Genomic DNA, 65,762 nt, shown 5'->3' on the forward strand with positions numbered 1-65,762 from the left:
AAATTCAGATCGCACAAATTAAAACTGAGTTATTTCTCTTTCATGATTCAACACTGAAACAATGTGGACTGAATGTAAAGTCCCCAAACTACTAATTTACATTCATCGATCACATTTGAACATAAAGATGTCTTCCAAAAAAGGTTAAAAATAATAATGTTGAAACTGGCATATCAGTTACATCCTCTGGGACCATTAGTTGCTTGCTTTCTGCCAGTTGTTTCCCCACATCTGATTGCTTCTCCTATATTCTCTGCTCACACATACTGTATCATAATGTGACTGAAATCACTGCTGTCACTAGCATACATTCAGAGACGCCGCAAGGAATTAGTTGATGTCTAAAACTTGACTGGCCCTGGCTGGTTAGCGGCCAGTTGGAAACTCAAAACTTCGTCATGTTTGGGCATTTTACTTTTAATTACTATTATTTTTCTACGTTTTTTTTCTTTGCCACAATTAATATGCCTATTTCCCCCTATATGCTTTGTGCCGTTTGTTCTTTCCCCTCTGTCTGTTTATAATTACCCAATCTGGTGCCTTAAACCACCTGTGACACAACAGACCTTAAAGTCAACTGTGTGACAGGTTTAATGTCCCATTTTCGTCCTTTTGTAGAGCAAATGTGCCTCTGACACTACAAGGCAACCAGACCCACCATGCTGTTTGCCAAAGCTGCTGATTTTTACAGTTAGCAATGCTAACTGTGATTTTTACTAACATGAGATGCAAAACAGTTTAAACTATTCACCAAATCATTTTTTTTTTTTTTTTAGCAGAAACCTGTTTTACAGCCGCTGCCATCTCACCTAAGTTACCTCTGCTCAGAATGTACTTAATGACCACTCCCAATAAGAAAATATCTTAAACGCAGTTTTTATAGTCACTAAAGAGAAATCAGTATCTGTTAAACTCATCAAACTTTATAAAACTCAGCTACAAATCTGTTATTTGTGCATTTCTATTTGTATTTTCAGTTTTTGTTGTTAGAAAGCAAAAGGAGTCTGAAAGTCTGATAAAAAGCAACCTACTAAGAAACAGTCTTGCTGCATGGTGCACTCAGCAGACGCCTATTATGGTGCCCAAAATGGTCAAAGTTGGTGATAAAGTAAAAAACAACAACATTGTTTGACATTACCACCATTACCCACGTACAGATAATCTAAAAGCATGTATGAAGAATAAAGTAAGACCTCTCAATTAGAGGTGTCACACTAGAAATTACCAAATTCCCAGACTTGTTTCTTCCAGTTGCTTTAAACGCATTATTTCTTCGTTTATGTGAATTAGCTTTGGCAAGTAATCATTTTCCTATGGTAATTTCCTTCCTTTTTAGGAGCATTGACACACATCAGCCTTACTTGCTTGTCTTTCCCATTTTTAAGAGTGGCTAAGAGAAATTGGCATCTGTGTCAGAACGTTGTGGATTAATTATTAAATATTTATAGAAACTCTGATCAACTTAAAAAAGTAAAGTATAGTTAAAAAACACATTTACCTCATAGGAATTGCTTGGAGAGTCAGTAAGTGTTGTGTAAGTACTGCAAGTGTGTCCAGAAATTTTTGTTGTTTCTAATTGTGAGGTTTTGCCCACTGAATTAATGTACACAAATAAAAGTTGGATTCGTCTAAAGTTTTCAGTGTGAGATTATGCTATTGCAACAAAAGATGGATTTACTGTAAGGCTTTTTACACATCTTTACCAGAGTGGCATTGAACGTAAAGAGCACTTTTGAAATTAGCCACTAGAAGATTATTGTTGAACTAGATGATTATATGTTGCTCTTTTTCTTCAAGTAATGCATAAAAAGAGTGATGCATTTGTTGCTTCTGGCTGGGTAGTTTGCCATTAACAGGGATGGTTCTGCAACTAATGGCTTACTTAAAGCCTCCAGTTAATGTAAAATGCTGCCAGTAATTAGCATGAGAGGTGAGATTTCTCCATCATTTAAAATGTTTCTCCTCACATGCTAGGTTTAAAATGACCAAGCTCCATCTTTTCTTTAGAGCACCTAACTCTGGGGTCTTCATCTGTTAGGCTCTTCTCCTGTGAAATAAATTCCCAGGTTTACTTTCAGAACAGTCCTTTTTTAAAGTTCGGAGTGAAATGTTCCTGTTCTGTAACATATACAGTCACTGCTGGTTAATTTGATGGTGAATATTGTTACTTTATGTTCAAGTCTCCCATAAATGAGTTGGCACTTTACGGACCATTTTTAATTTATTTATTAAAAGGCACATTATGGTACTTGTTTACATTATGACCTACAGTTGTTGCTAAAATTAATACAGACAAGCCCTTAACAGTGTTTATTGTTTTTCTTTGCTCGCTTTCCTTTTTTTTTGTCGGAACAACACTGATGACTGTCCTCCCATGATGTAGTTGTGCTAAGGTGTTTTCAGTCCATTCATCCTCAATTTTCTTTGTGTAACATGCCTGAAAATCAATCAATGAATCAAACTTTATTTATAAAGCGATTTACATACCAAAGTGACCAAAGTGCAGTACAGGTCCACGAAACAAAGAAATAAAAACATTAAATAAGCAAACAGGATTGACATTATCAATTCATTGTGAAGTGATAATATAAAAAAATAAGAACAATTTGGATTAAAATTAAATATTAGCCACTAAGTTCCATCTCTTTCTAATAGGTAAATTGTAGGGATATACACTCAAGGCTAATGTTTTTCTTTTCATTATCCTTTTTTTAAAGAAAAATATTCCAGTTTCAAAGCTTTGGTATGCTGAAATCTCGTACATAAAAACGTAATTTGTAAGCTTCTACAGGCCCGCCAAGAAAACCTGCCTGACCAGTGTTTGTAAACAGGGTTTTATTTTTAGTAAGTTACAATAATATATTCTTACAAATAGCATTTCTATATGAACATGACCACAGTTTCCTTTTTACTGACAAGAACTGCATTCCTCCATGTCAATTCAAAATATCCTTGACAGACCTATTAGATTTATCATAAAAACCCTCCATGCTGACGGAGACCCAGGATCTTCAAAACATGATTTTTTATTACCTCAAAGTTTCTTAAAAACATAAAGTCTGCGAATCTGTCCTTTTAGTCAGCAGAATGATTACAGGTCCTTCTCAAAATATTAGCATATTGTGATAAAGTTCATTACTGAAATATTTCAGGTCTTTTATTGTCTTAATACGGATGATTTTGGCATACAGCTCATGAAAACCCAAAATTCCTATCTCACAAAATTAGCATATTTCATCCGACCAATAAAAGAAAAATTTTTTTAATACAAAAAATGTCAACCTTCAAATAATCATGTACAGTTATGCACTCAATACTTGGTCGGGAATCCTTTTGCAGAAATGACTGCTTCAATGCCACGTGGCATGGAGGCAATCAGCCTGTGGCACTGCTGAGGTCTTATGGAGGCCCAGGATGCTTCGATAGCGGCCTTTAGCTCATCCAGAGTGTTGGGTCTTGAGTCTCTCAACGTTCTCTTCACAATATCCCACAGATTCTCTATGGGGTTCAGGTCAGGAGAGTTGGCAGGCCAATTGAGCACAGTGATACCATGGTCAGTAAACCATTTACCAGTGGTTTTGGCACTGTGAGCAGGTGCCAGGTCGTGCTGAAAAATGAAATCTTCATCTCCATAAAGCTTTCAGCAGATGGAAGCATGAAGTGCTCCAAAATCTCCTGATAGCTAACTGCATTGACCCTGCCCTTGATAAAACACAGTGGACCAACACCAGCAGCTGACACGGCACCCCAGACCATCACTGACTGTGGGTACTTGACACTGGACTTCTGGCATTTTGGCATTTCCTTCTCCCCAGTCCTCCTCTAGACTCTGGCACCTTGATTTCCAAATGACATGCAGAATTTGCTTTCATCTGAAAAAAGTACTTTGGACCACTGAGCAACAGTCCAGTGCTGCTTCTCTGTAGCCCAGGTCAGGCGCTTCTGCCGCTGTTTCTGGTTCAAAAGTGGCTTGACCTGGGGAATGCGGCACCTGTAGTCCATTTCCTGCACACGCCTGTGCACGGTGGCTCTGGATGTTTCTACTCTGAATCTGTTTGGGGTGTGAATAATTGCTGTAACTGTACATAGACAATAATATTTTAATGTAGCTAATCATTACCTCATACTTTTGGCATTAGGTGTTTACTGCTTACTGTCATTAATATTCAGCTGTTGTCCCTTTTGCTAACAAAATGACTAAGCAACAGGTGTTTTTCTTTTTGTCTAATTTTGTTTTCTCTGATCTTTTTTCACCCTTTTCTTGATGAACAGTTTTATAGCTCACTGATCAATAATTAAAGTAATTTTTATTCTTAAAACAGTGTTTCTATTTGTATTATGCATCAATTTTAGTGTATTCACACAGGTTTTAGGATATTGCAGTTCTTTGAGACATTTCAGCGTGTTTTTGGGCTAGGTGTTGATCTTTACTTTGGAGAATGATGTCTTAACTATGTTAGCGACAGATGTCCAAATAGACAAGTTTGTAAATATTTTTGTATTACTAAGATCTTTGATCAGCTTCTTTGCTCAATATGCTCTCATTTTCATTCCTCCAAAAATGTTTTCCAATATTTATTCTTGAATGCTCAGAGTTAGGGATCCAAGTTAAAAAGATTCAACTCATTGTGTGCACACCCTGACTAAACCTTAGTTCTTTGGATCTTTTTTAGAAAAAAGACAAAGCCTAAAGCTGCAAAAGGCTCCAAAGGTATTTTGTAAGACTTTATTTGGCATTTCCACACAAGAGCAACAGCCTACCCAAATGAAATGACTGAAGTGACAAAGAACCAAAGTTTAACAGCAACTTCTCTGAGGAAATCTCTACAAATTGTTAAAATCTTTGGTAACGCTCCCACTAATAGGAAAATTAAAAATGTATGACTTAAAGGACACTCAAAATTAAAATACTGTTTTGGTTCAGTTGTTCAGTTGTTTTCTGGGTCTTACAGCCCAGAAGACATTGTGTACATCCTGCAAGGGTTATAAGTACAGAGAGACAAACAATCATGATCACATTATTCTGAATTTATGGTGAGACTGTTATGTACTGAACCATCTCACTGCCAACTAAGAGTTTAATGGGGTCAAACATGTATGAATACACTCAGCAGGTTGGACTGTGTGTGTGTGTGTGTGTCTTTTTACTTATTTATATGACTAAAGCTCTAGAAAGAAATTGCAACAGTGGGGAACATGCGCCCTCTTGTGGTATGAGGAGCAGTTAAACTTAGTGTAACCCAGCACCAGACTGCAGTCACCACTTGACCTTTTCAATCAAGATAGTGAATAATGTATTTTTGAAGCTTTATTTGCACATCTTCTTTACCCTTTCAAGAACAAACACTGACAGCAGCTATATATAACAGCACAATAAATTACAAAAACAAGAAAATAAGTATTTGTAAAAATGGCAAATACCCTCAACAACCACGGTTTCTCAGATTTTCGCACCAACACGGGAATAATAATCTCTTTTCTCACAGGTCTACTCATGCTCTGCCAAAGCGAGTCTGTCTATAAATCCATCAACAGATTTTCAGCTGGATTGAAGTTGAGGCCCTGCCTTCGCCACTATAGGCAATTGACCCTCCGATGTACAGAATCAGAATCATGCTAGAAGATGAACAACCTGCCCTGCTTTGATCATGTTTTACCAGCTCTCCCGTTCTCCTCTAATGGGTAAAACAACACCTTTATGCTTAAATCATGCAGGGAGAATTTGTTTTAGGAAGGTTTTGGGTCACTTGGAGAGTCACCAGTCTGAAACTCAAGCCATTTCTGCATACTTGGTCAGTCTTGGACTCTTCCAAGTCTGACCGATTAATCTTTCAGATATTAGCTAGATTTCCTATCTCTACATTGCTCTGAGCACTACTTGAGGGGATTTACCCTTTGACTGCTGGTGTTAGGCAACAGCACCCCAAGGCCACCCTTCAAATATAAAAGGTGGAAAATCACTGGTTTAGCTGTCCTGGTTCTGATTTTTCTTTAATCATTTTTAAATTTCTTATGTGAAGCCAAGCTAATTTATATATATTTAACATTTTGAGAACATGTTGATCTTTAATACAGCCTGCTGTTTCATTCTCTTCTTATCTGTTTTGTAATATTTGATAACAGTCACACAGTTCAACAATATGAAGAATATGAGTGTACAGTAATATAACTAAAAGGACACAGTCAGATTTTCTTCAAAAAAGTGTCCTTACAAGATTTACATTCTAGTATCTTTGACCACTAGAGACACTTTTCCATGTGCACCATATAGCTAAGTCAATAACTATTCATACCTCTGGCAGATTTAGAGTTATAATTATTCTTCTTCACCCGAGAAGTTTATTTCCAATAGAAACTGTCAGTCAGTCAGTCAGCCTTTATTTACATTAAAGCAGTCAACCCCTTTCCTTTAATTGCTCACCCACTTTTTGCATGTCTCCCCTTATATTTTGACAATTATGCTTTTGTGATGAGCTGCAAGTATTTGAGGTTATAACGCCACATTGTCATCACCCTAATCTCTAACTCCATCCACAGGATCTCAATTAGATTAGAGTTGAGACTTTGACTGGGCCCTCCAAAATTTGTTAAAATTATATCTAGTCTGAAGAAACATGTAATCTTTCAACCTCTTTTTTATTGAGGAATGTTAAAGTTGGATATGAAGGTCTGAACCCTTAATGACATGAGACATTTCTATTTAGTTTATTGCTGACTTTTCGTTTGCTAAAGCCTGTGTTCAGTGCTTTAAGGTCTACGATTCTTCGTGAATATGGAGGATTACATCTCTAAACAAGCTTTTGTGTTGGTCTATTGATGATCAAAACATACAGTCAGAGTACGAGAAATCGTGATTTTTGCAAAACATATGAAGACATACATTCTTTTTTTTAGCATTGTGACAACACTGTTTCCTTTGAGGACATTCTCTGAGCAGATAAAATGTGTCTATGGATGAACTGACTGGGTTCTCCAATAGGTCTTCAGATGTAAGGTATACATTCACATCTTCAGTTTAGGTCCATTACCTGACAGTGTGTCAGGACTTTTGCTGCAGAGCTGATCCACTTCTTAATCCTTATTAGGCCACAGAAAAATACACACTGACCTTAGACACACTGCCTCTTGCTTAGCAGCAGTGACACATTTATACATGTAGCTACAATGTTTGCAAGAAGCTCAGCATTGCAAAATGCATCTTAAATGGTTTCAGAGGCCTCATCAGAATCTGGATTAAATGGATGAAATAAAATTATAGTGAACAGTGTATTTAGATGTAAGACAGCTTTAAAGTAATTATTCATTTCTCCTGCTGCTCACGTCTAGATCTCACTTTGATTGGGGGAGGGGGGCTTAATTAAAACAACTGAAGAGCCAAGAAGTAAACCAGACATTTTATTCTCAAGCAAATATTTGGCAATACGTTTCAGGACATTTTCTTTCCTTTATTATCCAATAATAAATCCAATGTTTAGTCAAAAAATGTTTCTAGACATGATCACAGAGGTTTTCCAGGGGAGCTGTGTGTGCTTAATAAGAATTCAATATTCTACACAAAGTCAACAAATATCTAAAATTACCTCAACGTGTCTCTGCTGTGTCATTTTACCGCATTTGCTTCCTAAAAGCACCAACAACATATCTATCATATCTATTAAGTACTTCTACTATGGTGACTATTAATCGCTAACAAAATCACTACAATAAATATTGATGTAAACAACTGCCACATTGCTTAAATTGATACACTGATTGTAAGCAATCCCACATTTTTGAAGCAATGGTTCATGAAAGCCTTAAACTGCTACTTTTCTAACTTCCTGTAACAGTCACCTGTGCTACAGTACTAATTTTGCCCACATCTATAACAGCATTATAGTTAAGATTTTGTTTGCATCTCTCTGCTCACAATACAATACAATATTATTAGCTGCTGCAGTTTTTGCTATGAGAAAAGTTGCTATGTGCTAGAACAGAGTTATTGCTGCTAATAATTATGTATATTATGTTTGTATTTTATTTACCCTAAAATGTTCTCCTGGCCCATGAGTACCTTTTTTGTGTTTTTGTTCTCCTCTTTACCCCCCAGTTGGTTACAGAGGATGGATGCTCATTCTAAGCCTGTTCAGTTGGAGGTTTTTTTCCTGTTGAAATGAGATGTTTCTTTCTACTGTCACCTCATGCACCAATGAAAAACCTGCCATATCCTCTTTACCAATGTCAAATAGCTTTTGGTGGAAGGAAGTGTGATGGTGTTTTTTAGGCAAAAATTTAACTGTGGTTATCAATGTACATTTTATTGTACAGAGTGGCAAAGGTTCCACCTCAACGTATCATTAGTGGGACTTATTTGTTTTGCCCTCAAATGAAAAGCTCTTAGAGTAAAACCATCTGAGCTTATCAGTGGCTGGCAGCCTTTTGTAATGGAGCCTACTGAGGATTATACACACATCCATTTCCACCAAAGACAAAATCAAACCTCATCTTTTAAAGAGAAAAACTGGATATTAGTGAGGCTTTCAGGATCAAAGAGGTCTTTGGTCCAGCTTAATCACCTGCCAAACAGGATGGTTTGTTTAAAGAGGCTATTCTGTTCAACCTCACTGAAACTCATTTTATTAGGAGAATCAGCCATTTTTTATCCCCAAAAAATTACCCACAGCATTCATGCAGTGGAGAAGTCATTAGTAGGCTTTCACCCTTACCAGCTCATCCATATTAATGTGGTGCAAAGCAAATTTTTTTCTTCTCCTTCTTATGTCATGATGTAACATGGTTCGTCCCTGTTACTCAGATTGATCTGAGACTCTGTGAATAATCTCGTCAACAGATCAGAGCCAATGTGGCTGTGCACAGAGTGGGGCCTACACCGACCATGGCCTAATGGGATTGGCTGCCACCACCTGATATGTTGCAGCAATTAGCCTGCTTGAAAGCATTCATGCAATTAGGCTGCAAACAGCAGGTTGCATGAAATTAGTGCAACATTAGCAGCAGAGTGAATTGTAGTGCTGAGTATTTCAGGACATAACTGGCCAATTGTAGATTTCCAAGATTAAAGTCAGGATATAGTCAAGAAGGTGCTACTGTTTGCATATATATTCTGTGGAAATTTGTTTTTTAAATGTATTTTTATCAGTTATCAATATGCCAAACAGTTACTCATTCAGTTGCACCAGTCAGTCGGTCCACTGTTTGTTTTTTGAGCCCGTTTGACCTTGACAGCACTTACCCAGACCTCAGGCTATCTGCCAAGATGAAAATGTTGACCCAAATTTTGTTCGACTGGCTCCACCTACAGTCCACAGAATCTGTCAGGACTCTGGCAGAGCTACTCCAAAACATCACTTCCAGTTTGAAAAAAAATTTTGAAAAAATTATTTTAAACCTAAATATGCCAGGGTATCAATAATAATAATAATAATAACACTTTTATTATTATTATTATTATAATAACACTCCTGATATTGATAGTATTTCAGAGAACAATCAGACTTAATTTTACCTTATAAGCAGTTTGACACTATTAATAGTTGGTAATTATCTACTTGATAGCCTCATACATACATGCAGATGATGGTTTCTGATCAGTTCAGTTAATTTCAGAACTCTGTTGTCCCTCAGGAGGAAATTTATATACTAGTGGTCAAGAAAACAAGAAGACCAAAATCACAAGACAAAACATCATATAATACAGGCAACCTGACCACTTTAGCCATTAAAAGAAATTGGTTAAATTACTCAAAAACGTATTTTGTGCTTCTTAAAATGCAGTGGAAGATTTGGCTGATTGCTTTGGACCAGCAGAAAACCTAAATCTTGTGGGGCCTGTACCTCTGACCAGATGGAAGAAGAACAGGTTCCTCTTTTAAAGGATGATCAGTGTTGATTAAAATTTACCCTTGAATTCCTCAAGGTTTGTCTTTGCCAAAATTCGTTTGAGGATAGTTACTGCAGTTTCATTAACGGAATCGTTTTAATGCTATGCTGCAAGAGTGTGAATGGTACAGTAATGGATTATATCAGCTCTTATGTTTTACCTTATTTTGTGCACACAAATATTTTTCCTGCATGATCCTGCATGATCATGATTCGTTCCTTTTATTCTTTGTTTCCGTCCTCACTGGTCAGTCCTGTTTTGATATCAAAGTTAGACTTATGGTTAATTGGGTGGTTGTAATGGTATTGCTAAGTTGGGTATGTTGGTTGTTTAAGTGCATGGCACTCCAGGTAAAGAGTCATATTTTACCACAGTGACATATTTAAAAAATCCTACCTTTAATTCCAGTACATTTATTTACTGGGGAAACAAAATCTCAAGAAATTTATTTTTTACATCATGTGCATCACAGTTGTTGCTTTGCTGTTGTCTGTAGCTTTTATAGCCATCTTTTTCAATTAGGACGACACTCAGTCTTCTCCTTTAACCTTTTTACGGGGTTTTTTCATTACCCATTTGTCCTTTCCCAATCTCTCCAGCTTGACCAGTGTCCTGCGTCCTCTTTTCTCTCTAGCTCACACAGGCTTTTTAGTTTACTGTTTAAATATCTGGGTAAAATGTCTCAGTTGAACATGGACTGCATAAAATACATAATAATATCCAGAACAAAAGAGATAAGGCATTACAAAATAATTTCTGTAGGATTTATCTGAAATCGCCATGAAAGAAGGTGAATTTTGTTTTAACACAGAACAATTTCTGTGTTGATTTGGCCATATGGTTTGGATCACTGAGTGACCCAATCAATCAGATTTTATTTAAAATCTCCAGATTAAAAATTAGAGTTCTTAGTGCCATGCACTTTAACAATGTTAAAGGTCCTTTGAAACAGGATCAGGCTCACAGAAATACAGATCCTCTGCCATACTTCACAGTGGGCATGAGACGTTGTTGCCAAAATGCTCAAGCTTTGTCTCATCTAAACAAAGCACATAGTTTCAGTGTTTTTTTTTTCTCTAAGGGTGAGCTTTGAAGATATTTTCCCCTCCCTTATGAAGATCAACAAATATCTGTTTTGCTTGAAAGGCATGTTTGCTTCTCTTTCCCATTTTGAAGAGGGGCTAAGAGAAGCGTCTCTGCGTGATGTCACATCGATACTTCAGAAATCATTAATTAAAACGTCCTGACACTCTAATTAACTCCAAAAAGTAAAGTGTAAATAAAAAAAAGTGTTTTAGTTGTATTTATTTTATGGGAAATGTGGAGGTTGACAATAATTTAGATTACTTAATGTGGGGTTTTCCCTTTTAAACAAATGCATTGAAACTAAATGTTTTTTTTTTTTTTTTTTTTTTCAGTGTGAGATTATGCAGCTGCAATAAAACATAAATTTATTTTAAAGCTTTTTACACAGTGGTACCAAAAATGTAAACTCATTGTTGTTTTTAAACTAATACATTTAGAGATTATTATTTGCAAACAGACATATTCTCTTTATTTATTTGCATTCTACACACTATGGGAGTAAATTTGCCTGTTGATTTCAACACATACTTTAGTCAGTGTTTACAGAGGGAATCTGCCTTTGATGGAATTAGAGCTCTCATATACAGTTTCTCAGTATCAGGCTTCTGACAAGCAGTAACCCAGCAGTCATGAAGACAACACCCACTGATCTCTACCTTTACACCACAACAGGCTGCTGAAAGATCAGCAGTTCTGGTCCCGCAGCATAATCTGGCCTTGTATAACCTCCACATCTCTTCAAAACAATTACACAAATATACATTTTATTTGGGGTCACCAAAATGTGTGAGATCCAACCGGAACCGATGCAGATTGTGTAATGTGTACCATGCATTCAGGTCATGTAATCATTGAGACCCCTCTGAACGGCGCAGTGGAGCCACGGTTGCTGTATTTAGCAGCTACCTAACCACCTGGGATTTAAACCTCTTAGCTGTAAGAAGTTTATAAGACCTTAATGCCTGCCTCCTGTCTTGTCCATGTGACAGATGCTGAAGTCAAGAGCACATCGAGCATAAAATTCAGTTGGGATCAAAAGAGTAACACTGAAGAAACAATTTAAATGGAAAATGTTTCTGATATAAAAACAATGAACATGCATCTTACGTATTATCAGTAAAACAAAGAGCAATAAGTTTCTTGCATTGGTATGCTCCATATTTGTACAGTAATAACTATAGGTTGTTTTTAACATGCATTATGTGCACAACACCAAGTCACATCAGATCATTTAAAAACAAATAATAATCGTATTGACTTCCAATAGTCTCAGATATGTCTGAGATAATTTCTCCTTCTTTTACATCAATCCCCACTGCCCTCAATAGACTAAATGGATTGTATGGCCAATCAGGAAGAGGCCCCTCCTAAGTCCACGTTTAAGAACAGGGAATTAAGAAGTGAATCTCTGCTGATGAAAACCAATGACTTCATTTGAGCCTCCACGACACTCCATCGAATCAAGACACATACAGGAAGGCTCAGCCCCCAACTTTCCAATCCCCTTCCGCTCCAAAATCACCTTCAGCACAATTAGTGCTGTGATTGGATTCTCTGCAGGTGCTCACATAGACCCGTCAAAATTTCCTTTCTCGAGGACCTTGAGAGTGCGGAGGAAGAAATCATGGGTGCAGGAGCCAGTGCTGAGGACAAAAAGTCCAAGGAATTAGAAAAACAGCTCCAGGAAGATGCCGATAAGGAGGCTAAAACAGTCAAACTGCTGCTGCTTGGTGAGTCGTCTTGAAAGTGGTCCTTGTTAGATAAAGTCATATTTTTTATCTTTTGCTGCAGGTGATGCACACTGCTTTGACTGATGGGTTTCAGATTCAGAAGACTTGGAGTACTCAGATCAATTTAAAGTTTTCTGAGTCTGCAATAACTTCAGAGAAAAGAGATGAAAACAATCAGCTAGTTTGACTACTTTTACTTCTAGGTTTGAAGACGAAAGTCAAATCCAACCATAACACAAAATTTGACCAGCAAAGGTTGGAAGTCGAAAGTTTCACTCTGAATCTACTCACCTTCTTGCATTTTGGTTCTGAACCAATTGATTTTGGTTTACAGCTCTCCCCGGATATTTTTGTAACTGCTAAATGCACTGGCTGCAGAGATGAAGCATAACCCCACTTCCACAATTTAGAATTGCACCCCAGCGAAAAGAAATCGTCACACAGAGTAGGTTTAAAAAAGTATGGCGGTAAAAAAGTTAATCCACAGCCTTAGATGACACTCAGGGAAAGTATTTACTGAATAATATATAGAGAAGATAAAAACTGTGAACACTTGTAAAAGGTTTTCATGTTAGTCATTGATGCTCAATATAACTGCTGCATAGCTTGACTTTTGTTTAAGCAGAGTTTCCTTGCAAATCTGGTAAGTTTATTAAAAACAGTCGCATCTCTTAGCTGGTCAGCAGCTGCTGACTTTCTAGTTCTAACAAAAAGACGCAGCTTCTTAAAAGATCACTGACTTTAGTCTAAATGAATCACAGCCCTGCAGTGATACGACAATCCGATTAGCTAACGGGTTTAGTGCAGATTCACTTGCTGAGGTCTTTGTTGATGTTCAACTCATACATAATGTGTAAAAAATGTTTCATAGCATTTAAATCTGACTGATTTAAATTGGTTCTCATTCTAGATTTTAAACTGATCTATATTTTATCCAATAGATTTTGGGATATTTTATAAATTACACAATAATAATTTTACCTTTCTAAAAGAAACTGTAGTTTGTTCCTCTTTTCATGTAATTCACACTGATGAATCTTGCAGTTTTCTGTCCCTGGCAAAGACAGTAATAACAGCCAAATAATTAAAGGAGAGCCCCCTGGTGGTAGAGGCAAAGAACTACAGATAGCCAAAATCTGAACATGTTTGGAGATTATTTATAAACTGAGGACCAGATGTATAAACGTGTCAATCTGTGAAATAAACACAAGTGATTTTTCTAATATAGCCCCACATGAAAACTTTAAGATTATTAAAAACTAAAACATATAAAAGACACATTAAAGCAGCTACAACCTGCTTTGAAGATGTAACGAGTTCTAGGAAAAGAAATGCAAGAAATGCAAATAGGAAGTTTAAGCAAATAGCAAAGAATTACTGTGATTGTCAACTTCACTAATTTCTTTGCACATTTAAATACCCCCCTTTTGGTTAGCAAAATTGACTTGAAAATAACATGATGGCACTTAACCTCTGTTGTGGTGAATGCTATATGTTTGAATGACATTTAAAAGTTGTCCTCTCACTCAATAACGATCACTAGCAGGGGTAAAAACCTGTGATCTTCTTTAAAAAGGTTGGATGAACCCTTTAAAAGCTCAGCAGTAAGTCTGGAGCTTAATGTGGCTTCAGTGAGAGCGAGGCGGTCATCTCTGACCGCTCTGTGACGGCATAAACTCCTTCAGCTCAGCGGCAGCTTTCGTGGAAGTGCAGAGCCTGATCTGCTTGGAAGCTTTTCTTCAGCCAGCACATCCAATTCTGCCGCTGAAATCATGTGATTAACCTACATTAGGCTTGCATGCACATTGCTCAGATAAATGGCAAATGGACTGAGTTTATTTGGTGCTTTTCTAGTCATACCAACCACTCTAAACGCTTTACACTAGAACCATATTCACCAAATTGTACTCACTAACGAGCACATGCTCATACACCGATTCGCAGATCAGTAGGCAACTTGAGGTTAAGTGCCTTGCCCAGGGACACATCAGTATGAGATAACCAGAAGCTGCAATCTAACCCAAAACCTTCCGATTGCAAGACGACCACTTTTCCTACAGTCATTCAGAGGCAAAACTAAATATTACAGTTCATGCAATGTGGTTTGCCAATGTGCAGTCTGCTGATGAGCATGGATGTAATTTATTAAGAAATGTTTAATGGTCAGACGTCTCCAAAGAATACTGGACAACCAAATTACTTTGAGGAAAAAACTCAGCAACATAATGAACAAATTAGCTTTTTTGGTGTGCTTTAATGTGATGTTGTTTCTTCAGCTAATGCACCTGCAGGAACAGCCCTCTTTAAAGAACCTTACAACCACCCAAACTTTACTGATCACTCTGACCTGTGGATTATAAGCAGAAATAGTTGTGCATATAATAATCAACAACGTCAACATGCCCTTTAAATCTTGCATTAATTTCATATTCATATTGACTTATTTATTCCATAATGTTTGGTGCATTCATTTTAATCAGATGTCCTTGCTCAGTGCCCTGAATTAGCAACAGGTTCGGTTTTTATGAGTTTATCTTGTAAATCTTTGATTGCATTTGTCACACAGTGTCAAACAGTTTGCACAGACATGTGTACTCCACAAACAACACTTTAAATCACATGTAAAATTTTTATAAAAAGGACAAAGTGCCATGATTCGGTACTGGGTAAAAAAACTCAACCAAACTAAAAATATTGGTTATTGTTAGAAGAAATTCAATGCCTCATATAATTTTAAACATTGAAAGTCTGATATTAAAGCACAGTCTTTAGATCATAAACATATATGTTTGATTGATGAAAAAAATGCATTGTAGAGAAGTCCAGACATGTCTTTACAGACATTTGCCTTCTTTTTCAGGTGCTGGTGAGTCAGGAAAAAGCACCATTGTAAAACAAATGAAGTAAGTAATGACTGGCATAAATGTTCAGGTTTATTTTAGCGATGAGAGCAGAGATAAAACAATCCACAGGGTGGGACTGTGGGCAACTAAATATATATGTTGGAGCTCTGGAACCAGTTAGCTTTAGTTGTACTTTTGTGAAGCTTAATAAATGAAGCAACTTTTATTTGATTATTGTGATATTTAGCATACACTGTTTCATATGACCTTTCCTCTACCTCAGTCAGGGTCAGTGATGAAAAATTGCTTTTTTTGCTCACACACAGGATTCTTCACCAAGGTGGTTACACAAAAGAGGAGCAACTGGAGTTTAGAGCAATCATCTTTGGCAACATCCTGCAGTCTGCTCTGGCTATCATCAGGGGCATGGAGATGCTTGCCATTGATTTTGGCTCATCCTCTGGACAGGTATACTGTCGTACTTAAAAGATGAACAGCAGACATGTCTGATGCAGAATATTAAAAATAAACTTGCATTTAGAAAATGAAAAATAAACAAGAGAAATAAATAAATAAAAATAAACTTGCATTTATGATCTGTGTTTATTGTGCATGACACCACAGGAGGATGCACAGAAGCTGCAGAACTTGTCAGACTCCATCGAAGAGGGAACAATGCCTCCTGAGCTGGCCGATGTCATCAAGAAGCTGTGGAAAGACTCTGGAGTGCAGGCTGCGTATGAGAGAGCTGCTGAGTTCCAACTGAACGACTCTGCTGGCTAGTGAGAACCTGTCCTTGACATAAAAACAAACTAAAATGACTGATCAATGACTGATCAATAAGTGTGTGTAAATACGAAGGGCTTATATGTGAATCTTGATTGTTCTGATGTTTGTCCTGACATCTTCAGCTACCTGAGTGAAATGGACAGAATCTGTCTGTCGGACTACATGCCCACCGAGCAGGACGTGCTGCGATCTCGAGTCAAAACAACTGGTATCATTGAGGAACAGTTCTCCTGCAAAGAGTTGCACTTCAGGTGAGCTCCAACCCAGCCAACATTTACATATTGAGCCCATATGTGTAGAAAATGGGTTGAATAATGGGCCCAATGTAGGAAACGTATTGGACCCCAAGTTAACTTCTTACCTGGTTTGATGCAGAACAGCCGTGGGGAAAAATTTAACTCATATTGGGGTGTTTGGCCCAATTTCAACAGATTTTTCGCAATACCCATTTGAGAGCCATCAAAGATCTATATAAGTGTCCAAAAAGTCTTGTTTTAGCCCTGGCTCAGTTCTTAGTCATCCAGCCTGTGCAAAAGCCACACGGGCCTCACTTATACATGTTAGCTGGGAATTAAAAGAACAAACTAAAAGCTTGGTGGGTCCAGACACTTAAAGAGCTTGTCACACTTTTCTGTGCTGTACAGGATGTTTGATGTGGGAGGACAGAGGTCAGAGAGAAAGAAGTGGATCCACTGTTTCGAGGGTGTGACCTGCATCATCTTTTGCGGCGCTCTCAGTGCTTACGACATGGTGCTCGTAGAAGATGATGAAGTGGTGAGTTAGAACAGCCGCTATGTGGTTTTAAAATAAAAATAAAATGTAACATGACAGTGAGTAACTCTCCGTATTTGTCATTGGGGCTTCCAGAACCGCATGCATGAGTCCCTCCATCTATTCAACAGCATTTGCAACCATAGATTCTTCGCTCTGACCTCCATTGTGCTTTTCCTCAACAAGAAGGATCTCTTCGAAGAGAAGATCAAGAAAGTCCATCTGAGTATCTGCTTCCCAGACTATGACGGTAAGGGAAATAATAAATAAGAATTATAGAGACTAGGTACGGACTGCTTTTAGTAAAAATGCTATGATATCACAATTATTTACAAAAATATAAAAATCACTTATTTTCCACATAAGCATTGTTACTCTATAGATGGATTTAAAACATGGGGTTATTTCTTTCTTTTATGAGGTCTCCATCCACTGTTGCAGGAAAGTAGACGCTATTGCTTAAATAGCAGTCAATGCAGCATTCTATTTAGTACAAATTTAAACATAAAATAGGTAAACAGAAGTTTTGTGAGTTTTGGGTGCTTGAATATCATGTTAAATCATAATATGTCATCTCCTCTGTTTGGTGATTTTCAACATTTCTAAGAAAACCTTTGGAATAATGGGACCAAAAGTCCATCCATTCAGGCTGCCTCCACTAAAATGGGTAAATTGTCTTGAAGTTATCAGGAGATATATAAAAGCCTAATTTTTTTAAAGCCAAATTATTTATAATATTTTAATTACTTATATTTATGGGGCACTTGATCTTAAACAGTTAAAATTGCTTTGCTATGTGGATTTTTTTAACTACCTTGCCTTCTTGGAAAGAGCATAGTTATATGTTGGAATTAAGAAACTGGCTGGTGATTGAGATTATTAGGTATTGTTTTGTCACCTGGAGATACAATAAAGCGGTTATATGTCCAAATATGAAACATCCATCATCTTGCTGGGGTTGTTTATCAGCTGTGTGGAGCAAGGTTGAAGTGAAGGATTTAGTCCATTTACAGTTTTCCTGTATAGCTTTGCCAATTAGTGACTAGAAGTTAGGTCATATAATTGCTTGTCTGTTTTCAGGCACCTAAAACTTCTAAAACGCGTCTCTTTGATTATTTTGAACTTTTCTTGATCCAAACAGCCCAGTAGTACTTCCTTTCCAAAGAGAAGAAACCCAGTCACACTTTCTCTGGCATCTCAATAAAAGGACATTAAACTATATAAACTGTATGATGGGGAGTTTTAGGTTTGAAGCCATGTGATAATTTTGTCATTACATTTAAATTCATTTTTTGTCATAGTCGTTTCACATAGATATAATTAAATTTTATAATGGATTACATGTCTTTCATTTTAGTGATGTAGGAAGACACCACAGCATAGTAGAATTATGTATTTATCACTGTAGCATACACAATTTGATCACCATATTAGATAGGTTGCAAACTGATATTTTGGACATTTAGAAAAACTCTCGCAGCTCTCACTCGACATCTATACAGCACATGTAAACCCCTGCCACAGAGTCAACGCAACTATTACAAAAATATCATAGCAATGATTCAATAATAGCATTACGTTATCGCTTTCTATGCTGTCAGCACTGATAAAGATTCACTAACCTCAGCATGATGGATGTTTTAAACTGAAAGTGAAAGTGACTCAAATCCTATATTTAACTGGCCACTTGGTCAGTTAAGATCATTGAAATATGATCTCCAAATGATTAGTTGATCATTGAATATAAAACAAAATTGTTGCTAATAAAAACAAAAAAAAATGACATGGTGATAAAAAAAATGGTAAAAACACTGATGCAGCAGAAGACTGAGAACTCCATGCCGTTGATCCCAATACATTTGCACTATTGAAACTGGGCGTGCATCAAAGATGACATGCATACTCCAAACATATGACAGGACTAGAAGTTCCACACAATCCCCTTCGTTTCCTCTTATTTAGAGAAACCTGAGATGTTTTTCTTTTAATATAACAGCATAAATGCCTTTAAAGGAAACAGTGACAGCAGCTTTTGTCACAAGTTAGTCATCTTTGGTCATTTTAGTTAGTCTAGCTTTAGTTGGCTACATGTACAATAGGTTTCGTCACAACGCTAGTGAAAAGTAGTGTTGGACATTAATTATATTATATTTTTAATGGTTAACTAGATCTGATTGGGTGTCTCCTCGCTCCAACATTTTCACATTACTTGTTGACAAAAATCTCCATCATTTTACTCATAGTTTTACCCTTTTTGTTTAAATTTTCATGAAGTTTTTTTCTAGTTTCTGTCTGTATAAAAGTTTGATGATAAAATGTATTCACATTTTTCATCAACAAATGGATAACTGTAAAAAACCGAAACTAAATAAAACCATTGTATACCTTGATAGCAGAAACCAGCCCATGCCTGGCCCAGATTATAACTGACGACAGGGCAGCGTTAGTACGTCTCTATTACCGATGCATGTATGTCGAAAAAATGTTTTCAGGTCCCAACACGTATGATGACGCCAGCACCTACATCAAGACACAATTCTTGGATCTGAACATGAAGAAGGGTCAGAAAGAAATCTATTCCCACTTGACCTGTGCCACAGACACAAAGAATGTCGAGATCGTGTTCAACGCCGTGACGGACATCATCATCAAAGAAAACCTTAAAGACTGCGGTCTGTTCTAAGCAGCTCCAAAGTGAAAGGAGAGAGGTACGGGACAACATCTACTATATACTGTGTTCCTATACAGTAATAGGACCCACATGAGGCAGACCCCTGCAAATTCAATTAAGTAAATATTACCTGACCACCCTGTGTTGCCTGGCAACAACACCTGGCCATAACATGAGCAAACAGAAACTCAACAAGAACGTTTAGACCCGGTGAGACTGCTGAGTATGACAAATATAAATAATATGACTGATGTAATCCCTGTAATGACTTGTGATAAAGATCCATTATTCTTTTTATTTATATCCTTCCATCCTTCCAACATTTAAAAACAGAAGAAAATGCTTAATAAGATTTTAACATATTTTACTCATGTTTGCTCATTTCAGAAAATCTTTTTCAACCTTAACCCCACACACATTAGCATTAAGAAAGAAGTGTATTGATGGAGCACAGAGGGTCCTCAGACTGTCCTGTTTTATGCCATCGTCTCCATGCCAAGTTGTGGTTGAATGCTCCTAAAGAACATAACCATCTCTGACGTTATCTTCCTGCAACTCGCTGCATGTCCAGCTGGGTCAAAACCATTACGAAGTCACCATGTGAATGTTGTGGAACTACAGATTTCTACACAACTAAAAAGGTTAAAGGTGTGAAGATGAAATAGATACTACTTTGATCCTCACTGCGTTTTTGAAACTTATAAATTGTAAATGATAATTACTCTGAAAGCCAAGATCTGTAATATATCTAAAACAATTTGGGAGAACTATAAATATTCTGAATAGACATTTAATTTTTTGTTTTATTTTTGAGTACAATAGTCTCTGTGAACTTGATATTTAAGCTGAAAAGTTTCTGAGCAAATATCTCTGATATTCCCAGTGCTTCCAGTTTGTCCAGATTACAAACCCAATTGTGCACGTATCAAATCTAAATAGTGTTAATGTATTGAATTCACTTAACATTTTAATGTGATGAAAAAATCTGACAACAACAAACATGATAGATGAACTTTGTACATAACAATAGTAAAGTAATATTTTGGATGATGAATTATCTGGAAACATATAAGAGGAAAACACTAGAGGATGGATGCTTCATGATGAAAAGTGAATGGAAATCGACTGTGTTCTTTCTTATGAAATGTAGAGGCATGAAATAAAGATGCATTAACTTCACATGTGTGTATGTCTCTTTGCTGCAGAATTACATCACCATTGAACAAAGTAGATCAAATTAGAAAAAAGGCTGTCAAAACAACTTTAGCCTGCTGCTTGTTGAGGACAATGCTGCTGTTTTATAAATACCGTTTCAATGTAAGGGGAAATTGCAGCACACGGAAGGGAAGTTCATAACTGATAGATGAAAAGAAATTAATACTACATTTATTAATTCAGATGTTTTTCTTGGATAAATTTATCAACTGATCATTTCTTTTTAGCCAGGTAAATAATGCAGTGGAAATGCAGAAGATAATAATGGTTCTTATGGTGGGAAAGGGTCTTTCATCTTGTTATTATACAGAACTCAGAATAGTTTGTTACCCAGTGAATGTATATTACTGCGCTGCTTTTATAACCAGTGAGTTTATAAACTCAGTTCTAGATTCATGCATCGCCATTTTGTCCAACATCATAAAAAACGATTTCATACTTGTATAATTATGCGTATCAGTTTATTTTACTTTTTAGTTTAATTATTTTGTAATTATGAATATCTATATTTATAAAGTCCATTTAAACTCACCTATAATTTAATTTTACAGAATATTATTGTCTGAAGGCTTTTTATTACAAACTAATTTTGTTAGTTTTGATCAACATTTGGATGCAATGACGTGGCTCAGAGTTGCCTCTCTGGTTCTGGAATACCAAGGTTTAATTAAACAGTTAAGAAAACGCTGCTACAACAGCAACCCAAGATAGGTACCTACTTCAAGTAAGATACTGACGGCTCATAACCTCTCCATAGAGACCTAAAAAATAATCCAACTATTCTATTAATTATGAAACAGTGCAGTTCAACTGAATAACTTTAATGTAGCGTCTTTATGTAAAAAAATCCAGCGCTTTGGCACCCAGTTCATGGACAATGCATCAACATTTCAGCTTGTCCAACAATGAAATGCTGAAGACTTAATGAAGAGATTTACCTAGATCAAAGATACAGTGGAAATTTTGGATTAAAAAGCTGATGATCTGTTGGGAATAAATCAGCAAAAGAAACTCACAAAACCTCCATTTATCCCAACCTGAGACAAGTAGATTAATGAAAGTCAGACTTTATTTTGCTGTTTACAAGCTTTAGCCTTTGCACAACAGCTGGAACACAAAAGCTCTCTGTTAAGACAGATGTAACCCTGAAGTGTAAAATCATTGTCCTGATGATCTCTGTCACGAGATATCCTTCTTTGATCATGGACCGACTATGCCAGCATTGTTCTTTAAATAATATCCTCTGTAATTCAGTCCTTCAGTAATAAAGCCTGACTTATCCTGATTTTAGGATCAGTATCTGCTTAAAATTAATCCAAACATGTGCAAACATTTTGGGTGTCCTGTGGGAGCCTTTCAACAGAACACCATGGAGGGAAGAAATTGGTAAACCCAGTAGTTCAGTAATGTATAAAACCAAATTTAGTAACAATAACATGGAGTTTCTACACAACTTCTTTTGAGGTCCCACAATGAAGCATGTCAACCAGGTCCAGTTCTGGATCAGAGTCAATGTAACACCTTCATCCTTTTTTTTTCAGTGTAGTAGTTTTGTTGCTGTGTTCAAATAATTGTCCTATTGATGACCAAATGTAGGCCAAACTTTAACTAATTCTCTTGAACTGAGAACTTTGGTATACAGCGGAGTCCGGCTGTTCGACTTAATGTCTAGAATGTGGCCAGGTCCTGTGGTTGCAGAACAGACCCAAATCCTTCCACCATCATGCTTGAAAGCTGACGGGCGGTACGTGTTCTAATATATGTTGAGTTATCTAAAATCGTGGTGATGAAGCTCTACTTTGGTTTCAACTTACCATAGGATGACAGACGTCTCTGGGTTCATTATGATGAAACCTTGCTAATCTAAAACATATGGCTGCATTCATTTGAGAGCAAAGATACATTCTCCTACTACTATTCTCGTTCAGTATTTTTCAAAAATGGCCAAAAATGGAACTTGCTGAGACATTCACTCCTGGGGGAACGCCCTAAATTGGCTGTTATTTTAACTCTACAGTCCAATTGAAGCAGCGAGGGTGTATTTATTTTTTCAGATAACCACATTAACATTAAGGGAAATTTTATTTTTACCATGACTGCACAGCAGCAGCAAATATTATAAGCATGGCTAAAGGCCAAAAACACCTCTACATTTCTATAAAGATACCCACTTTTATGTTTTCAGTATATCACCTCAAAAGAAAAAACAGACAAGAATTGACCTTTACTGATTAAATAATATTAGCCATATTTATAGTCCACTTAAAAAATAAAATGTGAATAAACAAGCAGAATAAAATAAAAATGTCCTTTCAAACTGATTTCATCAGGGATTTGTTTCAGGATTAAAATATTGTTCACTACATTGTGCTCTAGTTTAAATCACAATAACTAAGTGGACAATTGGTATGCAACTGATTTCATTGGACTCTATCTGCTTTCAAACAATAACATCACATATAATATATATAAACTGCTCACATCAAAATCTTTTCACATACTACAAATATTAAAAGTATTAAATCGATAAACAACATCTAATAATTAAAATAAAACTTACCAAAAAGCAAAAAGTTGTTAAAAGATAAACACAGACATTAAAGACAAGACACAACAAATAGAAATGTGAACTGAATTTTCATAAACCACGGTGAAATGTAGTGTTGAGCTATTTTTTCTTTTTCTTTTCTGTTTTGGTCCTTTTGCAGATGACAAACTACAGTATATGTGAATGCAAGTGAGACCTCATGTGTCTGGATAATCAAATGATATTAAATACATCTGGACTCACAGAAATCATTTCAAACGTCCCTAGGTCACTTTCTTCAAGTGTGCACCACATCTGAAAATTTAACTGAGAGAAAAGTGGCCAGAGTTGCCCTTTAGATCCTGCTTGTAGCTAGGCCACAAGTGTAGTCTTTAGTTAAAAACTATGTTCCAATTCGTCAAGACATCCCAGAAATCCAGAATCTTTCAAATCACCTGCAAATGAAACAAAAACATATTACTGATACATCACTATTCAGAAACAGAACAATGTCATAAACACCCAGAGGTTTTCATATCATTCATATCCTTTCTACTCATAAGTGTATACATTTAGATTTAAAATTAATTTCAATTTGTTTCTGATAGGAAATAAGACAGGCATATCTCAAAAGATAATAAAACCTCAAAAGGCAGCCCCTCCAAACATGAGCTTGAAGGGCCTCCTAGCCTCCACTCTATAGCTCCCTTCACAGATTGTCTGTCAGATCCAAGTAGGGACTCTGCCCATAGGACTACTCCGAAACATTTATATAATTTTAAATAAAGAAGAATAAGATAATTGTTTCTAATACTTTTCAGGTTTTGGTCCCTAAAATAAAAAATAACAAAGACATGTGACATTAGCTATCAAGATCCACTAATGATATTGCCTCATCTGGATATAAAGTGTCATTTAATATTTTTCAGAAATTAACCGTTGTGATGTTATGAAATAATACTTAAAATTATGTATGGAAATTATGGACATTGCAGGTAAGTTTATGAGGGTGAAAACGTTTGACCAATCCAATACCAAACTATTCTGCACAGCAGCAGGTCTTAGCTAAAGAGTCCTGATTCTAAACCACACTGACCTGCCTGAGGTCCAGTTTGTCTGACACTGAAAATATTGACACAAAATGTAGCAATGACAAAATATACAAAATTCATCCATTTCAAACAAGTATGAGAACATGCAACATGCTATCTGACAATGCCACAAAATTCTAATTAAATATAATTTTATTCTTAATAAAATATTCTTGTGTCAACATTTGAAAGGTTTAACCAATGTTAGCATAGTTAGCAGTTAACAGATGGTTGTGTGGTTTTAAGATGTTCTTTCTTCTTGTAATAATCTATGTAAATTTAAAGTTCATTAAGTAAAGTTGGTGTTCCAACTGCCAACTTTAGCTTGTTAACATTTAGCATGTTAGCAGGCTAACATTAGCATGTTCCAAAGATTGCAGCTGAAAATTCTGCAGTTTTGAGGTCAATGATTAGCAATGTTCCACACTTATACACTAAATTATTTGATCAGGTCTTAGTTAACCCATGTCAGGATTTTACTGTAGTTTTCAAGGATAGTTATTATTATTTCTTTTTATTCTCTTGTTTTGGCTTGTGCCCTTGAGTTAGGTGTAATGTCAAAAAATAATGACACTGCATTAAATATTTAGTTCTTTATTAAGAAAAGTTTACATATTGATGTTTAACCTGTTAATTATTTATCTGGGAAAAATAAATTGATTCAGATTCAGGTCTGGTATGAGGTCCATCTCCCAAAATACTGTTTTAGTTTACCCCAGATGTGCTCTCTGTTCTGGTGTCCAAATGACTCATCTGTTTAAAGAACATTATTCCAGAAGTCCTGATCTTTGTCCATGTTCTCTCTGACTGTTGTCTGGCCTTCAAGTTACAACATAAGTAAAATAAATAAGGTACAGTTATTAAAAATGGCATACTGATGTATGGATATTCAAGATTTTCACATCTTCTGTATTTTTGAACCAGTAAATCTTTTTTGTGGCTCTAAGTGCTCAAAGAGAATACTTGAGCTGACTACCTTAGTGTTTGGATCTTTGGATGGATGGATGGATGGATGGATGGATGGATACAACATGTAAACAACAGAAGAGTAATCAAAGTCTTGAAATTCAAATATTTACCCATACCCTGGTTTCTTTTGGCATATTTATCCAAACTAAATCTGTGAAGGATTGTTGGACATGGAGCTATCTAACAACTGAAACAAACAGATAATATTAATATATTATTAGAAGCTCAGCTACAGTTCAGCATATTGACCTGGAAGGTAGCAGGAGCATCAGTAGAGTCCAATCTCTCTCAGGTTGATCTTGATGATGACATCAGTGACCGCATCAAACACAAACTGCACATTCTTGGTGTCTGTGGCACAAGTGAAGTGGGTGTAGATATCTTTTGTGTCCTTTCGTTTATTTAGGTCTTCAAACTGGCACTGGATGTAAGCTGCTGCCTCTTCATATGAGTTCTCATCTAAAATAAAAAAAAAGTCATGGTACCACTGCATAATACTGCTTACACTGTCACAGAACTTAGAGGTTACTTTCCCTGAACGAATATGTTACTTACCCTGAACTTAGAGGTTACTTTTACTTAAGTTAGAGATTACTGTCCCAACAACTTAGAGGTTACTTTGTTCAAATTCAAGGTTACATCCCCTGGATTTAGAGGTTACCTTCCCAAAACATAGAGGGTATTTTCTCAGAACTGAGAGGTTACTTTCCCCAAATTTAGAGGTTACTTCCCCAGATATTAGAGGTTACTTCCCCAGATTTTAGAGGCTACTTTCCCTGACCTTAAAGGTCACTTTCCAGTAAATTCGTTTTCTAGAATTTAAGAAATACTTTCTGGGAACTTTCATTAAACTCAATGGATACCTTACCTGAACTTACGAGGTACTTTCAGGGAACTTTGCAGGTACCCTTCTGGAACTTGTGTGGCACTTACTACATACTAAGTTTGGGTAAAGTACTTGGCACATTTTGGAAAGTAGCTGATAAGTTTTGGGAAAGTAACCTCTACGTTTGTGGATATCGTGGACTGTGTTATGTGTTACAACCTGGCAAAAAGCTGTTCTTTCAGGACCAGTTGTTATGTTCCCTTGTATTGAGAAGCTCTAAAACGCTTTAGAGCTATGTATTAATTAATTAATATTATAAAACATAAATCAATATCCCAAAGTTCAGAAAATAATTAATTCAAAACAGAATCAGAGATTATTACTAAAACAGTATTTTTAATTTAAAAGTTGACTTTCAGATGTAACAAATAAAGGAGCAGTTACAGAAAATCTGAGACTATAAGAAGAAATTCTTAACAAAATGTTAATGTACAGATTTGTCTCACCGGTGTACTCAGGGTAGCAGATAGTAAGTGGACTCCTGGCGATCTTCTCTTCGAACAAGTCCTTTTTGTTAAGGAAGAGGATGACGGAGGTGACCGTAAACCATTTATTGTTGCAGATGGAGTCAAACAGCTTCATGCTCTCGTGCATCCGGTTCTGTGGAAGACATCTGTTGTTAATTTACCCCAAATATGGCTATTTCACATGTTACAGACTAAACTCTGTTGTTTCACTTTATAGCCTTTTAAAACCTTGCAAGCACTGAACTATTTAGTGCCAGCGGGTGTAAAGGCTCCAATTTATTGCTGCGACTTCATGTGGCTCATAAATGAAATGCCACATGTAATGCTGTAAGAAATCAAGCTTATAAAGTCGTATTTCACAAAGCAGGGCTTGCCAATAAACTTTCAAAAACGTACAGTAAGTTGCAGTCACTATTTTTTAATTTTTGCTGATTGACTCGCCTAAAGAGAGTGAGAAAGCCAACAATAAATCTTGTTAAAAGCGAGTCTTGGAGATTGTTTTTTTTCTCCCTCTCTTAACATCTTCTTTACAACGAGTGATGATATGATCTTGTAGCAATTTCCTGATTTAAGAAGGTCAGGACACATCTGCCATACTATATGACATATACACTTCTTTTTCCATGTTGAAGAAATGGGCTTCTGTGTAATGTAGAAATGTAGAATCAAGAATTCATTAAGTCATTTAAAGGTTTACACTCCGATCGCCTTAAGAAAGAAAAGTATAAATTACAAAAAATGCTGCAGTTAAACATTTTACAAGAATTGTCAGGGCTACCAATAATTGTGGCACGTCTGATTTTACTAAAACCAAATATTTCCTATAACACCATTCTGCGACTGAAAAGATCTGAAGTTAAAGTTTTTGCAGAAAAGATTAATTTATTTTAGATTTAAATTATGCTATTTATGCTTCTAAACATGTTGAATAACCATATTAAAGGTTAGACAACAATAATTACAAGGTTCTGCAGGGGAGCCTTGAGCCAACCATAAGCAACAAACTACCTGATATATTCACCCAAATTTCAACCTTTTGAGAATCCAGTCCGATCAACCAGCATGCTCCCACAAATATCAGCCACAAAGATGCTTGAATGACAATGTTGGCCAGTCAGATACTACATAAAGGATTTTTGCATGTTTCCTCTGGTATTTTGCCAATTTATCTAATCTTTAGGTCTCTTCACAAATTCTCTATCAGATTCTGAGTAACTCAAAAAAGTTATCAGAAGATGTACTCAAACTAACTTTAAACCTAAATCTGTCAGGGATATGAATAATCTCTGGCTGAACTGTCGCTGCTTCAACTGTAGCTGGACCCATTGTCAGTCTTTTACTTTACTGATCCTACTTGGCAGTTTTGGATGATGTTTTGCAGGTCTTGGCTGGATATACAGTCATCATTTCAGTCTTCCTTAGTTTATTACTTGATGCTCCTCCAAGAGTTTTTTATCGCCAAATTATGCAGAAGCTGTCTGGATCTCAACACACATATCGGGGGTTTTCTGCAGCAGTATAATATACAACTAAATCCCACTGAAGAACAAAGGTGACCAAAAAACAGGAAAAACCACAAATAACACCTACTGTAAGGTCCCCAAGTTATGTGCACAGAATGCAAAAGTTGGTCTGTTATAAGGGAGATTTTGATACAGTTAAACTGTAATTTACATCGAAATAGCAAAACAAATTGAAAACTAGATTGTGACATTTTGTTTTATAGAAAGCGACATATATGTTATGAGAGTTTGATTGATTTTCGATCTTAGCCAGCTTGTTTAGGATGCAGCCACGGTTTAATTTTCCACACCCGCACACCTTTTTAACTTATGACCACAGAATATTGATCTTGTGGCTGTAAATCATGAACTCATGGCCACTCCAGCAATTGCACATCCATCACTTACCATTTCCTCATCCTCAGCCAAGACGAGGTCATAGTCACTGAGCGCTACACAGAAAATGATGGCTGTGACTCCTTCAAAACAGTGGATCCACTTCTTTCTTTCTGAGCGCTGACCGCCGACATCAAACATCCTGCGGACACACAAACACACTGACTTAGTGCATTAATAAATGAGTTTACTCAGATCACTTTGATTATCATTTCAATATCGGCGGTTTACAAGGTTTTGTAATCCAGGGCTCAGGCACGCAGGGCTCAGGCCACCTGACTTTGTAATCTCCTGTTTGTGTGTGCGCTGCATTCGCCTCCACCTGAGGCGTTCTGTGGCAAACCAAAGCTATACTAAGCTGACACAGAAATGAAATGAAATGTCTGTCCTGCTACACCAATTCAGTGATTATACATTTTAAGGTTCTGATCACCGATGCTATTACAGTTAATGCTTTACCAATATTTCAAAGTACAGAACCTGGAAGGAAAAAATTAAATACTGGAAAGAGGAGTGAAGCAATCCAATTACAAAGATGGCTTGTGAAGTATTACACCAAAATCCATCAGCATTTATAAAATAGGTCATAATTTGCATGCGTAGTGTCTCAAAGCAACGTCATCTGAAGCTCAGCAGCCAAAAGGAAGGGGAAAATAAAAACACACAAAGAATATTATTAAACAGGGCCTTACAAAAGTATTAATTCCCATGAAACATTCTCATCTTTGTCCTGTTAGAACCATAAACTTCAATATATTTTATTGGGATTTTATGACGTGTAAAGACATGGTTTTAAAAATCGATTACAAATTGAAAATCAGAACAATTTGCCATGCATTTGTGTTCTGCGCCTCCTACTTTGAATCTAGTGCAGAAGTCACCTAAACACAGTTTAATTAATCATCACAAATATGGAAAAAGTAAGGTACAACTAAACTGACAGCCCAGGTAAGGAGAGCATTAATCTAAGAAGAACCCAATAGGCCCATGGTAACTCAGCAGGAGCTGCAGAAATCCACAGCTTAGGTGGGATAGTTTGTAAACAAGACAAATATTAGTCATGCACTCCACAAATCTGGGCTTTATGAAAAAGTAGAAAGCGATATTTTAAGAAAGCCACAATAAGTTGCATTTACAGTTTAGCACATACCATGAAGAGGAAACAGCAAATATGTGGAATTAGCTGTTCTTTTCAGACAAGACAAAATTTAAACCTTCTGGCCAAAACACCAAACTCTTTGTGTGGTAAAACGAACACAACACATTCAATTCAATTCAATTCAATTCAAAGATACTTTATTGATCCCCGAGGGGAAATTAGAATTCCAGTACAACCCATCCAAACATACATCATGACACAAGACAAGGGGGGGACGGGTCACCGAGGCTTTGCTGCCCACTCACAGGCGCTGCCCTTGCTAGATGAGAAAAGAGGCCACATTAAGAAAGTAGAGGGAAAAAAATGTATTTCACACTTTATCCTTGGCAAGATACAGTTTGAGATTGAAAAAAACCTCGGCACAAAGAAGCAACGCTGGGAACGGTGAAGGTGGTGTGAGGGGGTGCGGGAGACAGAGAAAAAGCGTCCTCCTCCACCGAGAGCAGAAAGAAAAAGAATCACCCTAGACACGACATCTGTATGATGAGACATAATGGTGGCAGTATCATGCTGTAGGGATGCTGTTCTTCAGCAGGTACAGGGAGGTTGGTCAGAGCTTAAGGGAATATGGATGAAGGTAAATACATGATAATCATGGAAGAAAACCCGCAAGAAGCTCCAAAAGACTTGAGACTGCGACACTTGCAGCAGGAAAATGATCCTAAATATGCAGCGAGAGCTATAATGCAATAGTGTAGGTCAATGTATAGTCACATTAGAATTGCCTAGTCAAAGTACAGATATAAATTGAATTGTTAATCTGTAGCAGGACTTGAAAACTGATGTTCACATGCTCTCTGTGCAATCTGACCGAGCCTGAGCTATTTTGGAAAAGGCAATATTTCTGTTTCTAGATGTGCAAAGCTGGTACAGATGTACTCTGAAGACTTGAAGCCGTAAAGGTCAACAAAGTATCAACTCTGAGGGGCTATGTACATGTCACACTACTTAGACTTGTATCATTTCGTTTTCATTTATGTGCTACTTTGTGTAAAATTCAACATTAAAGACAATAAACTTTGTGATTGTAATGTAACAAGTGTAAAACTTCGAGGGGTATGAATAACTCTGCCAGGCACTAATAACTAAACCTATTAAAACATGTCTATGTACTTTTATTTCTTTATGTATGAAGATATTATGAATTTCTACAAAACAATCGAAGCAAAATGTATTTGACAAGTAAACGGAACAACGAAGCCATCCACTATTATCTCCAAACAATACAGCAACCTGACTCAGGAGTGTTAAGCTTAAGAGGTTGTTTTCGTAGCAACAAAAGCTCTGTCAAGATATAATGTCTGTCATGATTTAGCAGTACTAACTTGAAGTAGAGATCTTTGAAGGTGAAGTGGGTTTCTACGATCCCAGTGGTCTTCACGCGGGTCCGCAGCACATCCTGCTGAGTTGGGATGTAGTTCGACTTGCAGATCCTGTCCAAGGCATTCAAGTAGCTGAGGGACACAAAAGGACATGATCTAAGAGCAAATATTTAGGTTTGTAGAAAACCCCAAACTGTTTCTGTGATTCAGTGTTTGTTTTCATCTTCCGTCAACATCATGCAGTTTAATCAAGTTCTGAAGTGGCTTTTAAAACTTAAAATGTCATGCTCGGCAGGAAAACATTTGTCAGATACTTAAGCTTGGTCATGTAGAGCAAAACATCTGAGGACGCCACAGAACAATACTAAATATGGGCTCATATTTTCATGGATGATAAACACTGGCTTCTTGTGGGCTGAGTACATACAGACTAACTCCACTGGTTCCTCTTGTCGCACAGTTTGCACAGTGCAAAGAGAGTCATGACAACTCAGGTGTTTGTACAACAAAGAATACGTTCTTCACACTGAGCAAAATCTTTGCTCAGGATGGGCGTGATATGAAGGGAAACAGTCGGCAGAAAACAGAGAACTGCATGAGCTGCTTCTGTGTTTGATTAGTAATATAAGACAATATTTGGCTCCTTGTTTGCTTTTTCACTAAAACAGACTCTTTCAGTCAGTGGTTGACTATAGTAACAAACTGACACCATTTTGTCATTAGTATAGTAATATAAAGCGCCTTGCAAAAGTCTTCATATCCCATTTAGTAACGTCAACCACAAATTTTAGTATGTATTTTACAGAGATTTCACATGATAAACCAAAACAAGGTAGTGTACAATTTAGCAGGCAAAATGTTTTCAAAATGTTTTTTAATTATATTTCTTTTAACAAATAAAAATCTAAAAACATGGTCTGGATTTAGATTCTTTACAATAACTTACTACTTTGTGTTTGTCTACCACATAAAATGAAAATTAAATGCAGTTAGCGGTTGCAACATCTAAATATGTGAAAACATGCAAAGCACTGTAAGTAGCAATTCAAAAGTCAACCCAGAAAAAGTAGAGATGCGAGGAGGGGCATTTTCCATTTTTACATGGTCATAAAACCACCAACAGAGCTGTGTTCAGACCTCAGTTTATATAAAAATGCTGGAGCTGATAATTAATGTGCATTGCTTGGTGTGAAGTTCTCACTATGCAGCCGAGTCATTGAGCTGATACTCTCGAGATCGATCAAAGCAAGCCTGGACACCGCTGTCGTTCCACAGCTTGTGAATCACACCGGTCAGCTCCGGAGACATCACTCCTTCCTCCGCTGTGCTCGCCAGGGTGAACAGCTGCCGCGCATCATCCTGGAAACAAGATCAATAACTGCTGACGCTGTAAAAGGACTCCTGTGGTGATTTAAACCACAAGGTTAGGATAAGGTTGTTAACTTACTGCCCGGGAAGCATCCCCAAAATCTATCTTCAGCAGCCCCATTGCCCTGATGATGGCCATGATGGACTGGATGGTATTGCTGTACACCACCACTTTGTATTGCTTGCACTCTTCTTCTGAGTAGCCATCCTCATGAATGATTCTGACGCATAAATTAAACAAAACAGACTCTCAGATTTCACATAAATATTTAACAGTTCAATGCAGGTTAAACAGTCATACATCTAATTACACATTTGCCAGATCTCATGCAGCACTGTCATTAGTACTGGACTTTTAGCTTCAGTGAGCAAACGGCATGCGTAATGTGGGAACCGGCGGATTATATTCAAGCCCTGCCAGGCAACAACAAGCCTTTGTGGCCTTTGTCTAACACGCTATGTAAAGAAGGGGCTTTGTCCTTTGCCTGAGTGGCGCAAAGTAAAGTTTCAACTGTGCCGCCACAACTTTTCCAGACAGATGAGCTCAACAATGTGGCAGTTAAAAGAGGGAGTGAGCCTCTTTCTTTAGCATGGTATAAAAATAGCAGAAAAAATCCCTGCAGAAACTGTTAAAAGTCATGAAAATTATCATCCTGATTGTGATAAAAGTTTGGACTTACTTCATCTGCTTGACAATAGTGCTTTTCCCAGATTCCCCAGCACCTGGAAAAAAAGAAGGAGTGATATGAAGCATCTGATATCATTTTCCACTCGTTCTCCATGTAGTATGTTTAGGCAGTGCATTCACTCATTTATGGTGGAGGGATTGGTGATCTGTTATACATTAGGTCGTATAAAAAACAATAGAAAGATGTTATCTGGATGGAAATTATCTACATGCAGGTATATCAAGTATTAAAAGTTGGGGGTTGGAAGCCGCTAAAAAATCCCATCATGCTTTTTGTACGGTTTAAAATCATTTAAAGAAGTGCTAGACAAGAATTTTAGAGTGACCAGCCTTTTCACTGGCCTTATGGAGCCTAGTAATGCAACACTGCCCCTCCCCCACCCGTTGACGGCTAAACCTACTTAGCCATCTAATGATGGCTGCTACACTTACAAGAATAGCATATTCAACTATTTGGAAGATTATTTGGAAAAACGTGGACGTCATGGTATGAAAAACACCCCTCACTGTTATTAAGTACCGAATCTTTTCACTTATTTTTACAGTTTGTTTTTTGTATTCAGTTCCATTATGAATAGTTTTCCAGATTTTAGATGAAGACTTTAATGTAGTTGTTATGATCCTGGACTGTTTGTCTGCACCATCTCTGTCTGCATGCTGATCGTCTCTGTGCTGCAGCTTTTAGGAGGATTGCTTTCACCTGCTCCTTCCCAGCCAGCTCCCTAATTACGCCTCACCTGCTCCCCCTGTGCACCTGGCTTTTTGAGCAGCACACTGACAAACAGCACCAGATTATCAAAAGCCTTGTGTGAGTAAATGTCCAGCGTTCCCTCTTTGCCTGCCTGACTGACTCTGATCTCATTTACAGTGCCTTGCGAAAGTATTCGGCCCCCTCGTCACCAGCATACGTATAAATTGGTCAGAAGGTTTGGCTCTCCACCAAGCATCTTACCCTGCAAGTGGAGAGTAAGAAACTAGCACTTTGTTTTATTGGATCTTTCCCCATATCCAAAGTGGCGAACTCGGTGGCAGTCCGTCTCCAGTTGCCTCGCTCCATGAGAATTCACCCTACATTCCATGTGTCCCAGGTCAAGCCCTACATCACGGCCCGTCTGGATGTGTGCTTACATGTTAGGATATGGTAATTAAAATGTTATATTTCTGTAGTAGCAGTTGGAAAAAATGTGCATTGATGGTTTAAATAAAAGCAATTACGTCATGTTATACATTGTTATTTCAAATTAATATTGGTCTACAGTTAAACTGTGTTATTTTTATTCAAGCTTATCATACTGTGAGATTCTCTTACTGGCTCATGCTTTTACATTGGGAGCGGGACTTTCATGAAATCTTGTAACATTGTCTTGGTCAACATTTCTCCAGACTTTCTAAATGTCTGTGAAGCATTTTCTTTTGAATATGGCTGCTTTTTCACTTGTCTTCAGTCTAGTCTTGTCCCTGACCATGAAGTTTTCAGCTAATACCTCTGTAGGACTCACCTTGTGAAAATTTTTCTGTTTTGCTTTTTCATTGGTTGCTCGTTCTTACTTAATTTGTGTTCTGTTCTTAAGAATGGACTACAAAATGATGTATGTGTGTTTAAAAAAATAGGACAAGTGGACAGGTGGAGAACAAAAGCAGTAGTGTCAGGTCTTGGGGATCAGCAGTGGTTATCGCCTTGGAACACTCCCATGGAAGTAATCGTTGTACAGTTTTCTTTATTATTAATGACTTTGTTTCTGTTTCTGTTCTATTTTTCAAATCAGGGCATGATGTGTTGCTTAGTGAGAGCTTTTAATCTACTTCATGTTGTAAAGACAGGTTCTCTATTAGGTTTCCCCAAATAAACAAAATAATTTTAAACACTGTAATTTATATTAACTCAATTTATTTTTGTCTGATACTGAAATTTGTTTGATAATCTGAATCATTTAAGTCTGACAACAAGGAAACACAACAATGTGGGGGCAGAGGGGGCAAATACTTTTCCAAAGCACTGTATATTTTGATCTATGAGTTCAGCAATGCCTGTGTTTTCTTTGTCATTTTTCATAGACTCAAGGTACCTAAAGATGCATTTGAAGTTGTATTTGTATTTTGTTGTTATGTAAACACAACACTAGTCAACCAATTGAGTTTAGCAGCTTTGTTACCCTAAAGCAAGCAAAAATCAAGAGAATTGTCTTTTAATAACTTTTGGAAAACTGAGATAACTATAAACAAATGCAAGAAAATGTGTCTCTTAGTAACAAGGTATAAAGAAAACAGGAGGCACCAAGACTTTTGCACAGTACTGTCACTGGTAAGAGTGAAAGCAGAGAAGAAATTGGCATGACATAATTTTTCACAATATTAGCCATCTGTGATGAATGATAAACTGATGACTGACATATGAGAGGTCAAATCATCCCAAAGCCTCCATTACAGTAAGTAATATTTTAATACTAATGCGCAGGTAAAGGATTTCACTTGAGCAATCAATTTCTGCAACAGTCAGCCAAACAGGAAGCATCTGTCATGTTTCTGGCTGTGACCGTGTTATCCCACTGCAGGGACAATCCCACATATCACACTGCTCTGGCCGTCAAAGAGCGGAGGGGCCATCCAATCAACACGTATGACTCAAAAGAGTGTGTCAGCAGTTTGAGGGTCCCCCCAATAACAAACACCAACCTGTTGGCTGGCCCAAACCCAGCTGTGCACATCGATGGAAGCTGTTCGCAGGAAGGCCTCATGCTAGTCCGGCTCTTATTACTTTTTCTTAACAATCGTTAGGATTGTGTCTGACGTACCAGTTGCATTAACTGGTATCATGAAATTCTGCTGGACAGAACACCTGGAATGTGTAACCTTTGTCTGGTAAATGCCATACACCTTCAGTTATTTATTTTCAGTAAAATCATACAAATGCAAAAAAAACATCTGGCTACAGGCTTTTTATACAAAGGAAACATACTTAAAATAACTGTTTCAGAGACTCAGCAGTGCTTCTTATAATATTTATGGAAATGTTCTTATTCAACTAAAACAACAGAAACAGAAAGAATGCAGCTGGTTTTATCTGTAAACAGGAATGTCTAACAGAGGGGTGTCCAAGTGGTGGCCCTGAGACCATTTGCAGCCTCTGGACTGATTTTGTGAGGCCCCTGACTGGGTTTCTAGAATGGTACAAATTTGGCACACCAGCACAGGTGGTTGATGCAGATAGAGACATTTTTTAGTTAGGCAAAAATGTTTCTAACAATTTAAAATCTTACAATGGTAAATGTTAGGTACAGCACAAAGAATTAGTCTTGTTATAACCATACTTTTTCCTTCTCTTTTAATTTCAGAATAAAAAGGAGCAGATATATGCAGTGATGTTTACTCAAAAGCAGACTTGGATAGTACCAAATATGCTTTTAATGAATTTATTAAACTTGGCTAAATGTGTTTAGAGTTAGCAAAGAAAACATGACCCAAATTCTTGTTGCTGAGAATGGAAAAATAAATTCTAGGCCAACAAAATGGAAAACAGTGAAACCTCTTTTAATAAGGAAAACATGTAAAACCCTTTCTATGTTTTGGATGTACAATAATTTACACATCCCTTTTCTACAAAGATCAGACTACTTTATTTGTTTAATTAAAAGATTGCATGAGTACTTTCAGTTTAACAATTTTGGCCCAAAATGTCTAGACACCACTGGTTTGACATATTAACATAGCTCTTAATACCAAAGCTAGTCACATTGAATAAACGTGAATATTTTTGAAAAGTTAATTTATTTAAGTAACTTAATTCACTAAGTGAAACATGTTATATAGATTAATTACACAGAAGATTTATGTTTTCAAGCCTCACTTTCTGTTAATAGTGGTGATTTTCAGCTAATGAAAACACATTTAACATTAAAATATAACATCAGACCATTAAAACACTTTTTATTACAGAAATGTGAGCTTAATGAAAATTATGTTTAATATCTGCTTTTAGGTTGTTCTTTTCAAAAGGTACATTAATCTGAAAAACCTTATCAGAATGTATATTCTAATTTAGTGAATTTGACTGTTAACTTAAAACATAGAGAGAAATTCATATAATGACACAAGCAAAAATTCAAGAGCCATTACAGGTCCTTCTCAAAATATTAGCATATTGTGATAAAGTTCATTATTTTCCATAATGTCATGATGAAAATTTAACATTCATATATTTTAGATTCATTGCACACTAACTGAAATATTTCAGGTCTTTTATTGTCTTAATACAGATGATTTTGGCATACAGCTCATGAAAACCCAAAATTCCTATCTCACAAAATTAGCATATCATTAAAAGGGTCTCTAAACGAGCTATGAACCTAATCATCTGAATCAACGAGTTAACTCTAAACACCTGCAAAAGATTCGTGAGGCCTTTAAAACTCCCAGCCTGGTTCATCACTCAAAACCCCAATCATGGGTAAGACTGCCGACCTGACTGCTGTCCAGAAGGCCACTATTGACACCCTCAAGCAAGAGGGTAAGACACAGAAAGAAATTTCTGAACAAATAGGCTGTTCCCAGAGTGCTGTATCAAGGCACCTCAGTGGGAAGTCTGTGGGAAGGAAAATGTGTGGCAGAAAACGCTGCACAACGAGAAGAGGTGACCGGACCCTGAGGAAGATTGTGGAGAAGGGCCGATTCCAGACCTTGGGGGACCTGCGGAAGCAGTGGACTGAGTCTGGAGTAGAAACATCCAGAGCCACCGTGCACAGGCGTGTGCAGGAAATGGGCTACAGGTGCCGCATTCCCCAGGTCAAGCCACTTTTGAACCAGAAACAGCGGCAGAAGCGCCTAACCTGGGCTACAGAGAAGCAGCACTGGACTGTTGCTCAGTGGTCCAAAGTACTTTTTTCGGATGAAAGCAAATTCTGCATGTCATTCGGAAATCAAGGTGCCAGAGTCTGGAGGAAGACTGGGGAGAAGGAAATGCCAAAATGCCAGAAGTCCAGTGTCAAGGACCCACAGTCAGTGATGGTCTGGGGTGCCGTGTCAGCTGCTGGTGTTGGTTCACTGTGTTTTATCAAGGGCAGGGTCAATGCAGCTAGCTATCAGGAGATTTTGGAGCACTTCATGCTTCCATCTGCTGAAAAGCTTTATGGAGATGAAGATTTCATTTTTCAGCACGACCTGGCACCTGCTCACAGTGCCAAAACCACTGGTAAATGGTTTACTGACCATGGTATCACTGTGCTCAATTGGCCTGCCAACTCTCCTGACCTGAACCCCATAGAGAATCTGTGGGATATTGTGAAGAGAACGTTGAGAGACTCAAGACCCAACACTCTGGATGAGCTAAAGGCCGCTATCGAAGCATCCTGGGCCTCCATAAGACCTCAGCAGTGCCACAGGCTGATTGCCTCCATGCCACGCCGCATTGAAGCAGTCATTTCTGCCAAAGGATTCCCGACCAAGTATTGAGTGCATAACTGTACATGATTATTTGAAGGTTGACGTTTTTTGTATTAAAAACACTTTTCTTTTATTGGTCAGATGAAATATGCTAATTTTGTGAGATAGGAATTTTGGGTTTTCATGAGCTGTATGCCAAAATCATCCGTATTAAGACAATAAAAGACATGAAATATTTCAGTTAGTGTGCAATGAATCTAAAATATATGAATGTTAAATTTTCATCATGACATTATGGAAAATAATGAACTTTATCACAATATGCTAATATTTTGAGAAGGACCTGTAGACTTCCAATAGCTTTCTGATTTGGCTAAACCGGTTAAACAGCATGTAACTTCTAACAAAAGTCTGAACTCCTGCAGTCACACTTTAACTTTACACAATATGCAGCACCTGCGTTATCTTAACATACAATTTTATAACAAAACTACAGGTTATTATGATGAACTGCAACCAAACGAATGACAATGGTGCTATTGTCCTCTGGTCAAATGAGAGAAAATCTGACTTTTCTTTACATGATGGATACTGCAGTTGTACAATTAAACTCTTATAGGATTATTATGCTGACTGCTTAATTAAATGTTGTAACTTAAGTGGCCTCCACTCATTACTGGTATAATTCTGTGTTTAAAGGACAAAAATAATTGTAGAGGCAATAAGACTGTGGAAAATGATTTCTTTAAGAACCGCAGTAATAAACTTTACAGGATTTACTGTACAGTCTTAAGAACCGTGGGTATCTCTGTTACTATGACAGGCATACTAGAATGAAGCATTGATAGCCATTAGTGTTCAATGCATGACCCCTCTATTATCATTGCTTTAAAAATAAAATAAAATGCTTTAAATATTTGCAATTCTTAGAAAAATGAGGGAACACAACCTCGCTGGGTGTTTCCTTCTAAAATGTGGCTCCAGTTTCACTTTTCCCAAAGAAATATCACTTTCTCCCCAAAACAATGTACAACCAGCAATGTAAAACAGAACAATCATGTTCACATCAGTTTTATCAGTCATTTCCCATGTTCTTTGTTTACTGGAACCAACTGTCCCTAGAACTTTAATAATGCAAGCAGGCCTCTCATGACCACATACTAACATCATGGATTAGGTATCAAACTGATTTTCAGACAAATTAAATACAAATGCTAAATGCCATGGCATAGGAGGTTTGCATGATTTGAAGGGGAAAAGTAGATATTAAAGGTTTAATCAAGAAAAAACAAGACATTTTAGGTGCAATTCTTTGAAAGCAAAACAGCATCAAAATTATTAATTCACAAATACTTTACTATAAAGACAGAATTATTGTTTATATTTTTGTAGAAAAAAAAAGAGATATCATAACATTTTATGTTCCTAAAATGATTAGTGTTTTTCATCATCAAAATAATTTATGCAACACTGGACATCAGACCTCCTGTCTTTACATGAAACCGAAACTGGAGGGGTGGAAGTGTGAAATTAAAGTTCAGCTTTAAGTGCACACAAAAACAATACACTGCACTTTGCGAAAGTAATCTCACCCCTTTAGGGTTTTTTTTTTGCATTTGACACATTTTAATTACAAACTTCAATTTTCCCAAGTCCATAATTGCAAACCTTCCAAGATATGCAGCCTAGATACCCATGGTAACTCTGAAAAAGGTGTAGAGATCTACAGCTCAGATGGGAGAACCTGTTGAATGGACACTATAAATCATATTAGTTGTCTTTACTATACAAATGCAAGTATGGCAATTTAAGGAGGAGTAGCAAGAAATATTGTTGAAATAGAGCCAAATCTTGTTTGCATTCGAAGCACCACGTGTGTTGAAAAACTAACACTGCACATCTCCCTGAACATGCCATTCCTGCAGTGAAATTTGGTGCTGTCGGGATGTTTTTCTTCAGCAGGGACAGGGAAGCTGGTTAAAGTGTATGGGAAGAGAGATGAAGTTAAATACAGGGAAATCCTGGAAGAAAACCTGTTAGAAGTTGTGAAAGACTTGAGACAGGGGCAGCAGGACAACAACCCTAAACATACAGCCAGAGTTTCAATCGTGTTAGAAAGGTCCAGTAAAAAACACACCTAAATCTAATTCACTCGTACTTATACTCATCGTCTTCCGCTTTATTTGGGACCGGGTCGCGGGGGCAGCAGACTCAGCAGAGACACCGAGACGTCCCTCTCCCCAGACACCTCCTCCAGCTCCTCCGGGGGAAGCCCCAGGTGTTCCCAGGCCAGCCGAGAGACATAGTCCCTCCAGCGTGTCCTGGGTCGTCCCCTGGGCCTCCTCCCTGTGGGACGTGCCTGGAACACCTCCCGAGGAAGGCGTCCAGGAGGCATCCGGTATAGATGCCTGAGCCACCTCAACTGGCTCCTCTCGATGTGGAGGAGCAGCGGCTCTACTCCGAGCCCCTCCTGGATGGCCGAGCTCCTCACCCTATCTCTAAGGGAGTGCCCGGCCACCCTACGGAGGAAGCTCATTTCAGCCGCTTGTATCCGTGATCTCGTTCTTTCGATCATGACCCAAAGTTCATGGCCATAGGTGAGGGTAGGAACGTAGACCAACCGGTAAATCGAGAGCTTCGCTTTTCGGCTCAGCTCTCTTTTCACCACAACGGACCAGCTCAGTGCCCCCATTACTGTGGCAGCCGCACTGATCTGTCTGTTGATCTCCCGCTCCATTCTTCCCTCACTCGTGAACAAGACCCCGAGATACTTAAACTCCTCCACTTGAGGCTAATTCAATTCAATTCAATTCAAAAATACTTTATTAATCCCAAAGGGAAATTAAATGTTGTTGTAGCTCATTATGAAGGTTTCTTCAAAGAGCCGTTGTAGATGCTGATGGCTGTGGCAGGAAGGATCTCCTGTAGCGTCTGTCTTACAGCAGATCTGAAGAAGCCTCTGACTGAAGACACTCTGTTGTTGTAGGACAGTCTCATGAAGAGGATGCTCAGGGTTCTCCATAATGTTCATTTTATGAAGAATCCGTCTTTCCACAATGATCTCCAGAGGTTCCAGAGGAGTCCCAAAACAGAGCCAGCCTTTTTTATCAGCTTGTTGAGCTTTTTTAAGTCCCTGGCTCTGATGCTGCTTCCCCAGCAGATGATGGTAGAAGAGATCACACTTTCCACAACAGACTTATAGAAGATATGCAGCATCTTGCTGCAAACACCAAAGGACCTAAGCTTCCTCAAGAAGTACAGTCTGCTCCGAATTAGCTTAAGAATCTGTGGCAACACAGATGCTTTCTGAATTGTCTGACTGCGCTGGAGCTAGAAATATTTCTGTCTTTTGGGAGACACATCACTAAGGACTTAGTGGTGCAATTGCAACAAAAGGTGGTTCTTCAACGTATTGATTCAGAGAAGCTGAATACATGCGGCACTTCTCTGATTTTTATATCGGAAATGCCATTATTATTTTTTCTTCAACTTCAGAATTCTGCAGTACTTTGTGTTGGTCTATCACAAAAAATACTAACAAAATACCTTGCGGGTTGTGGCTGTAACAGGACTAAATGGGAAAAGGCTCAAGCAATTTTAATACTTTTGCAAAAGACTGTGACTACACTGTGAAATTGAACATTAAACCTGTACAATATCAGGAAAACAGACAATTAACCTACATTTTCCTGACTTATTCATTCTTTTCCTTCATCACAAGGTCCACCACTGCTCTTTGTAAGCTTTTTAAGCATCTTAGACGCTAATTATATAACTAAAGTGTGGCCATAGAGGGCATTGAAAGTCTATGCAACATGCCAATTATATTACTTGCATGCAGAATTTCAATGCATGTCACTTAAAATATACTATCCTACCAAATATTGTGTCCAAGCCATTTTTTGTTATTTTGATATCGCACACATTAATACTGGAACTGTGATTGTGAATCGATATATTGTGCAGCTGTACTGAAAACTAACACCAGCTAAAAATCCATCCTATAAAGAGATGGTGTTCCATACATTGCACAAAGATGCACTGCAAGAATCAAAAGCCATTAAGCCTAAGTAAAGTTGAGCAGTATGATTTATAATTGCACTTCTTCCACTGCATCTTTGGACCTGAACATAAACTGACGGATTGGTCAAATCACTATATTCTAGATTTTACTCTTTAAAGTAAAGCAATAGTGATAATAGATGACCAAGATACTGCCATAGGACTTTTTATTCTGTTGCAGCAGAACAACAATTTCCCCCTGCAACAACTGCTGAATTGTGCAATGCCAGTGTTGCTGAGGAACCAACTCATTTCAGAAAGTTGAACTAAATAGCATGAATTGTTCAAAACACCTTCCTAAAAAACTGGATCCTGAAATTTTTCTTCACCTCTTATTTAAAACTGCTAGAAATAACTGATTAGAGCTTAAACTTCCAACAACTGTTCCTTAATGACGAAAGTTTGCATTTACATTTACCAGTACATGCAAAAGAAATCCTAGCTGCGTGTTGACAGCAGCATAGGGTAAAATGAACTCTCCTTGCTTTCAGTTCTGTGAAGGGGAAGCATTAATATGCTGCGTCAGTTCTTAGTGGGTTATAGAGGCAGTGAAAGCCTGTGTACATGTGAATCACTGCAGGTCAAACTCAAACAGCTTGTGACAAACTATTTCCATAAACATATCATCTTAGTTCATCATGGCAGCAAACCAATATGTGCTTTGTTTAGTAAATCATGAAAAACTACAGCATAACTACAGTAAGTTTTTTAGGGCTGCGAAATTAAAAATATTTGTGCTGTTTTTTTCTTTAAGGAAGCAGCTGGGAACAAGCATCAAAACTATTGGCTTAACATTTTTCTGTATGAAAGAGGTGTCAGAACTCATTCTTGTGGCCTTTAGAAGCTGGATATTGTGTTTAGATCACTGTTCAACAGGAAATAAATCCTCTAATTGTTTGGTCGAGCTGACGGCAGCAGCAGAGATTTAAGCTTGTCACAGGAGAAGACAAATTGCGCTGATCCACATCATCAGTCCTGAGTGCAACCAGTCCCCTCATTCACAGCATTTCTTGGCTGATTATCAACGCTGGGCGTCTGCCAGCTCACAAGCCAACTATGCGCAGGCATTCACAGTGATTCAAACCCACACAGAAGTCAGACTCCAAACCAAGCTTCGTTTAACAGGAATCTAAACTTTGGATATTTCTCATGTATCATTGTTTGTGGTCAAATAGGAGAACGGTTTCATTGCAAGGGTGTAAGGGGCTCTTAAAATACTGCGGTTTTCAACAGAAAACTGGAGCCACATTTTTTCCTGTTTTCCCCTCTAAACCTCCGGTTCCAGTACAGACAGGGAGTGATTGGCTGGAAAAATCTCTGTGGGTAGTATTTCAGAATAAATGTTTCCACACAATGAGATTTTAGCCATAAAAACAACTAGTCCTTTTTAGGTTGGACTGGAACAGTACCTTAAAATGTATTCATACACCTCAAATTTTTCACAGTTTGCCCCGTTACAACCACAAACTTCTGTGTATTTGTTTTCGAGATTTAATGCCCAGACCAAGATAAGCACAAAGTAATGCAAACCTTTCTGGGTTTTTTAAAAATAAAATCTGAAATGTGTGACTTGCATACACTTGAACCCACATGTTTACATACAATGTATAAAAAGACTTTAAATCACACTAACCTTTTCCTGTTTAGGTCAATTAGGATTACCAAGATTATGCATGTTTGTGAAATACCAAGATAATAAGGAAGATATATTTGTTACTTACCACCACCTGCAGGGGGAACCGTGAGGGACCGGTGCAAAGAGGATTGGGTGGCGGACGAAGGTGGAGACCTCAGCGGCCCGATCCCCGGATGCTTAGGCTGGCTCTAGGGACGTGGAATGTCACCTCGCTGAGGGGGAAAGAGCCTGAGCTTGTGCGGGAAGTCGAGAGATATCGACTAGAAATAGTCGGGCTCGCCGCCACGCACAGCGTGGGCTCTGGAACCCATCTCCTTGAGAGGGGTTGGACTCTCTTCTACTCTGGAGTGGCCCACGGGGAGAGGCGGCGGGCTGGTGTGGGTTTGCTTGTTGACCCCCAGCTCAGCCGTCTCGTGTTGGGGTTTACCCCAGTGGATGAGAGGGTCGTATCCCTGCGCCTTCGGGTTGGGGAGAGGTCTCTGACTATCATTTCAGCCTACGGGCCGAGTGGTAGTGCAGAGTACCCGACCTTCTTGGCGTCCCTGTCGGGGGTGCTGGATAGTGCCCCTCCCGGGGACTCCATTATTCTGCTGGGGGACTTCAACGCCCACGTGGGGAACGACAGTGACACCTGGAGAGGCGTGATCGGGAGGAATGGCCTCCCCAATCTGAATCTGAGTGGTGTTTTGTTATTGGACTTCTGTGCTAGTCACGGATTGTCCATAACGAACACCATGTTCAAACATAAGGGTTTCCATCAGTGCACTTGGCACCAGGACACCCTAGGCAGGAGGTCGATGATCGACTTTATTGTCGTATCATCAGACCTTCGGCCGCATGTTTTGGACACTCGGGTGAAGAGAGGGGCTGAGCTGTCCACTGATCATCACCTGGTGGTGAGTTGGATCCGCTGGAGGAGGAGAAAGCCAGACAGACTTGGCTGGCCCAAGCGCATAGTGAGGGTCTGCTGGGAAAGCCTGGTGGAGCCCTCGGCCAGGGATGTATTCAACTCCCACCTCCGGGAGAGCTTCGACCAGATCCCGGGGGATGTTGGAGACATAGAGTCCGAGTGGACCATGTTCTCCACATCTATTGTCGATGCTGCTGCCCATAGCTGCGGCCGTAAGGTCTGCGGTGCCTGTCGTGGCGGCAATCCCAGAACCCAGTGGTGGACACCGGCAGTAAGGGATGCTGTTAAGCTGAAGAAGGAGTCCTATCGGCTGTGGTTGGCTTGTGGGACTCCTAAGGTGGCTGACGGGTACCGTGAGGCCAAGCGTGCTGCGGCCCGGGCTGTGGCAGAGGCAAAAACTCGGGCCTGGGAAGAGTTCGGTGAGGCCATGGAGAAGGACTACCGGTTGGCCTCGAAGCGATTCTGGCAAACCGTCCGGCGCCTCAGGAGGGGGAAGCAGTGCTTCGCCAACACTGTTTATAGTGGGGGCAGGAGACTGCTGACCTCGACTGAGGACATTATCGGGCGGTGGAAGGAGTACTTCGAGGATCTCCTCAATCCTGCCATCACACATTCCGTGGTGGAAACAGAGGCTGGGGACTCGGGGTTGGACTCTTTCATCACCCAGGCTGAAGTCAGGGTTAACCCTAACCCTAACCCTAACTCACCGAGGTGTTTAAAAAGCTCCGCGGTGGCAAGGCTTCGGGGGTGGATGAGATCCGCCCTGAGTACCTCAAGTCTCTGGGTGTTGTAGGGCTGTCATGGTGGACACACCTCTTCAACATTGCGTGGCGGTCGGGGACAGTGCCTCTGGACTGGCAGACTGGGGTGGTGGTCCCCCTTTATAAGAAGGGGTACCGTAGGGTGTGTTCCAACTACAGGGGGATCACACTCCTCAGCCTCCCTGGTAAGGCCTACGCCAGGGTATTGGAGAGGAGAGTCCGACCGTGAGTCGAACCTCGGCTTCAGGAGGAGCAGTGTGGTTTTCGTCCTGGCCGTGGAACACTGGACCAGCTCTATACCCTCTACAGGGTGCTCGAGGGTTCATGGGAGTTTGCCCAACCGGTTCACATGTGTTTTGTGGACCTGGAGAAGGCATTCGACTGTGTCCCTCGTGATGCCCTGTGGGGGGTGCTCCAGGAGTATGGAATCGGGGGCCCTTTACTAGGGGCCATCCGGTCCCTGTACGAGCGGAGCAGGAGTTTGGTTCGCATTGCCGGCACTAAGTCGGACCTGTTCCCAGTGCATGTTGGACTCCGGCAGGGCTGCCCTTTGTCACCGGTCCTGTTCATAACTTTTATGGACAGGATTTCTAGACGCAGCCAAGGGCTGGAGGGGGTCTGGTTTGGGGACCAGTGGATTTTGTCTCTTCTTTTGGCAGATGACGTGGTCCTGCTGGCCCCCTCTAGCCAAGACCTACAGCATGCGCTGTGGCGGTTCGCAGCCGAGTGTGAAGTGGCTGGGATGAGGATCAGCTCCTCCAAGTCCGAGGCCATGGTACTCGACCGGAAAAGGGTGGCTTGTCCTCTTCAGGTTGGAGGGGAGTTCCTGCCTCAAGTGGAGGAGTTTAAGTATCTCGGGGTCTTGTTCACGAGTGAGGGAAGAATGGAGCGGGAGATCGACAGACGGATCGGTGCGGCTGCCACAGTAATGGGGGCGCTGTGCCAGTCCATTGTGGTGAAGAGAGAGCTGAGCCGAAAAGCAAAGCTCTCAATTTACCGGTCGGTCTACGTTCCTACCCTCACTTATGGCCATGAACTTTGGGTCATGACCGAAAGAACGAGATCCCGGATACAAGCGGCTGAAATGAGCTTCCTCCGTAGGGTGGCCGGGCACTCCCTTAGAGATAGGGTGAGGAGCTCGGCCATCCGGGAGGGGCTCGGAGTAGAGCCGCTGCTTCTCCACATCGAGAGGAGCCAGTAGAGGTGGCCCGGGCATCTATACCGGATGGCTCCTGGACGCCTTCCTCGGGAGGTGTTCCAGGCACGTCCCACCGGGAGGAGGCCCAGGGGACGGCCCAGGACACGCTGGAGGGACTATGTCTCTCGGCTGGCCTGGGAACGCCTTGGGCTCCCCCTGGAGGAACTGGAGGAGGTGTCTGGAGAGAGGGACGTCTGGGCATCTCTGCTGAGTCTGCTGCCCCCGCGACCCGGATAAGCGGAAGACGACGAGTACGAGTACTTTCTTCAAATATAGTAGTTTACATAAACTGAGAGCAATCTACTTTTAAACAAAGTGGGAAAGTCTGGATGATGATGCCTTGGCTTTGTAAGATTCTAAATGGTTAAGATTTGAGTTAATGTGAACCAAAATTGGGGATGCATTTCAGGGTTACATTTAGAACAAATTGCTTCCTTACGTGACATCATAGAAAAATAAATATAAGCAAAGATATCAAGAAGAGACTTGTGAACCTCCACAAATCTAGGTAATCCTTGGGTATATTTTTCCAGTTTGGGGGTGTTTTGCTGCATGAAGGACTAGTGCACTCCACAAAATAGATGGTATCAAGAGGAAGGAACATATTGTGGAAGTTAATGCTTGTGCATAAAAGGATCTTCTAAATTGACTATGATCCTTTCAACAAATTAGTTACAAAGTGGCATGACTGCGTTACGGCAGTTCTGTCAGAAGGAATGGGCTAAAATTTCAGCAAACTATTGTGAGAAGCTTCAGGAAGAATATTTCAGATGTTTGACACAGGACATACAGTTTAAAGTCATCCAGCCATCCATCCATCTTGTGTACCAGCTTCTTCTGTACAAGGTCACAGGGGAGCTGGTGCCTATCTCCAGTGGTCGACGGGCGAGAGGCAGGCTACACCCTGGACAGGTCACCAGTCCAACACAGAGACACACAGGAACCACAACCGTGCACACACCCATTCACACCTAAGGGCAATTTAGAGAGACCAATCAACCTAGTTTAAAATCATATTCTGAAAAGTATTAAGTAAAGAGAATATAAAAATAGACTCTGATAGACATATAATATTTTGTGTTGGTCTAAGACTCTGCACCGGCAGCGGTTGTAACATGACAAAATGTGGCTCAGTTTTGGGGACTCCTCTAGAACCTCTGGACATGATTGTGCAAGGAAGGATTCTTCATAAAATTAAGAACATTATGGGAACCCTGAACATCCTCCTTATGAAACCGTCATACCACAATAGAGTGTCTTCAGTCAGAGGCTTCTTCAGATCTGCTGTAAGACAGACCGCAAAGGAAGATCTTTACTGCCCACAGCCATCAGCATCTACAACGTAAGTACAAGTATCTATGAACTGAAATGAACTGGAATTATAGCAACAACCATGAGTGGTTCTATAGACCAAATACAGCAATTGTTGCTAGTGGTTGCCACTGGTGATAACAACTAATGTAAAGTGCGATATCTGCAGAAGGGTAATCTAAAACAGAGGTGGTATATTTTCCTCTTGTCTCGTCAAAACAAATCAGATTCCCTGCTTAGATTCAATTAACTCGCTGATTCGGCTCCTCTGTGATTATTACCAACAGGCTCATTCGTTCCTCAGACAAACCATATCTGCCTCATTAGATTATCACTAATAAACACATTTCAGTGCTCAGAAATATGACTGCTGAGCGGAGATGCTTCTAAGCGATTTAAAATGCATTCTGCTGCAGTTGCTTCAGGACGTCCTGCAGCATGACTTAGTACGTAACATCTGTCCTCAGAATCCTACATCTAATTACATATCTGGTACTCTTGTTGACCCTGAGAAGATGTTTCAGTCCAGCACTAATTGGTTTATCTCAAAAAATGTTGCACAGATAATATAAAATCCAGTCAGAGTCTAATACGATAGTTATATGGGTGTCATTTATTTTTCTAAAGTTTGGTGGGGTCAATTTTAAAACTGAAGTATTTCAACAGCCCAAAGTGCAATTAATAGTACTGCACAAAGGTGCAGAACTGTGCATTCCACTTTTCTTTATATTTTGCTTCCAATAAGCTACACTTTCTTGTAATCTTTTAAAGTTGCCAATAGCCCTCCATCTTTTTGAATTTCTTCCAGTTTTTTTGTTGTTTTTGTTTTCAGATTTTGGACCGTTTAAAGGCTTGAGGCAAACTGGAAATGCTGAGTGCAGCTGGGCAGATAATCCTGCTGGCAATTCTGTGAGGTCCACACCCCCACGCTGGGGGAGAATCAATATATATGAGCAGAGAATTACACAAATAAAACAAAATTCTGAAAGAAATCTTTAAAAAATAGCCAATCTCCAATGCTCACAGAAGATGTAGGTTAAAAAAAAGGAATTATGTCAGGTGGTTGAAATTTCTCCACCAATTTAAGTGATTGAACTATTGTTGCTAATGTGAAAACTGAATCTGATTTAAACTCAAATTAGGATAATTTGTTTTGGTGTTCTGTGTTAAAAAAGGTTTTCTTAAATGTTAAAGAGTGAAACAAAAGCTTTGTTCTGTTTCCTTTCCAAAGAGTGCACCATTACAATGATTGTATTGAAATATTAAAAATGAAGGTCTGATTCGTTATTATTATTAAGATATTTAAACAGTTTCAGTCAAATAGTATTCACACCCGTGGAACTACTTTACATTTTGTCACATAACAAAAATCCCAGCAGAATACACAGATGTTTATTCTATTGGGATTTTTATATGATAGACCAACACAGAGGAACACAGAATAGTGAAGGGGATGGAAAATAATACATTATTTAAAATTTTTCTTACAAATAGGAATCTAAAAAAAATGTCCATGCTTTTGCATTCAAAATACAGCAGACAGGTCAGGGAGGAAATTGTGGAGAGGTTTAAACCAAGGTTAGGTTATAAAACAATATCCCAGGCTTCAAACATATAAAGCACTACTGTTTAATCCATCAATGGAAAATGAGAAGAGCATGGCACAACTGCCAAGACATAGCTCTCCACCAAAACTGACAGGCCAGTAAGAATAGCGTTAATCAAAGGAAGCCAAGATAACCATAAAAACTATTGAGGAGCTGCAGAGACCTGCAGCCCAAGTGGGTGAATCTTTCTACAAGAAAACTATCGGTCGTTCACTCCGCAAATCTCCCCTGTCTGGCAAAAAGAAAGCCATTGCTGAAAGAAAGTCGAAATAAATCTGTCATATGGTAGTTTGGAAAAGGACTTAAGAGTAGAGACTGATTGGCAAAACAGTGTGTTTTAGTAATGAACAAGAGAGAACAAGTCATGGAATACAGGAAGTGGAGCGCATGGAAGAAGGGGTCCTCTCAGATAGGATTAAACTGTTTGGCCTAAATATTTCCACTGTGAAGCATCATGTTGTGGGGATGCTTTTCTTCATCATTGACAGCTAAACTGGTTGGTGATAATGGGAAGAAGGGTGAAGCTAAATACTGAGCAATCCTGAGAGAAAACCTGTTAGCGGCTGCAAAAAACATGACACTGAGATGGAGGTTCACTTTTTAGCAAGACAAAAACCGTAAACACACAGCCAGAGCGACTGTTTAGATAAAAGCATATTTAAGTGTTGGAATGGCCCAGCCAACGTCCTAACATAAATTCAGTTGAGAATCTGTGGTCAGACTTGCAAACAGAAGTTTAGAGATATTCCCCATCCAATCTGACTAAGCTTGAATTACTTTGTAAAGAATGAGCAACAATTTCAGTCACTCCAAAAGGCTTGCAGCTGCAGTTTTAGCAAAAGGACCTTCTCCAAAGTAGTGTCTCAGGGGGGCGGAATCCAAATGCATGCCACACTTCACAATTAAGCAATGCTTTTTGTTGGTAAATCACATAAAATCCCAATAAAATGCTTTAAATTTGTTTTGGTATTAATTTGACAAAATGTGAAAGACTGCAACTTGTGCAAACAGTGTATCTTCTTATTTAGAATAAGGGCAATATAATACAATTTTGTTGTGCACACATATGGACACACAAAAATATTCACCAGGAGGATCTTCTGCCCCAGATAGATTATGCACACCAGGTCCTCCAGGTCATGTCTGATTTCTCATGGAGCTCTTTGCCCCTTTAGAAAGTAGGAATTAGAAACATGGAACTGAACATAGTGGAAGAGGAATACAACACGTAAAATGTGTTTGTCAGTTTTATATCGTTACATTCCTTAAATCAGGCTAATATCAGGTTCAGGTATAATCCTAAAACACCAATAGCACATGTGATGAGGGAGAGCAGCTCGATGCTAGCAACTTCCGCTCTAAAGGTCTAGTATTTGGTGATTACAACCATCATGACGATAAACATTATGAAAAGATCTAATGGAAAGAGATGGAGTTTAATTTGTCCCACTTGGGCTACTGTAGTAGCAAAATGGAAAAATAATAATGCTGGATCTAGGGGTGGGCAATGTAGACTATGGGCTATCGTATGTTTTCTTATGATACAGTGGCATTTATTGCAATAGCCATCTTAGTGTTTTTGCCTTTAAACTTCTCCCTGCATTGACAGTCAAAATCCTACGACTATCCTTATAATGCTTTTAAATAACATGCAAAACTGTTGGTAAGTTGTTTTACAAATCACTAAGTATTTATAAGGCACTTTTTATACATTGAAGCAGAATCACTATTTGGCAGGAAGAGATGCACCAGTCAATCAGCCAGAAATCAAATTTTCCCTTGATCATTTGTGATCGGTGATATGAAGATAAAATAAAGAAAAATATAAATTCCTCCTTTTAATAAAATGCATCAGAACTTACAACTGTCAACATTTTCAGTCTATCAATCAAAAGCTAAAACTCAAAGTTAGGGACATCTGCTGTGGTTCATGAATCTTGTAATTACTTCATTTTCTGAATGATTCATAATTAGTACCTCTATCAAAGAACCTGCAACATGTGTTTTTTTTTTTTCTTTTATGTGTTATTGTTTTTAGAATAAAAACATTGGTCAACATTGGAATCGGCAGGTGAGACAAAGAAAATTGGGAACTGGCCCGGAAAAGCCTGATTTCGCATTTCCACTTTTAATGCTCCTCTCACTCTTTCTTATGCACTAGAATCTTGGTGTCTAAAGTCTCTACATCTAAGTAACTGGTGGATTAGCTATTTATTAGTCATCTAGAAGGGAAGTCTAATTACAAAGTCTTACCATTATCTATAGAGCCTATTTGCTACACCAGTAAGTACTGCAACTATACTGCTAAAACCAAAGGGAAATCATCATTAGAGTTCATTGGTGTTATTGCAGGATGACAAATTCTTGTCATGGTCATTTCTTTCCCCCAGTGTATCATAAATAAAACATTATTGCCAATCCATAATAGCTTCACAGCGATTCACATCCAACTACATACATAATTAGCTTGCCAAAAGGCTTCTTTTCAGTAACACACAATGTTTTTTTTTAAATCATTGTTAAGTCATTATAAACACAGTATAAAATATCCGGGTGTTAATATCATCAAGAAGTTAATTTGTTTCGGTAATTCAAAAAGTGAAGCTCAAGTGTTTATTTCTGTTGGTTTACAGCTAATGAAAACCCCAAACTCAGTTTCTCAGAAAATCTGATTACATAATACTAAAAAAAGATTTTTAATACAGACATTTAGGCCTAGACTTCAACAATCCTTCAATCAGTTCTGTTTACTGTACAGTGTATGTACTTAATACTTGCTCTTTTTGCATGAATTACTGCATTAATGCGGCGCGGCATGAAGGCGATCAACCTGTGGTTCTGCTGAGGTGTACTGGAAGTCCAGGTTGCTTTGATAGTGGTCCTAAGGTCATCTACATTATTGGGTCTGGTGTCTCTCCTCTTCCTCTTGATGATACCCAATGGATTCTTTGTGGGGTTCAGGTCAGTTGAGTTTCCGATCAAGCACAGTAACACCATGGTCACTGAACAAGCTTTTGTTACCTTTTTTGGTGTGGGCAAGTGCCAAAACCTGCTGAAAAATGAAATAAGCATCTCCATGATGCTTGTCAGCAGCAGTAAGAATGAAGTGCTCTAAAATTTCCTGATAGATGGCTGCATTGACTGTCAATCAAGTGAACCAAACCAGCTGATGACATGGTACCCCAAATCATCATTGACAGTGGAAGCTTCACACTGGACTTCAAACAGCTCAGATACGGGGCCTCTCCAGTCTTCTTTCAGATGCCGGGACCTTGATTTCCAAATGAAATGCAAACGTTACTTTTATCTGAAAAGACGACATTGGACCGCTGAGCAACAATCCAGTTCTTTTTCTCCTGAGCCCAATAAGACACTGCTGATGTCTCTGCTTCGGAAGTGGCTTAACACATAGAATGAAACAATTGTAGCTGGTGTTCAGGAAACATATGTGTGTGGAGGCTCTTGAAGCACTGACTCTATCCGCAGTCCACGCCTAATAAATCTCACCCAAACTCCTTAATAAGCTTTACTTCACAATTCTCTTTTTTCTGCCATCATCCCTCTTGCTTGTGCAGCTTTTTCTACCACATCTTTCCTTCCACTAAACTTTCCATGAAACGTTGCATTCAAAATAAAGCAAATTTAGGAGAAATAAGCACCTGAATTATATCAGACTTTGTATAATGATTCTATTAAATAGTTTTATTTTGTGAACTGACTCACTGATTTAAATGAACTTTTAGATGATACTCTGATTTGTTTACATGCACCTATAAATGCCAGCTTAAATGCAGATTGAAAAACATTTCCTGTTCATTGCTACATGCTTTGGATTGATGACCCAGCGATTGTTCAGCTTCTCAGACCTGGAGTAAAACAGGCTTTCAGCTTTATCCAACATCTTCATTAACAAATGACAGTCCTCTTATATAAGTAGGCTATCCTTTTTCTTTTCAGCAAATAAGCGTTGAGAGAAAACCACTGCACAGCCAAGCACTTGCAGTTGCTCTCTGACCAACATCTGGTTTCTTTCTGACAGTTTTCCCAGGAAACGATGAGTCCCAAATCTCCCAGCTCCCTAACTGGGAGAGAAAGGGGAGGAGAGCAGGAGTGACCCAAACTAAAAATAAGTCGCTGTGAAACAATGGCAATTAAAAAAAGTAACTTTAAGTTATTAAAGCAGTAAAAAGAGGCATCATGTATGGTTTCATACCGAGTAGAAGCAGCTTCACCTCTCTGGATGATTTTTCTTTGTCCTCTCGAAGGTTTTTGTCAATCATTTTGCTCCTCTCCACTGCAGCTTTATCGTCGGCGCTGATGGTGCAGCCCATTTTTTGTTTGTTTTTTCTCTAAAACAACTTTTTCGGCTTCGGATAGTGGCTTCAGAGACCGCCCTGCTCCGCAGCTCCTGGCTCGGTGTGAGCAGAAGTTCCCCAGCCGGGAGGAGAAGCTCAGAGAGAGGGAAAGGCGTTGGCACCGAGAGCTGCGTCCAAATCAACCCTCAATCTGATATTGCTGAGCTCAACCAAGCTTCAGCCCTGTCTCTCCTGTCCGGACTGACCGTTTAATAAAATAAAATAATCTCCAAAAAATATTTGTTTAAAGGCGCTTAGTCAATTTCTAAGAAAAAAAACAAAAAACAAGCGCAACTACATGAGCTTTTAAAGAAAGGTCTTCAAATTCATTCAAAAACGAAAAAAAATGCATATATATATCTATATATATATAGATATATATATAGATATATATATTAATATGATTATTTTACAATTTTCGTAACAGCAGCACCTTGATCTAGTAGTTCCAGCTGCAAACTGAGAACGAGAAAAAGAAAAAAAAAATCCAACCACTAGCCCTCTGGGAAATGCAGTCAATTCTGAAAGCAGACGGGAAACAAAATCCTCCAATGAACCAAGTTTAACTAAAGCCAAACACGATGACGGGACGTGAGTAAGTTTCTCTCTGTAGTCACCTTTCAATTAAAACTTTAAAAGTTTTGGGTGATGCAATAGCGCCCCCAAATGACCTATACCGGAACTGCAGCTTGTGATTCGTATCATAAAATTTACCCGGCATGCAGATTGATGTGTTTCTGTAATCACGAAACCGTACTATTTATAACACTTCTACCCGAAAATCCGCAAATAAAGTATATCAACTATTATTTTTACTTGTAAGCGGCTGCGAGATGTGCAAACGTGACCCCGGCTGTCAGTTTAGTGCTAACAGGTACCAGCATGTAAAAACTTTCAGCAAATCATTATAAATTGACGCAATAGTCTATTAGTTCTAAGAGATATGGTAACTTTTTTTAGAGAAGAGGTAATAGGACTTCCATTTTTTAAATGATAAAGATAATTTTGTATGTTTAATAAATACATTTTCTAAAAGCATCTTCAAACAATTTTAATGGGCACCTATAGAGTAAGCCAGGTGTCCCCAAACATATCAGCCTGTGACCCCGAAAATAACAGTAACAGAGACTGGCGGCCCCCTTATTGGTGGCCTGGCGAGCCCCTAACAATACATCTAATCATTTCACTCTATATGACAGGTCAGGGAGAAAGTTATGGAGAGATAGAGTTAAGTTGTAAAAAAAAAAAACAAGCTTTAAATATTTAGTTAAACACTGTTCAGCCCAGCATAGAAAAGGTATGGCACAACAACAAACCTATCAAGATATGGCTGTCCACCTTAACAGCAAGGAAAGGATTAATCAGACAAGAAGCCATGAGGCCTATTGCAACTCTGAAGGAGCTGGATTAAACCTCAGCTCAGGTGGGAGAATCTGTTGACAGGAAAGCTATTAGTTGTGCAATCTACAAATCTGGACTTTGTGGAAGAGTGGCAAGATGAAAATCTTAAGCTTCCTTTGCAGTTTGTCACGAACCATGTAGGTTACACAGAAACATGTGGAAGACACTACATATCACACTAAACACATCATCCCCATGGTGAAACATGGTGACAGCAGCTTAATGCTGCTGGGATGCTTTTCTTCATCAGGGTTAGGGTTAGGGAAACTGATCAGAGTTGTTGGGCCAATAAATAGAGCTAAATACAGGACAGTCCTGAAAGAAAACCTGTTAGAGGCAGCAAAAAACTTGAGACTGGGGCGAAGGTTCACCTTTCAGCAGAATGACCCTAAACATACAGTCAAGTCTAAAATAGCATGGTTTAGATCAAATAATGATCATGTGTTACTATGGTCCCGTCAATGTCCAGACCTGTATCCACTTGAGAATTTGTGGCAAGACTTGAAACATTGATTCAGAGCAGCTGAACAAATGCATGACACACTGGTCAAAATTCTATTTGTAAAACAAAGAACAAGAAAAACAAATTTATAATTTTTCTTCCACTTGAAGATTAAGCTAATAAAATCCAAGTAAAGTATTTTCATGTTTGTGGTTGTAACTTAAGAAAATGTGAAAAGGTTTAAGAGATATCAATACTATTCTAAGGCTTGGTACATATCTGACTTCTACAATGAATATTAGTTTGAAAGTTAATCATCTATTGTTTAACTGAGGGAACTAGAAAAGCAATGTGTTTATATAAATTAATTTAAATAAGCCTCACTCCTTTTTCCTGATCCCATCACCACTGCTATCTCTGCACATCACCAAGGCAACAGCTGATTTCCAAGAAGTCAGGATTTGAGAGTTGGTGAGAATTCCTTGTAATTGAGTTAATCTCTGGTCCATCGCTGCCCTCAGCCTCCTTACCATGTCTTGTTCAAGGTGTTACAAGTCTCTGTGTGTCATCTCTTCTGAACCTATTTCAAGGCTTGTTTACACCTAAATTCTCCCAACTATTGAAGGCGCTTTGCCCCAGTGACCTTCAGAAGTGACAGGATGGTGGCTGCTGTTCTCGAGCACTTTTATCAAGTGTTGTAGCTGGTAACAAAGGTCGGAGTGTTTGAAGTGTTGCTGCGCACTGCAGGAGGCGGCCTGCACTGCTCGACATGAAGCCTGTGAGGTTGTGACTGATGGGGAGCAGCACAGGAGAGGGTATAAAAATGAAAAGGATCAGGAAATAGACAATGAGCTCTAAGTAAACCTGGACCAACCACTCATTAAACACCTAGAAAAATAATGTATATAGAGATTAATGTATGTATGTATGTATATACACTCACCGGCCACTTTATTAGGTACACCTTGCTTGTACCGGGATGGACCCCCTTTTGCCTTCAGAACTGCCTCAATCCTTCGTGGCACAGATTCAACAAGGTACTGGAAACATTCCTCAGAGAGTTTGGTCCATATTGACATGATAGCATCACACAGATGCTGCAGATTTGTCGGCTGCATCCATGATGCGAATCTCCCAAAGGTGCTCTATTGGATTGAGATCTGGTGACTGTGGAGGCCATTTGAGTCCAGTGAACTCATTCTCATGTTCAAGAAACCAGTCTGAGATTAGTTTTATTACATGGCGCGTTATCCTGCTGGAAGTAACCATCAGAAGATGGGGACACTGTGGTCATAAAGGGATGGACATGGTCAGCAACAATACTCAGGTAGGCTGTGGCGTTGACACGATGCTCAATTGGTACTGAGGGGCCCAAAGTGTGCCAAGAAAATATCCCCCACACCATTACACCACCACCACCAGCCTGAATCGTTGATACAAGGCAGGATGGATCCATGTTTTCATGTTGTTGACGCCAAATTCTGACCCTACTATCCGAATGTCGCAGCAGAAATCGAGACTCATCAGACCAGGCAACGTTTTTCCAATCTTCTATTGTCCAATTTTGGTGAGCCTGTATGAATTGTAGCCTCAGTTTCCTGTTCTTAGCTGACAGGAATGGCACCCAGTGTGGTCTTCTGCTGTTGTAGCCCATCCACCTCAAGGTTCGACGTGTTGTGCATCCAGAGATGCTCTTCTGCATGCCTTGTTTATAACGAGTGGTTATTTGAGTTACTGTTGCCTTTCTATCAGCTCGAACCAGTCTGGCCATTCTCCTCTGACCTCTGGCATCAACAAGGTATTTGCGTCCACAGAACTGCCGCTCACTGGATATTTTCTCTTTATCGGACCATTCTCTGTAAACCCTAGAGATAGTATCGAGTGAAAATCCCAGTAGATCAGCAGTTTCTGAAATATTCAAACCAGCCCGTCTGGCACCAACAACCATGCCACGTTCAAAGTCACTTAAATCACCTTTCTTCCCCATTCTGATGCTCAGTTTGAACTGCAGCAGATTGTCTTGACCATGTCTACGTGCCTAAATGCATTAAGTTGCTGCCATGTGATTGGCTGATTACAATTTGCGTTAACGAGCAGTGTACCTAATAAAGTGGCCGGTGAGTGTATGTATGTGGTGTAACAATATGCATAGATTTTATTTAGGCAAAGTTAATAACAGCAAAAGTTAAATTCCATCCAATGTTTAACGTGTCTCTTTCAACAAAGTAAGTTAATACACTTACTTTGAGTGAGTCTAAAGTGCATGCATCCTCATATTTTAGAGCCAAAAAAACCCCAAAATCCTTAATGTATGAAACATAAATAAATTATTAAAAGTAAGGACAAGTAGTTTTGAAATTACCATGTGGAAGATTAAAATATTTAGCTAAAACCTTCAGCTTATCCAAAACGCTGCAGCAAGAGAAGTCATACTGTTTCCTATTTTAGCTTCTCTTCATTGATTCCCTGTTAAATCCAGAATTTTATGTAAAATTCTCCTTCCCACATTTAAAACCCTTAACAATCAAGCACCATAATACATCAGATATCTGATTGTTCCATATGTTCAGAGATCTGATTGTTCAATATGTTCAGTTCTGTTTATTTATATAGAGGCAACTTGTGGCAAATATTGTCTCAAGGATTTTTACAAAAAAAAAGTCAATTCAGTCGAATCCTTCACACAGATTCCAAGTCAGTTACATAAGCTCCTTTTCCACCGAAGGCCCAAGGATTTGATTTACCCGGATAAAAGGAATTATGGGAATTTTGGTACTATTGGGAAGTTGCGAAGAAACTGCAATACACATTCAGTCCAGCAGATGGCCATACTCCTTTACTCCTTTAAGTAGTAAATTAGTTTAAATTTAAACTGATAAATGATAGTAGATGATGAGCAGCTTTAGAGTTTTACAGTTGGTTAATTCCTTCCATTATTTCTTAAATTGCACTGGATCCATAAGCAGGAAACGTTTAACCCTAAGCCAATCTTAGAGAAATGTGTATTTGTATGTACAAGTAAAATTCAAAGTGGTCTGATCATCAGCCCTGCATTAAAATATTTACTACAGAACTTTGGCAGAACAGTTTAAACTTAATTCCTACATTAACTGAAAATATCTAACATCAAAAATTTTACATTTTATACTCTGGTACTCTGGTTATTCACCCCATGCCTACTAAACGCTTCATATTCACCGAAATCAGGCAGCAGTTAGTGGAGAAGTCTCAGTTCAAATCCCATTATGCAATGTTGGTGCAATGCCTAGCTTCACCACCAGGAAAGTGGAATCACCCTGGTTAATTTGTATCAAAACAAGCATGGAAAAGGGAGTTATACATTCCAAATTGATCCTAGTTATCAAACAATGCAGCCAAGTTCAGTTTATTATTTAAATCAATTAAAAAGTTTTCTATCTAAGGAAACCCAGCAGATTGCATCAAGTCATTAACGCATCATTCACTCCTCCTGGACGAGCTTGTAATCACAGTGGACTGATGCTTACATTGTGTTGTTGACTTCGCAGGAATCCCTCATACTGAGCATGCATGTAGTGACAGCGTAAAGGAAAACTCCCCTGTTCCCAACAGAGCACTTCGCTCTCAGACTGCAGGTTTACTGGTGGTTCCTACAATTTCTCTATATTTTCTCTAAAAGTACAACAAGAGGCAGATTTTTTAGCAACCAGACTCCTCTTCTGTGAAGCCAAATACCAGTTTTAGTCCACAAGGATACTGTCTACTACTATTCCAGATTAAGGTTAACATTTTCCTTTTTGATAAAGCTTATAGTTAGACTAGCTTACTTTGCCCTGAGCTAGCTATGTAGTTAGGCTGCTTTAGGCTTAGGCTGCTGGGGGACACACTGATGATTTTTCATCAATCTGCTACTTTCTCATAATACTTTCATCCGTTTTTTGCACTTATGCTTATCTGTTCTCTCCCTGTTTTCTCTCTTCATAGAAGCTACATCTCGCCTCATATTTTGTTTACTTGTGGACACACACCTGGAGGGGGGCATTTTCAAAGCTATTGCTGCCAACTTATCTTGGTATAGATAATACACTTGACAAACTCGGTCATATATTCTGTTTTTCATGGCACAGGTCTCGCTACTGACTCGTGGCTGTGTGTAGCTGTGATTCTCTCCAAGACAAAGCCATGAAAGAAACCACTTCTACCATTAACTGACGGAAAGGAGTTTTTCTTTCCACTGTTATCACACGCATGTTTATAAGGGATTGCTGCACAGTTAACAACTTAAAGCAATTGATTGTTTATTGTTGCTACACGCTTGTTCTTGCTCTATTATTTAATGCCTTTAAAAACTCACTTTTGTGCTTCTCCATTTCATACTTCTTGCTTTTATTTACTCTTTGTCAGATCCTCCTGTTACTTACCTTTTATCTTCTGCTGCCAACCGGTTCCCCTTTCAATGTGCATCCTTAACTGTTGATGGTTTTTGATGATTTTAACAGTTTAATAAACAGCTATTTTGCCTACATTCAGTTTACTTTCTCACACTACTGTACTTGGAATTAAAAGGCTCATAAACTGAAGGGATGAACCAGCATTGTGTTTACACATAGGACTCAACTAAGCAAAGGAATAAGTATGCCTAAGTGCCGTACTGTAGGTAGTGGGGAAGCCTGATAAAATTCAAATGTCCACTTTAGAGATATCCAGATCTGGTCCATAATAATGTGTCCTGTATCCATATTTAAATGATCAGTATTACATTCCCTGACAAAATTCAGATACAAATATTTGCTGTTTGTGTACTGTTTAAGATTTTATATCCCACCACCAGTGATTCATGCAACTGCATTTTGTGCAGTCAGTTACTGTCAGGGAGGGCTGAGGCTGTGCAGGGATGAGCCAAGGAGCATCATAGTGAGCTGAAATGATTTTTAATAATGGTATTAAAACAAGAACTTACAAGGATCAGGATGGTGAACACAGGCAGGTAACATAACTTGGGTAGGAAATACATGAGGGAATGGACAGGTAGCAAGTAGGGTGGAACTAGTTGCGAGAACAGAAAACCATAAAGAATAAATACTGACGTAGGGTGGAGAATTGATCAATGAACACAAGGAGTTAATCAGAAGAGAATGAGAAGCAACTGATGGAACAGGGACTGAAGGTGAGTGACTAATTAACACAGATGAGCATGGAGTAAAGGGAGGTAACATAAAACATCTGAGTGAAATGAGACTACCAAAAGAACATAAACAGGGAGAAAAGATCAACAGGAAAATACAAATTGAACCATCTAACAGAATCCAGGGAAGTAACAACCTAAACACCAAAATGAATCTAATAAACTGAAATAAATGTCTTAAAGATGTAACTTTCATATACTCCTCATCTAAAGACTGAAACTTATTTTGTCTTTCACTCAACTACGTTAGTCATTTTATTCATACAAAATATATCATTGTCAGTACAAAAACTGAACAGAAAATTTGTGATAAAGCACCGAAAGTTTAAAGAAAAACTTTTAAAAACTATAAGAAACCATCAGAAAAAAACATACAGCCATAAAAAATATTTTAAGTTAATAGAAATGATGTTGGTAAAAGTTTGACATAGCATCCAGTCTTTCTCGAAATACCTCTTTGCTTACATCCTGTTCTTAACCAAATTCAACTTTGTTTTAATTCCTGTTTGCATCACACACACACACACAGACACACACACACACACACACACACACACACACACACTCACTCTTGTTTTACTATATGTAGTGAGGACCATGTGTTGACTCCCATTGACTTCCATTGATTTTCAGTCACTTTCAACCCCTTCTATTCTCTAACCCTGACAATAACCCTAAACCTAACTATTACCAGTGCATGCCTAACCCTAACCTTAACCTAAACTCAATTCACACCTTAGTCCTAAACCTAACCGTTAGCAAAATAGGTCGTGAGGACCAGCAAAATGTCCTCACTTTGGTACAAATGGTCCTCAATTTGATGGTGAAATCGGGAAATTGGTTCTCACTGTGATGCCAAGACAGGAACACACACACACACACATACTATGAAACACAGAGGCAAAGAGCAGACACACTCAGTTGCAGGGCAGAAGAAAAAAGACAGCTCATGTGATACTTGCAGTTATGGATCTAAACATATCTGTGGCAAAAACAAGCACAACACTTGGGTTAAAATCCTTGCTGTATTCTTTAATGAGTTCAGCAGATGGAGAGTACACAGGAGGAATAACAGTCTTTTCAGTTCAGGTTCAAAAAGAGATGCACACAGGAAAATTAACACATCCCTGGTTTGATACAGAGGACAACACTGTAGTTAAAAAGTACATAATTATCCACCTTCCACCAGTTCAGCAGGTTGCTTCTCCATCTTTGGAAGTGACAGATGTTGGCATACATGTATTTTAATGCATTTTATCAGACCGGTCAGGGCAGTTTTGCTGCTATTGTTAACGACGCTGGTGTTATAAATCATGGCATTTTAAATCATCTTGTTTACAATACACAAACTGAGGAAGATAGAAGACCACCGTTCTGATTCATTCTTTTTTTTCTTTTTGTAAAAAACATTTAAAACTGAAAAACATGTCATACGTTCTCGGAACACGGTCTGCAACAAGGTCAAACAACAAGAAAATTAAGTGTTAGGTGTTGCCCTGACAAAGAGATCCTTTTTTGTTGTGGCTGCTTGCCTTATTTTCACAGTCTTGTGATCACGCTGACTCTCCTGTACGAGGCAGTCCTGAATAGATGAAAACAGCAAAAAATGTGCCTTTACTTAAGAGATTTGTGAATCTGTCGTCTTTGGGATGTTGGTCACCACTCATGTGACTTGTACAAGCTGTTTTGCTTTCTGCCTGGGAACAATAAGTGTTTCTAGCTTTCCATATGTGTGTGAGGGGTTGTCACACCTCTGTGCTGTGTGTAGCCACAACAAGCCTGGTTGTTTATTGCACAAACATGAGAGCGCTCCCACCACTCTGGTGTTTACCTGTAAACAGCGCAGACATCACAGGGTGTAATGAGCACCGTGTCGTATTCCTGCAGTTATTCTAACATGGCGTGGCTGCTGTTTTCTGATGGAGCCTAAAACCCGGTCGTACTGCTACTGCTGCTAAAAAAACTAAACCAGCCACAATGTTTGTCTTTGAGTGGAAAGGGTTGAAATCACAAGTCTCCCATTTTGGTGAGGAGGTGATAATCACAAGACTAAGAACAGATAAACATGATAATAACATCTTGGAAAATGGCTAAAAATACACTCTAAGCCTGTTTATTATAAATACCAGCTGCAGCAGAAGCTGTGAAACAATCCTGTTCAACACAATAAAAGTTTAAATTCTTAGACACATCATTTTTATTTAAAGCTTTTGGAATATTGCATCCGTTTAAGCCTTGGTGGTTTGAAGTGAAACATCAAATAAGTTCATAGAGGAAAACGGATGATTCACTACAATAAGTTAAAATCTTTAGTAAAAGTAAAAAAATATCTTTCTTTGTACATTATGTTCACATTGGTTATTTTTCCTAATTAAATAGTTTAAGTCCATGGCTCCCAAATTGTGGTTCTTGGGCTGCATTTAGCGGTACTCAGAACATATTTTGCTATCGGTTATTGGCAAGATAAAAAAAAAAACTGACTGTGATGTTCTAGAAGACAGCGAACACGAGACAACCAGACTACTTATGTTGTGCTCCATTTACAGTCCGAACTGTGGTCTAGGCATGACATCAAACCCAACTGAATCATGTTAGAAGTTTGAAAACCAGTTGCATTTGCTAACTGATTAGCCTACTCAACTACTGTTAAGGACAATCTTTACATTTTGGTGAAACAAGTTCTTTAAAGGGGACTGTATGGCACTATTTCTTTTGTTATGTCTATCACTGTGTTTTAGATGGAAGCATCCATATTGTATTTTGATGTTCAGAGTTGATGAGAAACCTCCAACTTTCCCTCTCACATTTCCAATTTCCAATCGACCATACGGTTGCGTTTTTCAGGTCAAACTTGAAGAATTGCACTTTTGAGTAAAAATGGAGCTCATTGCTACACCTCACCCTTTAACCTATAAAATAGAACTAGACTTTTTTTCAATTCATTTTCTGAGTCCCTGTTGAGCTACTTTAAAAACTTATTATTTACCAGAAAAAATATTTACCAAATTATAAAAAAAGGTTGTGAACCACTGGTTTATATCATTGCTAGCAATTTGTCTCTGAGTCAATTGGATCTAATTGTCAAAGGGCTTCTCTTTTATTCTTAAAACACAGACGTTAAATAAAATTACCTGAAGGACAATAAATCCATATTAAAATCCAACATTTTCGAAGTGAAAATAGTGCTTTGCTTTGTGCATTAGCCCCATTATCACTGAGGTCACTTTGTTTATATGGAAGATACTGATTGATGTTGAACACTTAATAAATAAACACATTTCTGGAGAGAAATTTAAGATGCCCCCCAGCACTTAACAACTGTTCTTTCCCTGATTTATGCTCTTGCAATGTTTCAGAGCTTCTTCATGTTTATACTGTATAAGGTTTGTCACTTCACTTGAACTGTAACCAAAACATAAAATGTCATGTGACGCAGAGCAAAAACAGCATGACACAGTATGACTACCATAACATGTAACATGACAGTCAGCAATACACAAAACTGGAATTCTTCAAAGGGTAGGGCTCCAACCCAAAGCCCAACCCTACACCACATTTTCAGCCAGCTGGATTTGTCACTTGAAAAAAAAAATGTTGCAGCATAAATAAGAAATACTATGAATAAGACTAAACATGTTCATTGTGTTATTAGGTGGTAGAAGAAACAGCATTTGAGGCAACTATATCTCTGGTACAGTCTTGCAGCAGTTCTCCAATACACAAAGCTCATTGTTCAGCCGTTGCTGCTGTATGAACTCTGTGGTTTCCTCAAGGATCTGCCCTGGGATGTGGAAGTCAGCTGGCATGTCTTGCTCAACAGCTGATTCCTGAGCACCCTCAGTTCCTGCTTCCTCCAGGCAGACTCTGCTGTGAGAGTTGCAGGGCTCCAGATTGCATCCAGTGCCCTGAAGGAACTGTAAAAAGTTCTCTTCGATGGAGGCTTCACGGCTGGGCAGCTGCGCCCCCTCAGTGGGCCCAGCCCCTTTGAAAATACAAGCCAGGTGGCGGCCCAGCTCCTCTCGAATCTGTCGGTTCAGGCAGCCGTAGAAAAAGGGGTTGGAGGTGAAGCAGAAATAGCCGATCCATGTGACCACGTCCTCCAGTTGGGTCAGCGAGGCCGGAGAGGTGGAAATGACAGCTGAGTAGAGGTGAAAGGAGAAATATGGCAGCCAACAGCAG

General features: G+C 38.8%; 3 protein-coding genes across 6 annotated transcripts in view; 1 reads left to right on the forward strand and 2 right to left on the reverse strand.

Annotated features, from left to right (window-relative positions):
- Positions 1-12,395: 12,395 nt before the first annotated feature.
- gnat2 (guanine nucleotide binding protein (G protein), alpha transducing activity polypeptide 2) lies at positions 12,396-20,949 on the forward strand. Of its 2 annotated transcripts, XM_047363242.1 has the most exons (9): positions 12,396-12,696; positions 15,557-15,599; positions 15,866-16,007; positions 16,164-16,321; positions 16,451-16,579; positions 16,973-17,102; positions 17,196-17,349; positions 19,592-19,807; positions 20,158-20,949. In XM_047363242.1, the coding sequence occupies exons 1-8, from the start codon at positions 12,591-12,593 to the stop codon at positions 19,780-19,782; spliced, it is 1,053 nt and encodes a 350-aa protein (XP_047219198.1). In that variant the 5' UTR covers positions 12,396-12,590; the 3' UTR covers positions 19,783-19,807; positions 20,158-20,949. The 2 variants fall into 2 exon arrangements, with proteins under 2 accessions (XP_047219198.1, XP_047219191.1); XM_047363235.1 differs by having other exon boundaries at positions 19,592-20,949.
- Positions 20,950-22,036: 1,087 nt separating this feature from the next.
- Positions 22,037-55,040, reverse strand: gnai3 (guanine nucleotide binding protein (G protein), alpha inhibiting activity polypeptide 3). 3 transcript variants are annotated; one of them, XM_047363204.1, is made up of 9 exons: positions 54,435-55,040; positions 33,353-33,395; positions 32,752-32,893; positions 32,506-32,663; positions 31,308-31,436; positions 28,836-28,965; positions 26,905-27,058; positions 25,822-26,031; positions 22,037-23,967 (listed from the first exon to the last, which is right to left on the reverse strand). In XM_047363204.1, the coding sequence occupies exons 1-8, from the start codon at positions 54,550-54,552 to the stop codon at positions 25,841-25,843; spliced, it is 1,065 nt and encodes a 354-aa protein (XP_047219160.1). In that variant the 5' UTR covers positions 54,553-55,040; the 3' UTR covers positions 22,037-23,967; positions 25,822-25,840. The 3 variants fall into 3 exon arrangements, with proteins under 3 accessions (XP_047219160.1, XP_047219169.1, XP_047219176.1); XM_047363213.1 differs by lacking the exon at positions 54,435-55,040 and adding an exon at positions 51,310-51,329; XM_047363220.1 differs by lacking the exon at positions 54,435-55,040 and adding an exon at positions 33,904-33,927.
- A 7,554-nt stretch (positions 55,041-62,594) lies between these two features.
- gpr61 (G protein-coupled receptor 61) overlaps positions 62,595-65,762 on the reverse strand; it is a 6,898-nt gene continuing 3,730 nt past the window's right edge. Inside the window, exon 2 of the mRNA XM_047373132.1 lies at positions 62,595-65,762. This exon is cut by the window's right edge and continues 1,160 nt beyond it. Coding sequence (XP_047229088.1) covers positions 65,264-65,762 — 499 coding nt within the window. The 3' untranslated portion in view covers positions 62,595-65,263.

The sequence above is a fragment of the Girardinichthys multiradiatus genome, chromosome 1, assembly GCF_021462225.1.
Source record: "Girardinichthys multiradiatus isolate DD_20200921_A chromosome 1, DD_fGirMul_XY1, whole genome shotgun sequence".
NCBI classification, from domain to species: Eukaryota; Metazoa; Chordata; class Actinopteri; order Cyprinodontiformes; family Goodeidae; genus Girardinichthys; species Girardinichthys multiradiatus.

Coding starts and splice junctions, on each gene's coding strand:
- gnat2 (XM_047363235.1), top strand. CDS start 12,591: ATGGGTGCAGGAGCCAGTGCTGAGGACAAAAAGTCCAAGGAATTAGAA. Junction 16,008..16,163: donor TTGGCTCATCCTCTGGACAG/GTATACTGTCGT, acceptor ATGACACCACAG/GAGGATGCACAGAAGCTGCA. Junction 16,580..16,972: donor TGCAAAGAGTTGCACTTCAG/GTGAGCTCCAAC, acceptor TGTGCTGTACAG/GATGTTTGATGTGGGAGGAC.
- gnai3 (XM_047363204.1), bottom strand. CDS start 54,552: ATGGGCTGCACCATCAGCGCCGACGATAAAGCTGCAGTGGAGAGGAGC. Junction 33,396..54,434: donor GGTGAAGCTGCTTCTACTCG/GTATGAAACCAT, acceptor CTTTTTTTCCAG/GTGCTGGGGAATCTGGGAAA. Junction 32,894..33,352: donor ACTATTGTCAAGCAGATGAA/GTAAGTCCAAAC, acceptor TTTATGCGTCAG/AATCATTCATGAGGATGGCT.